The sequence below is a fragment of the Ipomoea nil genome, unplaced genomic scaffold (genome assembly GCF_001879475.1).
Source record: "Ipomoea nil cultivar Tokyo-kokei standard unplaced genomic scaffold, Asagao_1.1 scaffold2701, whole genome shotgun sequence".
NCBI classification, from domain to species: Eukaryota; Viridiplantae; Streptophyta; class Magnoliopsida; order Solanales; family Convolvulaceae; genus Ipomoea; species Ipomoea nil.
The window spans coordinates 961,427-1,032,656 of NW_017619129.1; the positions used below are offsets into that span (position 1 = coordinate 961,427).

Genomic DNA, 71,230 nt, shown 5'->3' on the forward strand with positions numbered 1-71,230 from the left:
TAAGTTCTTTTTGGACCATTTGTGAATAAAGTACCTGATTGGAATTCTTCAAGTCTTGGATCACACACAGAAGCATTGAATTCCTAGCATACCACATCATATAATAACTTGTTCATGTGAGAGTAGCATAACCCGAAACATCCATTCAACTTGTTTAGATGCCCCAAACAAAACTACTACTCCCCCTAACACATATAGTTCTATTATTTTCATAATGAAATCCAAAAAACAACCAAACAAATGTAACCACTGCCAAACTACCAAATATTTCACCATAGTCCTTACCAAAAATTCCATACTGATCCAATATGTCCAAAAGATACCATAATAATCCAAAAGATTCCAAAATCTCCAAAAGTTACCATAATACTCCGTAATACTCCCCCTTACTCCAAAACTCCCCCTTTTTGCCAAATAAATGACAAAGGAAGGTGAACATCATAATAGTGGATTAGATTTACCGTGCAGACGGGGTGCCCGAAACTGAGCCGTTATCAGCATCATCAGTATCAGATATCATACACCAAGAAGACAATCCAAGAAGAATCCAATACTCTCAGAAATTGGACCGCAAATAAAGCCTTATAAGCAATCCCATCCAAAATATTCTTCAGAAATAATCTCATCAAGTAGATAATCCAAGAAGAATCCAAATAAGGTGATGATTATAAAAAGAGACCCCAGAGATTATGATAAGCCAAATAAAACGATAACCCAACGAGATAATCCAAAACTGATAGAGTCTAGTAAGAAAATCCATATATACCCAAGAAATCCAATATAACGGAAAATACCCAAGAAAATTGTTCATAAGAGATTAAGAAGAACTCCCCCTCAAAATGTACATCGTGATTGTTTCCTTTGCCAAGAATTTCACATTAGCTTGAAGCTATAATTGGGACTCCATAATAAGTTATTTGCTTTGTTTGAACCTGCAGAAGATTTAAAAAAAAAACGAGAGCCCTAGAGCCATGCACACGCAACTTGCAAACAACTCAGCAAAACATAAAAAAAATTCAGGAATTTTCAATTCTCAATTCGAGTCAAACAAATTATCAAATAAAACAGTAAGCACATTCATGTAAAGCAAGCCAAAGATTCAAAATAAATCAAATTCAGACACAGACACATATGAACCAAATTTAGGCACAGATTCAGACCAGATATCACGGAAAACACACAAATAAACAATTGAAGCACAGATAGCGCAGGAAACACATGAATAAACACAAATACGGTCATGACCGGACTAAACACATAACACAGAGTAACACAGGAGAATATAAATATTAAACAAATTGCATCAAATTTTAATTCAAATAACCATAGAGAATTCAAAGATTCAACACAAGGAACGCCAATAAAATAACCTAAGCAAAAAGAGGCTTATCAGTTCAAAAGCACTCAAAACAACGCAAGTAGAACATTTAGGAAACACATAGAAAACAGTCAAGAACACAACACAAAGAATCAATCCGCAATTTAGAGTAGTAGGCAACGAAAAGGACTAATTGCGAGAAAATTAAAAAAATGGGAATAGAGGGCAAACCAACCATAGAGAGACACACTCCAAATAAAAAAAAATAAGAGACATATATGCAATATGAGAGCATGCAGGAACAGCACCAATAATTCAAAAGATAACTTTCTTGATCTTGAAACAGATCCTATCACAGATGCAAAATATTACACAGGTAAGGATGAAGAATAGTCAAGATTTGATGAAGGCAAGTATATTGAAGTAGAAGGCACCAATTTAGGTAACAAAACACATACAAAACTCAGCTTTTGACATAAGAATATTTGCAGGTATTTCACAAGACATATTAGACAAAGACACCAAAAAAAAAAAAAAAAATCAAGAAATTAACGAAAGGAATTGAAGAGTAATGAACCTGTAATTCTTAATTGCAACCCTTAATTGCAAATTTGTCAGTTTTCATTTTGAGATGCCTTAGAAAATTCCTGAGCTATAGCTTAGATGTCCCAGCTTTTTGATGCCATAACTCAACTTCATCAACACTAGACCTGCAGGAAAACAACATTGTTGGTCAGAATGTAGCAATTGTCAGTTGACCTCTTACCTTCCATAACGCATTGATTTGTGTCGTCCAGGACACTGCATGTATTTTTGGTGAAGGACACGTTCCAATTTTGTTCGCAGAGTTAGCTTATACTTATGAGATTTTCACGAAGACCATTCACAAGCAGTACTTTTTCTAACTTGGGTAGGCCAGTCACATTTAGAGTGCCTACGCCGGTGACTTGACCTTTAACACCGTCACCAAAAGTGACTTCACCTTTGCTAGCCTTCACGTTTCTTAGAAATTTGACATTTCCTGTCATGTGACTAGAACACCCATTATCGAAATACCACTGCTCTTCTCGTCCTGCACTTTTAGATTGAAAAGAAATAAATGAAATATAGTCAGTCTTTTTAACCCAAATCTGTTTTGTAAATGGTTGAATGTTCTTGTGCCTGAACTTCTCGATTCTTTGATCCTTGTAAAAGTAGTAGCATTCAGGTCTGGTATGACCACGCAACCTGCAATAGTGGCAAACAGGGTTATATAGTTTATAATGGAGCTTATCTGCGCTTACTTTACCATAGGAGCGTTTCATTGTGCTGGATTCTGGGATGTCCTCTGGATCAGGCCCAGATGCTTTGACAAATATTGTCTTATCTTTGGAGTTACTTCCAGTGAAGCCCAAACCAAATTTTTCAGAAGTTTTCCTGCCGGAATCAAGAATCTTATCGAGTGTTGAAGTGGTATCCATCATTTGGATTTGTCGTTTGTAGGTGCTGAGCTCCTGTTTCAAATTCTGAACTTCTTGTTGGAGTTTTGCTTCTCGGTCAGCTGCTTCCTTAAGAAGTACATTTCTGGTTTGTACTTCGTTTTGAAGTCTTTCCTCTCGACCTGCTGCTTCTTTAAGCAAAACATTCCTATCAGCTACTTGATTTTGATATACTTTATTTGCATTTGTTACAATCTCTATTTCACTAGCTAGCTTGCAGTTCATTTTTCTTAAAGCTTCCCATTTGGGATACAACTTATTAAATTCAGCTTCAAAAGATAAAGCATTTTGTTCCACATCTTCTGCAGAGACATAATCACCACCTTCTGAGTCTTCAACAGGTTCTGAACTGTCAGTAAATCGTGCCGTAAATGCAACAAAATTACCCGAAATTTCCTCGACATCTAACCCAGTTGGTTCAACGTCGGGTTCGTCATCGCTCCAGGTAATGGCTGACATAGACTTTTTGCGTCGAAGATAGGTGGCGCACTCAACTTATACATGTCCAAATCCCTCGCATTCATAACACTTGATGCCTTTGTTGTTGGACCTTTCTTTGGACTGTCCTGGACGTGAGACAGACTGTTTGGCGTTTGGCGCCCCTGTCCTAGGTGCAGTCTTGAATGACGTTGCTCCCTTTTGTGAATTTTTGTTGTGTGTGTTTTTGGATACCTGTTTCAAAATTTTGGAAAACTGTTTAGTTAAGAACGCAACTGTATCATCACTAGTTTCATCTGTATCGGATACTACATTATTTTTTTCAGCGGTAAACGCAATATTTTTTTGTTTTTTTGTATGATCAGTTAAAATCTCCATTTCATATGTTTTAATATTTCCCATTAGCTGAGTAACAGATTTTTTCTCCCAGCCATCATGCTCTTGGATGGCTATGACTTTCATTCGGAACCTGGGCGGTAAAGATCTCAGTATCTTTTTGACGAGTTTCTCTTGCGAGAATGGTTCACCAAGGACCATTGCGCGATTTGCCAGTTCCTGTATGCGAGTATGAAAGTCGATGACTGTTTCATCCTCATTCATGCGCAGTTCTTCGAATTCTGACTGAACCAGTTGCAGCTTCGACTGTTTTACAGAGGTAGTTCCTTCGTATGTTGACTCAAGAGCCTCCCAAGCACCTTTAGCTGAAGGAATACCTGCAACAATTGAAAATTGGCTTTCATGCATAAGAGAATAAATTGTGTCTAAAGCCTTATCATTGTTTCCTGCATTGGTTATCTCTGTTTGAGTCCACTCAGTCTCTGGCTTAGTGACTTCTGTTCCATCAGTGCTGGAACTGGGTTTAGTGGGATGTGTCCAACCTGACACCACAGACCGCCATACGGCTTCACCTTTAGCTTTTAGATGCGTACGGGTGCGAGCCTTCCAATATTCGTAGTTGTCGCCGGTCAACTAGGGAAGGACTTTAGTTCGCTCCATTCTGTAACACTTAACACCCCGTGAGATCAAACAAATAAGTAATAAACAGATAAATAATAAAAGCCACTGAAGATATGAATTCAAGAGGCACGAAATCGCCAGATCGATAGACTAATAAATTAAGTCTACAGGCTTTGATACCAAATGAAATTGCACCGTGACACTTGAAAAATAAAAGCAATGTATTTTTACTTGTTAATTAGGTTATGCAGTAGTTACGTTCATTAATTAAACTTGTTTAAGCAAAAGTAAATAATGAAAGCTAAAAGCATAAAGAATGTAAAAAACACAAAGGAATGTTCACCAATCCAGGTCTGCCCAATCCACTATAGATGTTCACCAAAAGGAGTATTACAAGAGGTAAATACAGATGGCCTCCAACCTTTACCACTACCACTCTTTCTAACACCTATCCAGGATTGACACACGAATACCCGAACAATCTTCACAAGATGCTTCAGCAGTACCACGTACTGATCATGTAGTACATATTAAATATTTTTAAGAATTAAATAATAAAACACATTAAAATCAAAGGCTTTGTAAATCAGAAGTGTGCTCTTGAATATTAATCTCAAAGTTGGCAGACTTCTTCTTTTGAACAGCTTCTTTAAATAGCCAATGTTTAGCTTCATTTGTGATCCTCAAAAGTAGCATCTTTACTTGTAAGAATAAATCACTGCCTTTCCTTGTTAGAATAAACCACTGCCACACTTTTTATTTCTTTAACATCTTCATACGCTGACTTCATACTCCAAGGCACAACATCCACATATTTATATCACATGGTCCAAAAATATAATTAACTTTAACAACTCTAATTAATTAAAAACAATAAAATTATTTACTAAATAAAATAGCCAATAACTTAATGTGTAAATTATTTTACACTTACAGTCACAAAATCTCTCAAGTAGTTAATATGGTTGGCTTTATTAATTATATATTTTTTAAATTTTTTCATGGTATTAATAAAATACTTGGTAAATAAATATATAGCATTATTTTGTATTATAACTTTGATATTTAATTAGAAAAATAGTGCACAAAAAAAGATAATAGACAATGTAGTGAATATAATCAATTGATAAATTTGAATGTAAAAATTTTTACATTTGAGAAAAATAAAGACAATATAACTAATGAAAATATTTCTCTTAATTAATTTATTGATAATGAATAATTTTTTTTCACTGAATTAAGACATTGTAAGGAAATGTAGCGAATATAATCAATTAATAAATTTGAATATAAAGAATTTTTATATTGTAAAAAAATAAAGACAATATAACAAAAACAATTATTTCTCTTATTTAATTTATTGATAATGAATAATTTTTTTTTTGAATAAAGGCATTGTGGACACATAATTCTAAATTAAAGAAATGCATATCTATAATTTTTTGTTATAGCTACTAAATTATTATTTATATAATTTAATAAGAGTAAAATAGAGTACTAATTATGCCAACTTTGATTGGGATGAGGTTCGAACCTAAGACCTTTTTTTTTTTTATTGAAATCAATGAGTAAGTTAACGGTGAACTAACGGCAATTCTTAAAATTTTAACGGAATTAGTAACGATGTGTGGGTATTTTAAGAAATTTTAGTGTAAAATTTAAATCTTATCAATCTTTTAATCAATCTGAGCCATTCATTTGATTAAAATCTGTGACCGCCATTTTTTCTACCCATTATAGGCCTAACTCTCTTGGGCTCTTATTAGTATAGTAGATAAAGATTTGAACGGGAATGGGCTAGTCCAATTAAATTTCTAATTGGGTTGGGCTACGCCAAATAGTATATTAAAAAAACAAGGCAAATTATGTTGTGCATCCGTATGCACCATGCATGGTGCATACGTGCATACGGATGCAAAAACGACGTCGTTTTGCATCAAAACATGCGTCCTACTTTTAAAAAAAAAAAAAAAATCAGCTTCGATTCTCAGCAACAACATTATGTTATTCATTTTTTAGTTCATTCATTCTGGATTTTTAATTATGAAATTTTGGATGTATAGTTATGCAATTCTTGATGTATAGTTATGCAATTCTGGATGTGTAGTTATGAAGTTATGGATGTGTAGTTATGCAATTCTGGACTTATAGTTATGAAGTTATGGATGTGTAGTTATGCAATTCTGGACTTATAGTTATGAAGTTATGAATGTGTAGTTATTTAATTCTGGGTTTATAGTTATGAAATTATGGATGTGTAGTTATGTAATTATGGATGTATAGTTATGAAATTATGGATGTGATGAAATTATGGATGTGTAGTTATGCAATTATGAATTTTTCTTTTTTTAAGTTAGACGTCAAAACAACGTCGTTTTTGCATTAGGATGCACCATGCATGCATACGGATGCACAGCATAACGATCCAAAATAACAGAGCCTAACTTGGCCCACAACCCAAAAAATTATATTTTAAGTTTTTACTTATCAACATTGTTGCAAAAATTACGCATAGGCACCGATTAATCGGTGCTTAGGCGCTAAGCGCTGGGCCACAACCCAAAAAATTAGATTTTAAGTTTTTACTTATCAACATTGTTGCAAAAATTACACATAGGCACCGATTAATCGGTGCCTAGGCGCTAGGCGCTGGATGGCTGCCTAGAATTTCAGCGTAATTAGTATTCTAGGCGACCTAGGCAATCGATTAGCTATTGTTCCATTTTTTAAATTGATTATTTTGCTCAAAACAACGTCATTTTAAGCGAAATAACCTAAATCGTTTAAACCGATCACAAACCTTAAAAAATGTAAAAATTAAAATTAAAAATTAAAATCAACTACTCTAATATTGATACTTTGTAATTGTGACTTTGTGGAACTCTGTTTTGATTCTTTAAATGTTTATACAATTACAATTCTATATGTTTTTTTAGGTTAATATTTAATATTAATGCTCCCCATACATGCAAAAATTACATGAGTGTATATGGTTTTTCAAAGATGTAGAAACGTCCTGTGCTGGGATAGACCAGAAGAGAGGTGGATTGCGGTGAACTTCGATGGTCTGCAACACGCAAAGGAAAGCTGCTAGCTGTGGGGGGCTTCTTAGGGATGATCATGGCATTTGGATTGCAGGGCTTCAAAGAAACCTTGGAGAATGCAGCGCGAATAAAGCGGAAGCCTGGGCAATTCTCCTAGGACTCAAAGTGGCTTGGCAACTTGGTTTCACTAAGATCATCATTCTCAGCGACTTTGCTAATGTTATCGCTGAGTGGAGGACCCTTCTTACGATACTAGCTGTGGTGGTTCTTTGAACAATATTATTGCAGAGTGCAAAAGATGGAAGAGGAGGAACTGGAGCGTCAACTATCGCCACGTCTTAAGGGAACAAAACCAAGCTGCCGACTGGCTTGCGAAGAACCAAGGTTCGGGGGTATAACCTTGTTTTGTTGTCTTCCTGCCCTCCCGGCTTTCTTGAGCATTTGTTCTAGAAAGATGCTAGGGGGTGCCTTTTGTTCATGGGGATTAATCCTTTTTGTTTTGTTTTGTTTTGTTTTTTAATTTTTTCAGGGCTTTGCCCTTCCTTTTTCCTCAAAAAGATGTAGAACCTTTGTATTATTCTGTTACCAAGAAGAAAAAAAAAAGAAAATTTTAAGTGGTTAACAACATCTTTTTTAATGTCATTTAAACATATTTATTGACGTAGGACAAAAAATGGTTATGTTACAATAATGCTAGGACCAACGGAAATGTTTAAAAAAAATGATTACAAATTGAATGACACCAAGGTTGGACTCCCATATGGGAGGTCGTGGGTTCGAGCCTCAGTGAATGCGACATTAACTCTTTGTGCTTCATTAGGTTGAGAAAATAGTTTATGAACAAATACTACATTGTAATAGAGTCAGTAACATTCAAAAAAATAAAAATGGAATGACACATTAATATAGGACCAAAAAAGGAAATAGGACCAAAAAAGGAAAAGGAATTAACACTTAGACTGAATATAAAACGCCCATGTATTTAACGCCATTTAAAAGATTTTGTTGATAGAGGATAAAAATGGTCATGCCACAATAATATTATGACCAAAAGAATGTTTTGAAAAAGAACTAAAAATGAGCTAATACTTAAAATTTAGGACCTTGTGTTGATAGAAGATAAAAAATAATCATGCCACAATAATACTATGATCAAAGGGAATGTTTTGAAAAAAGAGTTGATACTTAAAATCTAGGACAAAAAAATGAAATTAACTTAAAAATGAGTGAGTTTTGTAGGGGCATCTAACATTGTTTTAGAAAAATTATGAAGTAAAATAAGAGTTACATGTGTGATTTTATTAATAAAAAAAAATTAATAAAAACTATACTACTCCGTATTTTATAAGGAACAAATACCAAATTTAGTCCCATAAGTATTAACAAAATAACAATTTTGGTCAATATGTTTAATTCCTATCTATTTCCTATCAATATCATCTTTGACCGTTGGACTTCTGCCTGTTGAATTTCTGCCCGTTGGATTCCTCTTGAGTGTTTCCGGGTGAGGTGTTTGTTGGTGGTCCGAGTCGGGTGCTTGACCCATTACTCTGTCACCAGCCCCCTACTCCCGAGTCTGCAGATGTGCATGAGCTGGTTTGGGAGTAAAATTGCATCAAGATCCTCCTTTTTTTTTTCTTAACCGAAGCCACTGAGGCGCGATCTCGGCTCGGGATTCGGCCAGTTTTGGCCGAGGCGGACCTCGGCCGATTTTGGTCGAGGCGGACTCGACCAGTTTGGATGAGGCGGACCTTGGCCAATTTTGGCCGAGGTGGACCTCGGCCAGTTTTGACCGAGGCGGAGCTCGGCCGATTTTGGCCGAGGCGGACTCGACAATTTTTTATTTTTTTAAATTTTTTTTGTCTCTGTGTGTGTTTGTAGCTTACTTCGACCGACTGTAGGCTCGGTTAAAGGTCAGCTCTTCCGTAGAGTAGTGAGCGAGATTAGACCTCGTACTATTCCTTAGGGAATAGCGTTTTCGTAACCAAACTTTGAGTTTGACCAAGAAACGCCCTTCCGTCGGGTAGATAGCTGGACCGAATCCAGTGTCGGCCCTTAGGGAGTTGAGTGCGGTAATTACCAATTTTTTCTCAGTTTTTCTTTGCATTCTTTCGACTAAGGCTGACTCATCAGGGTGCCGGCGTGGGGCCGTCTGATCAAAGTGTCGGTGCGCGGCCGGCTCATCCAAGTGCCGGCGCGCGACCGTCTCACCAAAGTGCCACCGCGCAGCTGGCTCATCAAAGTGGCGCCGCGCGGCCGGCAATTTGGCCGGATCATCAAAGTGCCGACGCGCTCCCGGCTCATCCGATTCGCCCATTTTCTCAGTGAGTGATTTCTGTGCTACTCTACTTTCGTGTCGGATAGGCCTCTGGTGGACGACGCCTCGGCCCGTGATCCCAACCTTTGATGCGTGGGCGCCCTCTGTCCCAATCGTTCCAGGGCAGATTGGGACGGGCCTGGTCGCCGTCTGACCGGTCTACTTCTTTGGGCGCCCTCCTCTGGACCCCTTATCCTGGTGTGACGTCATGCGTCCCTCGCCGCGCGGGTTGTGTCCTGTTGTTGTTGGATTTCTATCCTTTGTGGGGATTCCACCTCTACTCTTTGGGCCCGCGGTAGGGGCACTTGGCCTTGCAATCCCGCCACTACCTGAGTTAGTGCGGTCGCCGCCTGCTGGATGGCTTCGGCGGTTGCCTAGTGGTTCATGATTTGGACAGATGCCCCTGCCCTTCCATTGTTGAGTTGCTCTCAAAGGTCCCCAGCTCTTCCGCTATTGAGTTGTTCTCTGAGGTTTCCTCCGCGGTTACTATTGAGTTGGTCTCGAAGATCAGTTGAGGCGTTGCCATTGTTCAAGTTGCGAGAACCGTGGGAGTTGCTAGATCCTGAGCGTGCCATTGCTGCCAGCTTGTTGATGAGAGAGCAAGTGTGTAGTCACCTGCTTGACCTCGGGCTCTCAATGAAAGCACCAATGACGATAAGTATGTAACCGGAAATATAATATAAGAATAACGAATCGTATTGCCTCAGTATTTCAGTACAGAATATTCAGCGTGTGTTTGCTCAGCAATGGACCTTCTACTTATACTAAGTTCCCAACCGTAAGTAACAGTAGTATGATGAGGAGCCGAGCAATTATTTCTCTGTGTTGAATGAGCGTAGTAAATGGTCTGTAATAACCATCTTTGTCTGTTGGGCTCCTGCCCGTTAGATTTCTGCCTGTTGAATTCCTCTTAAATGTTTCCGGGTCAAGTGTTTATTGGTGGTTCGAGTCGGGTGCTTGACCAATTACTATGTCAAACAATCATAAACAATGCTATAGTAAAAAGTATAAAATAAAGTGTACAATTAATTAAAAAGAAATGTAAATACTAAATACAGAGTAACATTGTGAGGGAAAGAGACTTATATTTTTTTTTTCAATTGTGTTTAGTGTTTTCAGATCAACCCACAAATGTGGGGGCAGAAGAGGAAAGCGAGTGTGCAAAATCCTCAGAATTAGGTTGAAAGAGTGCGCATCCTTAAATGCTCCCATTTCCAGAATTGAATTGACTTGAATTTACAGTTGTTGTATTTATATGGTAATGAGATGTCAGAAAACGAAGATTTTAACGACACCGAAGCAGAAGCGGAGCTCAGCGATGAGCAGAAGGTGGAGATTGCCAAATGGTTCCTCCTTAACTCCCCCGCCGGCGAAATTCAATACGTTGCCAAAGGTAACGACTTCCTTCTCTCTGTTAATTTCTACTTCTTTTCAATTTTAGAAATTTAATTGCGTTTTTAGTTTTGATTTTTTTAAAGTTTCTTGAGTTTCAGATATTCGAGCAGTGTTGAACGATGAGAATGTGTATACGATGGCGGCTGAAGAGGCATTTCCCTTGTACAACAAGTCGCACTTGATTTGCCTCCAATTGCCCAACCGAGCTGGAGATGTTAGTCCCTTTTTCCCTCGCTTTTCGTTTTTTTTTTTTTTTTTTTTTTCTTTTTTGATTTCTGAAATGTTGTTCTTCTGACTGTCATTTTAGGTACTGTGAACTGTTGGATTTCAGTTTTTGTACTTTTGATTTGTATGCACAATCTTGTTTACCCAATGATCAATCCACAAGGCTAGGAATCAAGGGGTTCAAAAGATAATGTTGAAATTATTGCTTAAGTAAATCACCAGCATATGAATGTATGTCTTAATTTTTATCACAAGTTCAATTTCATTTCACATTTCAAATATGAACTTAGTTATTAATTAATCATAATTTAAAATAGTTCTTTTTTTCTTTCCATTTTTGGTCCCTAATGGTTTCGGTTATAGTGGTCTTTGTCCATTCTTCAATCTCCACTTTGCCCATTCTTGGACTGGACTACATTAGCAGTTAACTAAGTTAGTGATGGAGTTACAATTATGAGAATACTTTGTAAACAATGAAAGTGTTGACTAGGCAATTACAAACTTGAGAGGCAAGATTGTCAAAATCGGACATTAGGGACCAAAAATGGTAAAACCCATTTAACACTTACATTGTACTCAACCATAGCTACTCCTTCCCTTCCCATAGCTACTGCTTTGATTACTACTTCGTTATGGATCATTCTACCCAAAATGGCAAAATCTAAAGTTGGGGCAGAAGAACATTTTGTACTTGATGACCTGCAGTCTGTAATGGACTTCTAGAACTTTTACTAATAAGATGGAAGTATGAGGGTAAGAAAGAATGCTGTATGAACATTTTTCCTTATTGAATAACAACGGCTGAAAGGCATAATCAATAAGTTTATCGAAATTATAGATAAGCTGTGTTTTGTCTTTAATTTGGTATCTTTCAGGTCAGTCTTATTGAATCTTAAGTTGGATCACCTCCTCTGTTAACATAGATATAAAGCAGCCACAGATTGTTGCAATTTTATGTTGAATTCTCTTGACTGTCATGTGTGCAGGTGTTGATTACATCATTTGGAGAGATTAGTAAAAATGAGTATATTGATCCTAGGACTGCCAATGTTGCAATAGTTGACCATGTCAAACAAGTGAGTACTTTTTCTTCTCTTAAATTATCTTGGAATTTCAAATGTGAATGTATTTTGATCTGTTCTTGAAGTTTATTCTCAGTTTTGAAACTTATTTTTCAAGATCTGTTCTTGAAGTTTATTCTCAGTAATTGCATATGTTGCAAAGTCTTCACACTAAATTTTCGAAGGACAGCTTGCATGTGATAGAGTATGAATAAATTTCATGTTATTTAATTCTAAGCTTTTATTATTTTATGCATTGTTGTTGGGAGGCCAATTGGTCATGTGATGCAGATTGGGGTATGGGACATTTTCCAAAGTGGCTTCATGAGACATTTGGTACTTGTGATTTAAAATTACACTTTCTTTCATAAACTAATAAATAGGTTACGTGTTACCTTGTATTTTGATTACTTCATTTTTCCACTCTTCTGTGTATTACTTAATCTTGCCTTCCTTTGGGTGACGAAGGAAACCCACAGCCACTACCTGAGGGTGTGCACTGGGTAAACCTCGCGTTGTGACCCTAGCCGGCAAAGGACGACAAGGAGGTAAACCAACCTAGGTTGCCCATAGCTGATTGGCTTAAACCAAGAGGGCTAGGATTCAAAGTCATGACCTTGTGGTTACAAGTTTGTATCCTTAGCCATTTTTGTTGAGATTACCCCCAACCTTGACTTCCTTATTTTATGGCAGTGTGCTTTTGACTGCATGATAAGCTTTAGTTTCAGAATTATGGCCAAGAACGGTTCTGCATTGTTGTACTGCATGATCTTTTATGTACTGCAGTTTAGTGGATACATTATTTTAGCTGTAGTCTGTTGTAGTGCAGGACAGGGGAATATGGAATTATGCTTTATTGATCTAGTGATTTTATTATTATGCATCCCTCTACAGATTACTCAATGCATGATTATAGCTGTAATCTATTGTAACCCTGGACAGGTAAATTAATAGCATGCATGTGAATGTGGACACTGGGTTGAAATTTATAAATTGCTTATGTGGCCAATTCTTTAGAATGAACATGCTATCACAAAAATGTTATGGAACTGGTTGGTATATGGCTATATGCCCCTTTTGCACAATTGAAGATGCAAAAGTGAAGGGTGAAATGTATATTTGCCACATGGTCATTAATTAAAAATTGCCATAGTGGTGGATGTGGAGTGAGCATAGCTATTGTACCTTCAAGTAACAAGTTCATTATCAAACTTATGTCCCCTTAACTCAGAACATGCAATTTATGATTTCATCCTTTTCTCCTTCAATAATACTCATAAAGCATTGTTACCAACATGCATTACTGTTTTAATTACATCATGTGCTGTAACTTCTTCAGGTATGTAAAGAGGTTAGACCAGCAAGTGATGAGGAACTTCCATCAGCATATGTTGAAGATTATCGGTAATGCTGTGTAACTGTTTGATATCTACTACTACTGAATCATTGTAATTAAGTCACTTCCATTCATGAGGTTAAAATTTGCTTTGCATACTGTTCATCCAGAGGATATAGCATTAAGTACAGATAAATTAAAATGAGTTAAGCACACTATGCAGGCTGCTCTGCATGTATTATTATTTGAGTAGATGATGCACTAGTGGCACTTCTATACCCCATTGCTTCTTCACTTCTTGTTAATCAAACTGCAGTTTTCTTTTTCATTTGCCAAATTTCATCTGATTTCACTCTTTGTTTGGCAGATGTGCCTTGGAAGCAGAAGCAACGAAGTATGTCAGTGAAGCATATCCAAAAGGTGTCTGTGCAGTATACTGTACCAAAGGAAAGGACGTGGAAGAACAAGGATCTAACTTCGAGCTTGTTGTAGTGATTTCAGCTGCTAGACTCAGCCCTCAGAATTTTTGGTATGTCATAACTATCAAATCAAGTTCTACTAGTACTCTGCATTTTATCATCATTTCATCTTAATTTTTGTTTCTGCATTGTGGCCTGTTGTGACATTTCCAGACTATTTTCAATGTTTTGGTGATTTTTACAATTTTTATTCAACTTACTCTGTTGCTTCACAGTATTGCATGATGCAATCACAGTTGTATTTGAGTGTTTTGAATGCAATTCATTGGCATATATACTACTTTTCCAAACTAATTAGGGGATTTAAATATTTGATGGCCATTTTTTAGTAGCTATTGGTCTTAAGGTTTTAGGACTAGAGGACTTAGCTATATATAGTTAACACCATGGTATCCAGTTATTGTAATCAAGCTCCAAGTTATTATGATTTTATGAATGTAAAGTTTCAAACATTAATGTGCTGGAGACATACCACCTTCCTGGCAAATAGAAAAGATAATTTTTTTTCCTGAGTTTTTTTGGGTTGAAAATGTGAAAGCTTCTGACAAATAATCCTTATCTGTGCAACTTTATTATAGAAATGAAGTTCTTCAGCTAGATTGTCCTTTCCCTCTCCTTATTTGAAACATGAGGCTCCTATCCCTAAAATCATACTAGTGTTTCCTTGTCAATACTTTGGATTTATTACCTTTAATAGCTAATTGATTTCTTCTACATTCCACGATCCATTTCATCGGCTCCCTCTTAAGATGCATTTTGAATATCAATTGCACTAAATTTCCTGAGTAATTGATGTTTCTTTGAAGTTCCCTTAGCTGACTAATAATCAATGTTGTAAAAATCAATGTTGTAAAACTCAGCCTAGGCGCCCTTAGGCCAAGTCAATTTTGCCACTAATTGCCATTCTATTTGGCTGTCCGACACTCCGACTAATCAGCTGCCTCGGCCAATTAGTCGGCCAACTAGTCAGACAGATGGCCTATTTGGCCTTTTTTTAAAAATTTAATCGGGGTTGTTTCAGTCAAAAACGACGTAGACGTAGTTTTGAGCAAAACAACCCTAAAATCGGGTAAAGAAAAAATGAAGAGCAGACAACCAGACTAAATTGAACAGAAGAACAACCCTTCAAACCTCAGCCTTTACCAGTTTCGCCGACCACTGCACAGCTCACAGTGACCCCTTGTCCCCATCGTTGGTCACAATCGTAGAAGCAGCTTCGCTCGCCATCGCAATCTGGCATCACCTGTCGATGATTGTTGGTGAGACTGAGATGCCACCAACAGCCGATCGTCGCAGCTTAGATGCCATTGTCGCAATTGCTGATGACGCTGAGGTGCGGACGCCTTCAACAGTTGGTGACAACACTGAGTCACCACTCTATGGACGCCATCAATAGCCAAACACCAGAGTCGAAGTCGCCGCCAGAGGTTTTCGACTTTTTGTTTTGGCTTTGACTCTTCCCCTTCTCCTTTTGATTTTTTATATTAAAACCCTAGTCACTTGGACTTTTACCTTACCATGTTTTGGGCCCTTGGTTTTATTTTACACTAGGTCTTTATCTTGCAACTTCCAATCTTTGATTCTATTTTCAAGTTGGAACTAGGCATCCGCCTAGGCAGTGCCTAGTTGGCACCTAGCCAGCCTAGGCGCTAGGTGTCCATAAACCGCCCAATGGGCGCCTAACACATTTTACAACCTTGCTAATAATTTCACTAGGTAGGCTCAGACGCTCAGTCTCGTCTCCTTCTTTACTGCAAGTTAATAAAAGAATACCAAAAAAAAAAAAAAAAAAAAAAAAAAAAAAAAAAAAAAAAACCAAAACAAAACAAAAGAAGAAAAGAGAGAAAAACAAGTGCTACATTTTTTACATGTTAATTGCCAATCTTATTGCATAATATGTTTGACTTGTTTCTTAGTAGAATCTGATGTCTTTTAGCCTATTCTGTAGCAATGGTAGTTGGCGATCAATATGGAGTGTTGAGTTTAAAGATGAGGTACAAATGGTGGAAGTGAGAGGGAGAATGCAGGTATGGTTTTTTTTTTTTTTTTTTTCCTTTTCCTGCATTAATAATATTTCGACAGTTTCACTTTTTCATATGACAAATTAGCATTCTAATAAACGGATAGAATTTGGTTTCTACTACCAGTACCCAAGTATCAAAACCAAAAAACATTATCGGCCCTATTTGGTAAATGGCTGTTAGCTGGTTGTAAAAAGGTGTTTGGTAAATTAGCTGTTATCTGATAGCAATTTGGTACAATATCTTTTCTCAAAAAACTAATTGAAAACGTTGCTTTGAGCAGCTTTTTGAATTTTAGTATTTTGGAGTTACAAAAAGCTGATTAACCAAACACATATATTGATTTTTTAACCAAGTCAAACAGTTAATAGTGGTCATTTAAGTCAAAATTGGCTGATAGGCCAACTATTTACCAATTAGGGCCGATGTTTGCTAACATTTCCTTATTCCTACTTTGCTTCAGGTTGGTGCGCACTACTTTGAAGAGGGAAATGTCCAGTTTGATGCAAAACATGAATGCAAGGATACAACATTAATTCAGGTAAATTCAAAGTAAATTGAAAGGAGAAAGACTGACACTGATCTTGCAGAAAACCTTTTGTGTTCCTCATCACAAACTAAAATTATTAAAATGCCAAAATAAAAATGAAATTTTGGCACTAGAGCAATTTGATTGGAAGATTAGAGATAGTAAGACTTATGAGAAACATAAAAGGATTAATTATGCATAGGATACATCTTTAGTTCAGATAAAGTCAGACTAAATTAAAAGAAGAAAAACTGACAGTGATCTTGTGGAAAACGTTTTTGCATTCCTCATCATGAACTAATATGATTAAAATGCCAAAATAAATACATTCCGTAGGAAAGTTTTGGCACTAGAGCAATTTGATTGGAAGATAGCCTGGGGTAAGAGAAACATAAAAGGACAACTTTTATGTATCTTTCAGGCTGTACTTATTAGATCATGTGCATTGTCTGATTTTAGTTGATTGAATTTAATTGACTTGATCTGTGCCACATTGTTAGTCCCCAGATGATAGTGCCATGTCCTTGGTCCACATTATTCGACAGCATGAAACTGAGTATCTGAATTCTCTTCAGGTTTGCACGCTTTACCTTCTTTCTCTTTCATTCGGCTTTCTTTTAGAGTATCTACTGACATTTTCCTAATTCCTTCACTGGCAGAAATCCTATTTGAATTTGTCAGATACTACTTTCAAGGTATTCCTCAAACTCATAACTTTTTCTCATCTATGTGGAATGGACACACAAGATGTCCTTTGGAAAAATGAGGAATGAAAATGCATAGTTTGGTCTAGAATTTGTTAACAAATTTCCTTCTAAAAATAAAAATATATGTATTTCTAATTATGAGCTTAACTTGTGTAACTATTCGTAAATATTGCAGGACCTCCGAAGGAAGCTTCCTGTGACTCGGACATTATTCCCGTGGCACAGCACTATGCAGTTCAACCTTGTGAAAGACATTACCAAAGAACTTGGACTCGGAAAATAGAAGCATTTGTGTCGTGTTTACGTAAATATTATTGGAACACAACAAGACTTTTTCTTAAATAGGGCAACTTCTCTTTCCCGAGTTTGCGAGTTTACATCCTTCTTCTTCCTTCATCTGGTGTATTTCTTCTAGAGACTTCCATTTTCTTTGTTCCTTGAATTGCTTCATGGATGTGGGTTGTCTTGTCTTGTGGAGATGAAAGTATTTCCTTTGAGTTGAACTATGATACATATATTGTTGAGAATTGTAAAGCATTAAAAGGATTGCCCTTATTTTCAGTGTGTTACACTATATTGATAGCTCATTGGTAGTCGAGTGTATTGCTGCAGGATGAGGAAGTGAAAAATCTGAATATTTTTTAAGGCTACATAATCGGAAAACTTTATGAAGGTAGCATTTCGTTCATTTTGGAAATATTGTCTTCCAAACTCTTCATTAGGAAACAATTTAAAGCAGTTTCTTAATTAATAGAAAGTTTTGGAAAAAGTTTTAGGTTGTTTTTTAATTAATTAAAAATTTATGAACTCGTTTTTTGTGTCGAAAATGCAATTTTGATCCAATTTTTTAAAAATATGACAAATAAAAAAATGAAAATGCGTATATGGTCCGTTTTTAAATCTTGGCCAAATTTAAAAAAAAAAAAAATTAAAGTGTTTACTAGGTCTCATAGAAGGCATGAGCATTTTCAATTTACCAATTTATCTTTAGATGAAACTTACCTTTAGAGTATCTATACTAATACTAGTCTTTTGGTGGTTTTTGTCATACCATGTAGGAAAGAGACTAAGGAGGAGAGAGGAATCAAAGAAATTAAAAAAAAAAAAAAAAAAAAAAAAACGTTGACAAGTGTTCAGAAAAATAAAATAAAATTAAACAGTGCATATTTACACGTCTAGCTGGCGCATCGCACAGCAGGTGCACGAAAGACGCACCTGCTATGTTATTCATTTCACTAGTAATTCACCCGCGCGTTGCAAGGGGAAAAAATTATGTTATTATAAATAAAAATAAAAAAATAGAAAAAATAAAAATATTTTAAATTGTTTAATATAATAATATTTTTGAGCTTCCATTGGTCAAGTATTTATTATTTTTATAGAATACAAAATTATAATTAAAATTTTGTATGGTTAATATAATCTCTAATTATGTACATAATTACATTGATTTGTTCTTAATTGTATTTCATTTATATTATAATTTTCACAATACGAATAATAACTAAGATAATTACATTTAGAAAACAAATTTTAAATTTTGTATGAGTCAATTTAAACTCTAATTGAACACATTTTTTTATATGATTATATAATATATTCTTTATGCACATGTTATTCCATAAACTCAAATGTCATTTTATAAGTCCAAGACCACTTTTTGTGGAGATAATTCAAATGTATTTTTTTTTCTTTTAAAAGTCCTAAGTTTAGACATCTAGAAAAACATTAAAGACCCATACGATATATACATTTATATATATTTAAATTTTTATTTATGGCTTAAATGATTTTTTTTTTTTATTCTGAAGTTCAATAATTGACCCACGGCCCGCAACATTTGCTTTCTTCATCCCTTCTCGCTTCTGCCATTTCTTTGAAGCATTTGAGAGGGAGAAAAATTATATGTAGAAGCTTGCATTAATTGCACTGTTTCAGATATCGAATAGGTTTTCATCGAAAATTTAATTAATATTGTAATTCCAAGAACCACCATAAATAACAAAAGCATATCAAATAGACTTTCATTGTAAAGCCAGAGATTTAATTAATATTGCATCGTTTCATATTTTATATTAATCGGGAATCAGAAACCTTAATCCTAATATCATAACATCTAATAACTCCATTAATTCAATAAATGTAATCCTTTGTTATGAGCGAGAAAAAAGTTAGCTATTTTATTTTTTAAATGTTGTGCTTTTTTTCTTTCTTTTTTTTTTTTTTTTTTTTTTTATAGTAAAAGATGTTGTGGCTATTTTATATTTATAGCTAGTAATAATAATAATGTTGGTAATTAATTGTAACATTAATTATTTCCCAACCATATAGCTTTATTATATGTAAGATTTGTCTGTTGAAAGCAAAAACAAGGGGCCCACAAAAATGCACTATTTGCATGAGTTTAAAACCACAAAAAACCTCCTTCCTGTTATAAATATTATACTTATTATGGACATTATTATATAGTATTGTAACGGTTATGTAATTATTTTCATTATTGCTTCCGTTACGTTACCTTGTATGTATATATATTCTTACAATAGAAAGAATGAAGGAGAGATATCCTCTTTTCTCCCTTATCTATTCTGGATATTCTTTCAACACGTTATCAGCGCTTTGCTCTAACCAAAATCCTCTCGCCTCTCTATAGGGAAAACACGTTCGGCCGAAACCTTCCAACGCATTTTTCGGTGCTGACGGTCTTCGAATCGACGATCGGCTCCGGCCATCTCCTTCGTCTCGTCGAGGAGATCATGGAGGTAGGTCAGCCGCCTCCCAACTCGCTGGAACAAGAGCTGGATTGGGTGCGCAATATTCTGACCGATTTGCGCCGCCGAGGCGTGAACTTGTCTCCATCGGTGATCCGCCGTCTTCAGGCCGGTGAGGGAGACTTGGAGCCGTCCGATGTTGTCTCTAACGTCCAACAACATCATCACCATCATCCATCAATCGATCGACAACCTTTTGCGACAACTTCAATTGTAATTCATCACTGCCTGAAAATTCTGACCGGCGCAGTTTGAAAATTAAATTCGTGAAAAATACTTCTTGAACTCCTTTTGGAATGAAATTTTTCCTAGAGAACCTAAACTTGTGTTATTTGATATCTATAAAAAGTTTTTGTTGAAAATATGCTGCTAGTTAATTTTCTGTCTGGTGTGGTTTTGGGAAAAATTTCGTGAAAAATACTTCTAGACCTTGGATTGGCATGAAATTTTTTATGTACGTTCTAGACTTACTAAACTACATATTTGCAAAATTTTGTGTCAAAATGTGTTACCGTTTCCCCCCAGAAAATTCAGCAATCCAGATAAAAATTTTGAAAATTTCTGCCGTTTTCAGCTTGTATATCTTGTTATTTTGTGATGTTTTCATGCTTGTATGAAACTATGAGATAAAATGAGAGCTTGCTTGGAAAAGTGCTGTTTTTGACTCCCCGAAATATGAATGAATGGGGCCGGCAGCGAACATGTGCTCATTATTCTTCGGCGAACAATACTTCTCTCATTTTATTTTCTAATTTATGAATTAATAAGAATATCTCTTGTCATGTCATGCCTTGTGTACCAAACATGATACTCTTTATTTAATGGATGTGCATGACTTAATTGAGATTTTGGTGTCCAAGACATAAGGGACAATTATATCACATATTGAATATACTTCTCTTTAACTGACAACATTTAGCATATAATATCTTGATTAGGCTCATATAATAGATTTTGTTATTTTTCTTGTTGGCAATTAATTATTTGCTATAGGTCATAGCTATTGAGATTTATCACACAATTTATAAGTGAGACAATAACATGAATTCTCAATATGGTTTTCATTGTTAGGTTGTACATGTCGTTGCTAAACCTTAGCTTGCATGTGATAACAATTAAAGGCCGTGACATGTTTACAGTGCTATTTTCTGCTATAGAAACTCTTTGACATGAGATTTGGGTATATGATATTTAAATTTATAGTACTTTTTTTTTTTGTATATATTTATGTGCCCAGAAGGTATATTAAGGAATTTAATTCTCTAAGTCACCATTGACAATGAATTCTTGACTAAAAATGGTCCACTTACCCCATCAATCCCCGAAGGATTGCTATGACATCACTATGAGTCAGTTTTTTTACCCAGGTCTAACTCACTGCATATCGCAATTATACCCTTTTTTCGCCTAGTACGTGGTTTCAACATAAACATTTCTCTATCTGTGTTACTATTTTAGTACGCAGTTTATTTTCATATATCACCACCATAGCGTACCTCTAAAGGGCTATCACAGAAAACTCCGTCTGTTGTTTAAATACCAAGAGCCCATGATAGGAGATCAATGCATATAATTAGGTACAATGACTGCATACTTTATGAAGATCAGTTCACGACATTAGGGGAAGATATGAGCCCAAATTTAATAGAATGCCAGAATTTTCATGGTGTAATTTTGCATTTCCCCAGATTAAGATGATTATTAGATATAAGCAACTGATATATTGAACTGACTGATGCGAAGACGTGAATTGTCAGTCAGATCGATAGATTGACAATTAGTTTGTCGAGGAAAAACTAAAGCAGATAATAAGAACACACATACGATGTTTACCCAGTTTGATACAGTGTGTATCTACATCTGGGGGGGGACGATCACCGAGCCGTCCAATCCACTAACTCATAATCCAATGTACAAAGGTAGAGAAACAAGAATCTCACCCAAGTGCCACACACAAGGTACGTACCCAGTCTACAAAGGTTTAGTGGATTGTTGAAGACGGAGAGTCACGCATGCAGAAGTCCAACGAAATCCCTTCGGTTGGAGAGCTAACTCTGATGCAGTCCGCTTCAATGACGCAGTCCCACGTTGTTCCCACAACTAAGTGATCTTCGCGTCCTTTCGTTTAAGCAACGATAGTTCTTCTCAAGTTCTTCATCATAATCACCAAGAACATATATTCTTGAGAAGAGGCATAATCAAAGATGTGATCTTCTGTAGCAAGAAATGCCTTTTTTGTCTTACTAAACGTAACCCTAATTCATGATCGAATGAGGGTACTTATACTTCCTTAGAAAAGCCACTCTCCAAAAATATCTTTGATTGTAGATGGTAGGACGATTTGTGAAGAATGCAATCTTAGAGATTCAGTCCATACCTTCCAAAACAGATCCACTGATTTTCTTTCCAAAAGTCTTCAAACCGCGTTTAGTGTTTTTGGAAACTTCTTCCTTTATCAGATCTTCAGTGTCAGTGCGTCTGTTGATGTCTCTGATCGATCAGTCTTTTGTAGAACAAACAGACACCAAGCTAAACCCTATCTTAGTTTGCCATAATAATATTGCCAATCATATGTTGGGGTTTTATGGAGAAAACAAAACACTAACAAACTCCCCCTTTGGCTATTATTTGGCAAAACAACTCGACTAAGATACACCAAAAATTATGGAGAAAGAAGGGAAGATAAAAATCGCATAAAGAGCAAAGTCTGAAATACAAATACAACCCTTAAGTAATAGCAACACACATGTCGTGCTGATCAAAAAATAAAAAATAGCATTTTTCGCAGATCGTGAGGCCATCACAAACACACGCCCAGACAAGACCAGAAGGTACAGAAACAAAAACAAAAAACTCCCCCTGAGTTTAATAACTCCCCCTTTTTTGCCAAAGATAGACAAAGAACCATTCAGGCATTCGAGAGTTCATCACTGTCGGACTTCACATTCTCAGCAGCAGCAGACTCAGTCAGGCTCAGACGAAGTAGAACAATTGCAAGTTCAGTACGTGCTGCTGTGAGCTGCTTCGCAATGATTCCATTAACAGTTTCCAGCTCAGACACCTGAGCCTTCAATCGAAGGGATAGCTGAATGTCCCTCGCATGTGGCGAGTCATCAACATGAGTGTCAGCATCAGAGGATGGAGGCGCAGCCACAGGTGTAACATATCGGATGTGCTTGCAAGTCAATAGACGTGGATCAACAGTGTAGAGCAGAGTTGGACAGATAATCTCGCTTGGCATTGGGACCAGACCCTGCGTTGTCAGAACTCCAAAAATGAGATTAGGATAAGGCAGTCGCGCGTTCTGTTCCCTCGGATGAATCAACGTGAGGAAATGATAGAAGATCCACTTTCCCAGATCAATGGTCATTTTGGTGCCAATTCGAAATAGAAGAGCAGCCAGTTGCTTGCTAACCGTATGGAAATGTGCAGAAGGTAGCCAATTGTGTAAGGCAATACGGTGCAGAATAACATATTTGGAGGTGAGCTTCGAGCTAGACAGAGTATCAACATCACCTGTAGGCCATACAGGAGTCTGACCACTAGTAAGAGTCCTTGCAACTAAATCCCAATCCGTAATCTCTTCCTCATCAACAGCCTTCAGACCATAATACTCATTAATCACATCTGGACCAAAAACATACCATTTTCCTCTGATGAAAATCTGCATGCACCGGGTCCTCGAAAGATTGTCAATTTCTTCATTCAGATTACAGAAGAACTCGTAGGTCAGTATCTTGGAGTAAGGGCAAATAAAAGTGATAGTCTTCATGAGGCCAACTTCACTGAGCAACGGCAGAATGTCACAGACAGAATTCAACTGATTTTCATCAACCGATCGCTGAACTATAAGTTCCCGTCGAACCATCGTAGACCATTTTCCTTGAGCTCTAGCAGAAACAAACTGAGGTTTGTAAATCGATGTGTCAGGGTTGTCCGAAGCAGCTTGGACATCAGGAGTAACACTCCTTCCTCTCGACCTTATAGTTGGTTTCATCTTTCTGGTAGAGGTGGTGGAGACCGTAGCAGGTGCCTTGTTCTTGACAGATGATCGCAGAGTTTTGAAAACCTGTTGAATAGGTGGATCACTTTCAGCCTTGACGGATTCAGCAGATCACCTTCTTTTCTCAGGTTGAACCATATCAAGATTATCATTACCGGTTTCAACTGCTACTCTCTCAGGAATCCCTTTGCGCTTTGATTTTCTTGTCTCTCTGGATGGAGAATGATTGGTTGGGCTTGGTGAAACCGAGTGGCTTGTTTCTGACACAGGAGCAGACGAAGAGCCAAGAAGTTTGGAGACTTCTCGAATTTTGAAGGTAGTCGAGTCTGGATGTGCTGTTGCTTCCACTGTAAGAGGTCCAGACAACTGAGCTTGAGGACCATAAACTTCAGCCAGTATCTTCTCATCATCACTGTCAAGCTGTACAGGTCATCAGGGTGAATGACTCTATAAGGTTGTGGTACAGAAGCAGATGGTAAACGGGCAAAGTGACAGATGTGGTCAAGGCTCTCAGCCAGAGAGGTTGAAGTATAAACAGGAACTCCATCAATTTGATCAAAGGAACGAGGGCTTGAGAGTTGAGAGTCTGGCAGCCTCAATTTCGGTCGACACCTTAGGAGAAACATCTACTGGGCAAACTTCAACCGGTGACTTAGCAACATCAGATGTGGGTAAAACAGGAATAGCAGATCGTGCAACATCAGCAGAGTACACAACTAGACTCAAATTGTCTACCTTATCATCAGAATCACTGTTAGGGACAACTATTGCAGACTCCAAATTTTTAGAAGATACACGAAAAGGATCATCAGACACAGAGGATTTCTCAGACAGAAAAACATTCTCATTATCGGATTGAACAACAGGCAGAGCAGATTCAATAGCATCAGAAATTAAATCATCAGGCTTATCATGAGATATCTCAATAGGGGCTTCAGAAGTATTAGACCTGTTACAAAGAATCTCGATACGGTGTGTGGCTTCTTTCTGTGCAGTTTGAAGATAGAGAGGTTGAGCTGCTACCCGTCGACGCGAGACTTCTTCGGATTCCAGAGCCCTTTGGGCGAAATATTGGAGGAAAGCCCCAGCACGGTTACCATCTTCAGGCTCAGGAATGGACGCAGGGCTAACATCATCACTCGCGTCGGAGGCTAACATCAAGAGGTCACTTGTGTCTTCGTCGGACCAATCCGCATAGAACTCTGGGTAATCTGAGAACACTATGACCACGATTTCGTCACGGAGATCAGGGTCAAGCTTCAACTTCTTTTTCATAGCGAGTTGGAGAAGAGTTTTGACATGCTTCGTGGCTGTTTCTGGTGAATGAACTTTTCTTCCCAGCTTGATGATAATATTTCTCACTGCATCCGCCATTGTTGTGCGATTTGGGAAAACAGAGAGAAACCCTAGGTGTAGAATCAGTAAGCAAATAACAGAGAGATAAATAGTATTTAGAACTCTTCCTCCAAAGTAAAAGAGACCCGATCAAATATATAATCCCAAGGGTGATGAACACTATTTAATGCGGTTGTCAGAATGCATGCAGCGGATGTGATTGACGCAACGGTATAGCTCCTTTTTAGGGATTAAACGGATGATTTGAATTTTGAAAGAGGCGAATTAATTTTGGTAACGAAGGTTAAGATAATATCTTAACATAAACAGAAGAGAGATTAAAAAGGAAGTCAAATATGTACTTTTGACCCGTGATTGTGACCACCATACACTCTCCTTCTGTTTTATCATCCTGCCTTATTGATCAATCCTGCAGATTCCCAGAGCAGATATGAGAATCTCAAACCGATTTGCGTCCAGAGGCTTAGTCAGTATGTCAGCCAATTGCTTATCTGATTGAATATATTCCAATTCTATCTCCTTTGACTCTACCAAGTCTCTAATATAATGATGCCTTATATCAATATGCTTCGTTCTGGAGTGTTGAACTGGGTTCTTTGAAATATTTATAGCACTGACATTGTCACAGTAGAGTGTCATAGTCCTTTGTGTGATACCATAATCTAGAAGCATTTGCTTCATCCAGACCTATTCTGCCACTGCAGTACTTAGAGAGATTGAGTTCTTCTTCTTGCTTAGCCATGAGACTAAATTCTTTCCAACAAAGAAGCATCCACCTGATGTAATTTTTCTGTCATCTATGTTATCTGCCCAATCAGCATCACAATACGCACTTAGACTGAGTTCACTGTCCTTGGAGTACCATAACCCATACTGAATTGTGCCCTTGATGTATTTCAAGATCCGTTTAGCAGCTATCAAACGTGACTCTTTGGGATCGGATTGATATCTTGCACACATCCCAACACTGAACATAATATCTGGTCGACTTGCGGTCAAATATAGCAGACTTCCAATTAGGCTTCGATAGACCGTATTATCAACTGATGCGCCAGTATCATCTTTTGACACCTTTGTTGAAGTGGAGATAGGGGTTCTGGGAGTTTTACATGAATCCAGATCAAATTTTTTGACCAAATTTTTGGCATATTTTTCTTGTGAGATAAAGTAGCCTTCAGTACACTGTTTGACTTGAAGTCCTAAGAAATAAGTCAGTTGACCTACCATGGACATTTCAAATTCTTCCTTCATAACCTTCACTAAGTCATCAATATATTTCTGTAGAGTAGATCCGAAGACAATATCATCTACATAAATCTGAGCTATAGTCACATGACTTCCAATGGTTTTAACAAACAAGGTCTTGTCAACACTCCCTCGGCTATACCCATGATGTAGCAGATACTGTGTCAGTCGTTCGTACCATGCCCTTGGAGCTTGTTTAAGCCCATAGAGAGCTTTTATAAGCTTGTAGACATGCGTCGGATGAACTGGGCCTTCAACACCTTTAGGTTGTGCTACATAGATATCTTCATGCAGATACCCGTTCAGAAATGCTGTCTTAACATCCATCTGAAACAGTGTGAAACCCAGAATACATGCAACTGCCAATAGAATTCTGATTGACTCCAATCTTGCAACATGAGCAAACGTTTCATCATAGTCAATACCCTCAATTTGTGTATATCCTTGAGCAACCAACCGAGCTTTGTTTCTTGCAATATTTCCAGCTTCATCAATTTTATTTTTGAAGATCCACTTTGTTCCGATTATGTTAACACGGTCAGGCCTTGGTACTAGATCCCACACATGATTGCGGTCAAAATGATGTAGCTCCTCTTGCATAGCCTTAATCTATAGATCATCCTACAAGGCTTCCTTCACATTTTTTGGTTCTATTTTTGAGGTGTAGCAGGCAAGTACGGAAGATTGCTCCTCATCCGACTTCTGGTGTTCATTCCATCTGATGGATTACCAATTATGTTGTCTGGTGGATGATTTTTCTGTGTTCTGGTGGGCTTATTCTTACCATCACCATCCGAGAGAAAGTTCTCATGTTCTGGGCTTTCTTTATCTTCTTCTTATGAGTCATGTGTGTCGGGAAGTTTGGTTTTTTCAGCTGTTTCTAACGACTCACTGATAGGAAGGTCTGTCTCTGGATCAATCACCGATGTTTCATCTGATTCTCCTGGGTTATCATCGATAACAACATTCACTGATTCCATGACTGATTGAGTTCGTTTGTTGTAAACTCTATAAGCTCGACTGTTTGGAGAGTATCAAAGAAAGATGCCCTCGTTATTCTTATTTCTGTGTCGAACGGGAATGGTTGACTCTTTTGGAACAGCAGCATGTTTATTGGCGCCAAAGGGCAAAGGAGCACTGGTGGAAGGACGGCGATATAAATACAAAGTATTTTCATAATGCTGTAAGGCGCGTAGGAGGCGGAATAGGGTTGTGAGATTGAGGAGGGAGGATAATACTATGGCTGAGGGGGTCGAGGAGGTGGGAACCGTAATGCTTGACTATTATTGGGGGTTGTTTACGTCGCAGCCGGGGGATGACTCTGAAGTTATTGCATTTCTTTCTTCACTTGTGACACCTTTGGAAAATGAAGTTTTGGAACGGCCGGTAAGCATGGAGGAGGTGCGTAAGGCGGGTGTTTGCTATGCATCCGGATAAGTCACCGGGGCCGGATGGCTTTGGGCCGGGGTTTTTCCAGCATTTCTGGAACACCATTGGAGGGGAGGTAACACAATTTTGCCGACGATTTATGGAGACGACAACACTCTCGGATAAAGCTAATGATACATTAATTGTATTGATTCCAAAGAAACCCATGCCAGAGTCAATGAAGGACCTGCGGCCGATTGCTTTGTGCAACGTTTTGTATAAGGTTGCAGCCAAGGTATGTGCGAACTGGATGAAACCCCTTCTGGAAAATATTATTGCCAAGGCTCAGAGTGCTTTCGTACCTGGGCGCCTAATAACTGATAATATAATGTTAGCGTTTGAGGTACACCATTATCTGAAGAGGAAAACACAGGGCTGTGATGGGGTAGCTGCGTTGAAGATTGACATGTCTAAAGCTTATGATAGATTTGAGTGGAGGTTCCTACGTGCGGTGATGTTGAGACTGGATTTCAGTGATAAATGGGTAAATATCATCATGGAGACAGTGAGTGGTGTAAAGTACCACATTTTGCACGAACAGAGACAGTTAGGGCCGATAGTGCCAGGCCGAGGGCTACGCCAGGGTGACCCGTTATCCCCATACATGTTCTTGATGGTTGTGGAGGGATTGAGTGCTTTAATTGATGACCGAATGAGGAGGAATGCTGCATGGAGTGCGGGTAGCAAGGGGGCACCAGTGATATCTCACCTTTTGTTCGCAGACGATTGTTTCCTCTTTATGCGGGCGGACACCGTGGAGAGTATTAATATGAAAGATGTTCTGGATGTATATGCAGAGGCTTCGGGGCAGGTGGTTAATTTTGATAAGTCCATGGTGTGCTTTAGTAGTAATACAAGTCAGGCAGGTAAAAATGCAGTAATGAACACTCTAGGAGTCCGACAGGGAGACACAACGGAGAGATATTTGGGGTTGCCATCATTAGTTGGGAGGAACAAAAAATCTATTCTGGGGTTTGTTAAGGACCGTGTTTTGGCACGGGTCAGAGGCTGGAATACCAGGTTCCTGTCTAGGGCTGGCCGGGAAGTACTCCTGAAGAATGTGCTGCATGCAAGCTTTACCTAGTTATGCCATGATGGTTTTCTCATTACATGTGACTTTGTGTAGGGAGATTGAAGTTATCCTAAATCAGTATTGGTGGACAGGGAAGGTAGTCGGGAATAATGGAATACGGTGGAAGGCTTGGAGTGCGTTATGTAGACCCAAGTCTAAGGGTGGACTGGGGTACATGACTCTGAGAGAGATGAATTTGGCACTTCTAGGCAAGCAGGCTTGGCGCCTTCTAACGAGGCCGAACTCGTTGGTTGCCCGGGTCTATAAAAGCAGGTATTACCCGCGTTTGAGCTTTATGGAAGCGGGGGTTGGCCATAATCCATCATACATATGGCGAAGTATTGTTGAGGCAAATAATGCAATCAAACAGTGGTACCGACGGAGCATTGGAGACGGGAGGACTACGAGTATTGGAGAAGCACCGTGGTTGGTGATGGCGGAGGATCCATATGTGACAACACACTTGCATGAAACCGTTAGAGTGGCCCCGGTAAGCTCGTTAATGAATGGTGCTGAGACTGGTTGGGATCGTGCTTGTGTCTTGGATCTCTTTAATGTCAGGGATGCAAGCTATATTCTAAATATGCCGGTAAGTGTTCGACGCCCTCGGGATACTTGGGTATGGAAGGGGGAATCAATGGGTGTCTATACAGTGAGATCGGGATATAGGTTGCTTGTGGGTGAGTGTCAGTCTAATCGTCCGTGGAACATTATTTGGAATTTGCAGGTGCCGGCTAGGGTGAAGGTGTTTGCATGGCAGTTTGCTAATAGTATACTGCCAACGAGGGAGGCTCTTGCGGCGAAACGGGTGGCCTGTATGGTTGTTTTCCATATGTGTGGAGGGGCGGATGAGACGGACTCGCATTTGTTTCGGGATTGTCTCCATGCCCGAGCAGTCTGGATTGCGGTTCAGTTGCCAACACTAACGCATGGCCAAGGTAATTTGATAGATTGGTTTTTTGAGCTGTTAACATACCTGAGTGATGATAAGAAATGCAAGTTTGTAATGTTGTGTTGGGCATTATGGACTAGCAGAAATGCAAGTGTTTGACGAGGTGTGCAGTTTGATAAGGACCAAGTCTCACGGCAGGCGTTGTGTTACTGGCATAATTGGAGGGGGGTGCAGGAGGATGTTGCAGGGCACCGGGGGAATCAGGTAGGGGATTCGCGGTGGGTGCCACCAGGAACCGGGAGGATTAAGTTGAATACTGACGCCGCTTTTGACACCGTTCGGAATAGAATGGGGATGGGGTGGGTGTTGCGAGATGATTAGGGACAGTTTATGGCGGCGAAAAGTGTTTGTGTACCGGGCCGGTTTAGTGTTGTGGAGGCCGAAGTGATGTGCGTGCGTGAAGCTTTGACTTGGTTGCATAGTACGGGAATGGGGGATGTGGATGTGGAGACAGATTCACAACTATGTATTAATGCTCTGAACTCTGATTCTTTTTTTACTGCTTTTGGTTTTTTAGTAGATGATGTAAAGCATGTAGTCTCTTTGTTGAATGGGGTTAGCTTTAGATATGCCAGGCGATCTGCGAATCGTGCGGCCCATGTCCTAGCTAGGGAAGCCGTTTCTGTGTCAGGTCCCGGGGAGTGGTTAGAGGAACCCCCCAGTTATCTTGTGTTGATTGTTGCGAGTGATTTAATGAATTGAGTCACGTTTTTCAAAAAACAAAACATATTATATTGAGGCAATGAAATTAAAAAACCAATAAATGACATACTATTATAGATCATTAAGATTCCAACATCAATTTTATTCATCTCTGACGATATTTCGATGGCTAGAACCGTCGGCAATCGCTGTCTACCAAAAATGACTACTAGTTGGTCAAAATATTAATAAATTGATTTTCTAGACTTCATTATCTTCCAAATGTCTTCTAAAATTATGTTTCTTATAAATTATTAATAATTGATACTCTAAATATTAATAAATTTTCTCCCCCTTATATTTTTACTCATAATCTTCCACCAGAAACCAATTCACTTCTTTCTTATACTTTTTTTGTTTTTAAATATTATTGTCTTACAATGAAGACGTTCCCGTCTCAATTCCCAACATAGAAGTGTTAAGGTAGGTCAAAGCTAACGGATAGTTACGCCATAAATCGGGGTCACCTTACAAGGTAAATTTCACAATTTTAGAATTGCATATTAACAATCAATGATTTTTATTTTTTATTTTTAAATTATTGAAAACAATTTAGTGTATAAATATTTAGTTCTGTAATTGTAAATATAGAGTTATGAAATTGTGAATATAGAGTTCAAAAATTGTGAATATTGAGTTCTAAAATTGGGAATATAGAGTTCAAAAATTGTGAATATAGAGTTATGTAATTGTGAATATCAACTTCTGTAATTTTGTATATTGAGATATAAAATTGTGAATATTCAGTTTTAATATTGTGAATATAGAGTTTAAAAATTATAAATATAAAATTAAAAAATTGTGAATATAACCTGGATCCACCGTACAAGATAGACACGGGTTCACAACATAATTTGCCCAAAGCTAAAAAATTGGGCCTGAATAGCAAATAAACTGGGCCTGGCCCGTATAGACTCTATCACTCTGGCATGTTCAAGAAACAACAGCCACCGCCTGGAATAATCTGGACTGTTCATCTTGGCGGGGATGAATTTAAGTGGCTAAGCAAAACGCGAAGACTATCGCGAAAGTACCAGAAACCTCATCGCTAACGTATAAATACCGAATAGGTCCCTTCTTCCCCAATTCAAACCAGATTGAGCAGAGAATCAAAGAGAGCCATTATCGACCACAACAAGCTTTTCCGACGCATACAGTTAATCAATACTTACCGAAAATGTCGCTCATTCCGAGACTCTTCGGCGGCCGGAGAAACGGCAACGTGTCCGACGATCCCTTCTCCCTCGACGTTTGGGACTTGTCTTTCCCATTTTCTGCTTCCGGCGAGACGTCGGCGTTCGTCAACACTCGCGTCGACTGGAAGGAGACGCCGGAGGCTCACGTGTTCAAGGCGGACGTCCCCGGCCTGAAGAAGGAGGAAGTGAAGGTCGAGATCGAAGACGATCGGATTCTTCAGATCTGCGGGGAGAGGAACGTGGAGAAGGAAGAGAAGAACGAGGCCTGGCATCGAATGGAACGCAGTAGCGGGAAGTTCATGAGGCGGTTCAGGTTGCCGGAGAACGCGAAGATGGAAGAGATAAAGGCGTCGATGGAAAACGGAGTGCTCACGGTCACCATTCCTAAGGCGGAAGTGAAGAAGCCTGATGTCAAGTCCATTGAAATCTCTGGTTAGACAATTCATTTTCCGAATTCCGATCCCGTGTTTATGGAAATCAATACTGCATTATTACACTGAAAAATAAATGTGAATTCCCCCTTGTGTGTTGTATAGTTTGTATGGTGTAAGTTGCTGGAAAAGTGTTTGAAGTGAATAAATTGAATGTTTTTGTTTGTGTTTAGTGTAGGGGTGGGAATCTCAATTTGGGTTATCCCATCTGAACAATTTTGTTTTGGTTTTATAAATTAAATTTTTTCAATCTATTACAAATGTAGTATTTGTTCATACTTATTAATTTTCCATTTAATGTACCGAAAATAATAATAGAAATAATTACATAACCGTTACAATACTATATAATAATAACCATAATAAGTATAATATTTATAAGAGTTAATTTCAGCAATGGTCCTCCGATTATATTTATTTTTCAAAATTAATTCCCGACTTTTAATTTAGACATTTTACATCTATTGACTTTCAATTTCTTTTCAAGTGAGGTCTTTTCGTCAAATTACAGTAAAATGGACTTTAAATGAAAGGGTAAAGTCGTCATTTCATCTGCTTAATATATAATTCTTTGTAATTCTTTCTTGTTTACGCGACTTCGGGCATTAGATTCACTTAATTGCTTAATCCCTAATGAAATTTTGTTCTTCCAGTGGATTTAATGATTAAGCAATTAAGTGAATCTGATGTCCAAAGTCGCGCATATAAGGGAGAAATACGAACAATTATACATTAGGCAGATGAAATGGTTACTTTACCCTTTCATTTAAAATCTAATTTACCGTGAATCTGATGTCCAAAGTCGCGCATATAAGGGAGAAATACGAACAATTATACATTAGGCAGATGAAATGGTTACTTTACCCTTTCATTTAAAATCTAATTTACCGTAATCTAATGAAAGGACCTCAATTGGAAAGAAATTGAAAGTCAAGAGATGTAAAGTGTCTAAATTAAAAGTTGAGGACTAATTTTAATTTGAAAAATCAATATAGTCGGGAGACCATTGCTGGAATTAATTCTATTTATAATTAGCACTCCCTCTTGAACATTATTTGATCACGATCTTGTCCCGTAAAAAACTTGCTAGGAAAATCCAATGGGAAAAACCTAGACAAGAAAAGAGTACAATAGAAAATATATTGACGCCTCATTAAAAACTTCACTAGGAAAACCACTTGGGACAAACCAGTTGAAGAAAAGAATTCATGATATATGTAAAAACATATATTGTATTGGGCGCCTCATTAAAAACCTTAACTTAAGAAAACCCAGTAGGAAAAACTTAGTTAAGGGAAAAGAAATACAATCATAAGCCTTCAGGGCATAATTTGCACAATCTTCAGGATTTTGAGGTTTGTTCATTTTAAGCAATTATTTTGTAATTTTTTCCCATTGTCATTAGTATAACATACTCATGCCTCGTTAAAAACCTCATTAGAACAACTCAGTGGAAAAAATTAGTTTGATATATGTGTATTCTTGTTTTAGATTAGCTGACTCATTAAAAACCTTAGATTTAAGGAGAAAAAAAAAACTCCAAAAAAATCCTGTGAAAAAAAACTTAACTAAGGATAAAGAGTACAACCGTTAGTCATCAATCTTCAAGATTGTTTCATGTAAAATTATACTCCCCCACCAAAAAATCTTGATGTCCTATACATTAAACTTTCAAAATGTATAGAGGAATTTTTTTAAATAAATATGTACAATTGTCAATGGAACGAATATACTTTATAATAAGTATATTCGGAGGACCATTGCTGAAATTAACTCTTATAAATATTATACTTATTATGGTTATTATTATATAGTATTGTAACGGTTATGTAATTATTTCTATTATTATTTTCGGTACATTAAATGGAAAATTAATATGTATGAACAAATACTACATTTGTAATAGATTGAAAAAATTTAATTTATAAAACCAAAACAAAATTGTTCAGTTGGGATAACCCAAATTGAGATTCCCACCCCTACACTAAACACAAACAAAAACATTCAATTTATTCACTTCAAACACTTTTCCAGCAACTTACACCATACAAACTATACAACACACAAGGGGGAATTCACATTTATTTTTCAGTGTAATAATGCAGTATTGATTTCCATAAACACGGGATCGGAATTCGGAAAATGAATTGTCTAACCAGAGATTTCAATGGACTTGACATCAGGCTTCTTCACTTCCGCCTTAGGAATGGTGACCGTGAGCACTCCGTTTTCCATCGACGCCTTTATCTCTTCCATCTTCGCGTTCTCCGGCAACCTGAACCGCCTCATGAACTTCCCGCTACTGCGTTCCATTCGATGCCAGGCCTCGTTCTTCTCTTCCTTCTCCACGTTCCTCTCCCCGCAGATCTGAAGAATCCGATCGTCTTCGATCTCGACCTTCACTTCCTCCTTCTTCAGGCCGGGGACGTCCGCCTTGAACACGTGAGCCTCCGGCGTCTCCTTCCAGTCGACGCGAGTGTTGACGAACGCCGACGTCTCGCCGTAAGCAGAAAATGGGAAAGACAAGTCCCAAACGTCGAGGGAGAAGGGATCGTCGGACACGTTGCCGTTTCTCCGGCCGCCGAAGAGTCTCGGAATGAGCGACATTTTTGGTAAGTATTGACTAACTGTATGCGTTGGAAAAGCTTGTTGTGGTCGATAATGGCTCTCTTTGATTCTCTGCTCAATCTGGTTTGAATTGGGGAAGAAGGGACCTATTCGGTATTTATACATTAGCGATGAGGTTTCTGGTACTTTCGCGATAGTCTTCGCGTTTTGCTTAGCCAGTTAAATTCATCCCCGCCAAGATGAACAGTCCAGATTATTCCAGGCGGTGGCTGTTGTTTCTTGAACATGCCAGAGTGATAGAGTCTATACGCAATCATTATTGTGTGGACCATGATCTACACAAGTTGTGTAGATCATATTTTGTCTACTGTAAAATAATGTACATTTAATACAATAATAATGTACATTCAATACAAAAATAATGTACATTGTATTCAGGGGATATACATTATTTTTGTTCTGAGTGTACATTATATTGTATAATGTACATTCAGTACAAAAATAATGTACATTTAGTATAATAAAAATGTACTTTTTGTTATGGTGCACATAACATTGTGTGGACCATGGTCCATACAATAATTTGTCGTCTATACGGGACAGGCCCAGTTTATTTGCTATTCAAGCCCAATTCTTTAGCTATATTGTGGACTATCTAGTGGATCCAAGTTATATTTATAACTTTTTAATTTTATATTCACAATTTTTGAATTCTATATTCACAATATTATAACTGAATATTCACAACTTTAAATTTTAATAGACAAAATTACAGAACTTGGTAGTCACAATTACATAATTCTATATTCACAATTTTAGAACTCTATATTCACAATTATAAAACTAAATATTTACACACTAAGTTGTTTTTAATATTTTTTTTGAATCATTGGTTGTGAATATGCAATTCTAAAATTGTAAATATATAATTAAAAAAAATTGTGAATATAACTTGGATTCACCTTGTAAGGTGAACACCGATCTATAGCGTAACTATCCGTTAGCTTTGACCTACCTTAACACCTTCTATGTTGGGAATTGAGACGGGATCATCTTCATTATAAGACAATAATATTTTATTTTTTTTTTTTTAAAAAAAAAAAAGTGAATTGGTTCCTGGTGAAAGATTATGAGTAAAAATATAAGGGGGAGAAAATTTATTAATATTTAGAGTATCAATTATAATAATTTTTAAGTAAGAAACATAATTTTAAATGACATTTGGAAGAGAATGAAGTCTAGAAAATCAATTTATTAATATTTAGACCAACTAGTCATCTCTGGTAGACGGTTCTGGTCATCGAATTATCGTTGGAGATGAATAAAATTAATGTCGAAACTTTAATGATCTGTAATAGTATGTCATTTATCAATTTTTTTTTTATTTTATTGCCTCAATATAATAGGTTAAGTAATGTAATTGCATTTTTAAAAGTTTAAGAAGCTAATTGACTTTTAAAGTAAAGTTTAAGGAGTTATTTGACCCTGTTTATATAAAAAGAGAGAAATCTCAATGCGAAGGAGCTCTCAAGTAAATAAATGGGGTAAAATCTCATCATTGATTTAGGCAAAATCAACCGTGCAGAATAATAAAAAATTAAAAAAAAAATTGTAATGTCATTATTGTAATTTAGTGCGTAACTTAGAACTTAAGGTGCATAAAATCTCATGTAAAATCTATTCCAATTTTTTTAAAAAAATTAAATTATTAATTTCTATAAGAAAGGTCTTAGAAATTGGCATAATGGTTGAACATATACTACGAATATGTTAGAGTATATTAAAAAATATACAATATAAAATTTAACATTCACTTTGGTCAAATAATTAGATCGACTAAATACATAGTATTCAAAGTTACACCAAAGATTACAAATAAGGAACCTTCGAAATCATTTTCTTAATTTAAAAAAAAAATTATGTTAAGTTTTTTTTTTTCATTTTTTTTAATTTAATTAATCTTCTTTTGATTATTTATAACAAGACTCAATATTTCAATTATGCTTTTGCATTATTGGGAATGATTTAAGTCATTATTGTATTAATATTTTTTGTCTATATTTCTATAATGGTACAATTGTATAATACTTTACAAATAATGTACTATTATTTTTTTATCGGACAAAATTATTCTTACACTATTGTCAGCCCTGTTTGACCTAACTACAAAATTATTGATCATAAATACAATTATACCTGGACTCTAATCGGTAGGATCATTGTCCAAAGAATTGACAATATCATTCTCATAATTTTATCAATACATGAAAACTTATAATGAAATTAATAAATTAATTTTTACTATATCAAAAATAATAATATCTATTGTAATCATATATATTTCGAATTGTTTATCATCATCCTTTATTGACAAAAAATTGTAACAATTGTCATTAGCAAACTTTGTTAGGAATATTTTGCATTTAAATTTTGATGATAGTAATAGTTAGGAATTTTAGTCCCCCCATTTCTTTTATATTCTAGAATTTATGCTCAAACGAAGTTAAATGTTGATTGCGAGAGTATTTTTCTATATTTTAAGAGTTCATTGTTGTTGGAACGACATGTTGTGTTAGTGTACACTTTAACTGTTTTCTATGAATTGCAAGTAGAGATTTTTGTTGGGTGCTTCTCATGTTGTGTTGTTCATGTAAGGGAACTCGGTGAGTTGACTTGTTATGATATTAAAGATGACGACAATTGTGTTTTCTCTATTAAACATTGTTTGAGTGATAATAGTGCCACCTGTAGTTGTGAAATGTTTAACAGGGTTGTTTTTTTATGCTGGCACATCTTTTTGGTGTATAAAGATGTTTTGATATATAGATGGTATTCTTGCGATCTATGTTGTTATTTGGTGGACTCGAGAGGCATGTTTGAGGCTTATATTCCAATTGGATGGTGCAATTGTTGAGCAAAGCACTGGACAAGAGGCAACAAAGTGTATTGGTAATCAACTTTGGTCTGAGATTTATAAATTTGTTGGGTTGGTGGATGGTTGCATGGAGCGTGTTATTCATTTCACCCGGGTTATTAAGGAGTTGAAGCAATCCTTTCTTAGAGATAGTGGTGGTGTGCATCCAGACTAGGGGTGTTATTGAGTTATTATGTGACACTACTTCATCTGGCAAGGTGTTAATTCGGTCTTAGGTGTAGGCAAAGAACAAAGGGAGTGGAAAGCAATTCAAAGGAATGACTGAGAAAGTCGTGGAGGAGATGTTGAAGCCTAAGTGGTTGTACAGGCCATGTAACTAACTTGCACGGTATGATAGTCGAAAGTTCTCATTTGTTTAGTGGATGTCATATCTTGTAAGATTTTTGGTGTTCCCAATTTGCTTGTTGTTATTGTTTGTTTTTTTATGGCAAAAACCTCGTTGTATGTTATGTGTGCATCTTGTATGGTTGTGTTGTGCAATGTGTGTGCCTACGTTATGTAACGATTTGTTCGTTTGTGTTATCCCAATATGCATTGTGCATCGTGATTTGGGGCATTGTGCAATGGAGGTTGTGGAGTTGTGCATTGTGTGACATTGCATTGTGCACTATTCATTTTCATAATTTCATGTGTGCCATTGTCCCGTGCAACACGGTAAGGTGTGTTTATTAACTCATTGAATAAATTAAAATTAAGAACTAAAAGTGAAAGAACAAATTCCATATAACTATTCTGTCATTGTTACACTTAGGGGATGTTTGGTTCAAGTTATCTAAGATAACAAATGTTATATTTGGTTACTTATGTAACATTCCTATGTTTAGTTGAGGTTATGTAACTTTCTCATAGAATCAAAGATAACATCCACATCATATATTTTGAGGGAATGTGATTCTCCCATCTTCCTTAGGTAATCTGAGATTCCCTTAATTATTTACTTACTTTGCCCTTATTGAGGTTTTAGTTTTTCAGTGATAATAAATTATACTATTTTAATAATAATAGATGCTGCAAAAGCATCACCTTACGAAAGGTGTTGCTTTTAAGCACCTCTCGTAAGGTGCTTAATTGCATCAATTATGCTTCTCACGCACACACACACACACACACACACACACACACACACACATATATATATATATATATATTTTCTTGTAAAAAATAAAATATTACATTTGTGCATAGAAGATGAAAATTTAAACTCTATGGCCAAAAGAATTAAAGTAAAGGCCTTGTTTGGTAAAAAATTGGCCTATAGGTCAATTTTGGCTTATTTGACCACTATTAATTGTTTGATTTAGTTAAAATATCAATATAAATGTTTGGTTAATTAGCTTTTTGCAACTCCAAAAGGCTAAAATTCAAAAAGCTACTCCAAGCAACTTTTTCAATTAGCTTTTTGAAAAAAGAAATTATACCAAACAACTATCAATTAACAGCTAATTTATCAAACACTTTTCTATAATCAGCTAATGTTATCAACTATTTATACCCACTAATTAACACAATCAGCTAACATCTAACAGCTATCAGCTAACAGCCATTTTACCAAACAGGGCCAAAGTCTTTTTAACTTCATATACATGACATATGTTGATGGTATTAAAGTAAAATAACTATATTATAACATAAACATCAACTCTTCAACCAAACATATTTATATTACATACATAAGTTTTAACCAAACACATAAATCTAACATTACCAGGAATTTAACATTCTCTAAGGTAATCTGACATTCCGTGAACCAAACGATCCCTTAGACTTACTTTTTAAATTTTGTTTTATTACATCCTTGTCATTTTGATTTTCATTTGTTCATCACAATTAGTCTTCTATTTAAATTTGTATCATTTTATCTTTAACAAAAATAATTAACATGTAATTCCATCGTTCAAGTTTCTTACATCAACATGTAATGCCTCTTCTTTTTTTTTTTTTGTTTATAAACTCTTTTATTTGAGTAATGAAAGTACATATTGACCATCTTTATTAAATGATTGATTGATAAGAATTTCAACAAAAGACTAATCATGAGAAGCAAGTGAATCGAACAAAATTAAAAGAGCATAGTTAAATTTGACATCTTTACAAGAATAAAAAATTTAAAAATAAAATTTGTTCTAAAGTGAAAATATCACTCTAGTCAGAAATAAAAAATGAAATATTCATCTTATTCTGTTTTGAATCTCTGATAATAATAATAAATATATAATCTGTACTTTTTAAAAATATATTGTTCAAAAAATGCATTCCGGTATCACCATTCACCAACGCATTATAAAAGGTTAAGGAACTATAAAACGCTATTCCGTTGCCGGGAATCGAACCCGGGTCCCCTGGGTGAAAGCCAGATATCCTAACCGCTGGACGACAACGGAATGATAAAATTTTGTGTTCTATCTTTCTATTAATCTCTTTAAATTTCAACCTATACAAAATAATGAAAATATACAAAATATTTCTATTAAATTGAGTATCATTCCAATTTCCAAACATGTATCATTCTATCTTATTACTACTATGATTTTTAAATTAGGATGAGTGCTTTTAATTTTTTTTTATTTATATTATTGCTTTGATGTCATTATATTAGGATCAATTGTCTTAATTTTTTATTTTTATATTTTTAAAATATTTATTCTCATTATAAAGTCATACCACTCATACATAACCAAACCTCAATGTTGGTAATCATTCCAATTCTACCCTACTACAAAACTTGTAAAATACTTTCACCAAAACTCGTTACCATTACTACATATTTGATTCTCATTCCGATTTCAATTTCGTAGTGCGAATCAAACACACCCTATAAATACAATGATCTTATCATTTTTAAAATTGTCTCCTTATTTTTTTATTTTTTATTTTTGAGGCAATGTACTATAATAAAGTATATGTTGTTTATTATGCATGCATGTATAATTGTATATCATCTTGATCACCACTAACCTGGTTGTTAGCAAAATAACCACTTATATTTAAAACATGTTTCAATAATTTGAAAAATTGTGCTGGTAAATATGTTATCTGCTTTTTATTCTCTAATTTTTCAGTTTTTTAAAAACTGGAGAAATTCTCTAATTAGTAAACGGATTATTTAGTTGCAACTAAAGATGTATAAAGTAAGACAAAAAATGTGGTGTTATTGTTGTAAATATTTGAACAACTTTACGCGCCTTTATGAATGGAGAACCCTTCGTCTCCATAGCTGGCTAGAGATGAAGGGATCCCCATCGTCTCCGGCTTGTTTTGTTTTGTTTTTTTTTTTTTTTAAAAACTAAAATAATTTTTTATTTAAAATTATTAAAATAAAAGTTAAAAAATTATGTTTAGATTTGGTAGCCGACACAACAGGTAAACAAGTTATTTATGGTGAAATTGCATTAATTTGCGTCATTCAGGAACCTAATTGTAGTTTTTTTCTTTTCTTTTTTGAGTTCGGTGGCCTAATTACATTTTGGTGTGTAGTTAGATGGCCTATTTGACCCTTATTCCTATTACTAGTTTTCCTATGCGCTTTGCGCGAATGAGATAATGCCCAGTGGTTATTTTTAAATAAGTATTTCAAAGTATATCAATGTAATATTATATATATAGAAGATGTTCATGCATAGGTAAATAATGTTGAATTTGTTTATTTGAATCGGTAATTTAAAGTATATAAATGCAAGATAATATATGAGATATTGATTATATATAACTGTCACATAAATAAATGTTTGCAACTTTGTAATAACGCTAATCTAAGTACTTAGTCTAAAAGCGATAGTCTAAATAAATACAATTTTTGGTTTAAATTTTTCTAATTCTCTTTTGGGTAGCATTGTCATTATCTTCATCTTCAGTACATGTCATTTTTTTGTTATTGGTAGTATGTCATGTGCAATTAGGTTACTAGTGGTAGCATAGATGGATTCATCATGCAATGAGATTATGGTGTAGGAAGTTTTAGATTTGTCTTGTTGTGTATATGACTATGATCTTAGTTGTGCTATGAAATCTTTATCTCACAAACACATGTTGATATTTTGCAGTGGGTACATGTTTCATGTGTTGCAAGATATGTGTCGTAGGTTATCATGTGAAAGTATTCAACAAAATATTAATATTTATTATATTTGTATAAAATACTTGGTAAATAAATATATATAACATATTTTGTATTATAACTTTGATATTTAATTACAAGATAATGTAAAAAGAAGACAATAGAAAATGTAATGAATATAATAAATTTGAAGGTAAGGAATCTTTAAATCGTAGAAAATAAAGATAATATAACTAATGAAATTATATCTCTTTTTAATATTTTTTATAATAAATAATTCTTTTTAAATAGAGGCATCATAGACATCTAATTCTAAATTAATTAAATGCGTATGTATTATTTTTTGTTGAATCTACTAATTTATTTTTTAATTTAATAAGAGCAATAAAGTGGCGTACATACTTTTCATCCACAATAATGAAATCATTGATTTTTTTAAAAAAATTCCCATTCGTTGTTGAGACAAATTGTTTTGAGAATTGCTGTCAATAGAGGATGATAATAAATAATTCAAAATATAAGGTTACAATAGATATTGTTATAATAATATAGTAAAAATTAATTTACAAATTTCTTTAGAAGTTTTCATGCATTGAAAAAAGCATAATTGAAATATTAAATTTTGTTCTCAATAATCAAAAGAAGATTAATTAAACAAAAAAAAAATTAATTTAAATTTATTTATTTATTTGTAAATGAAAGAAAATCAAATGATTTTCAAAGTTCCTGGTTTATAATTATTGAATGCTATGTATTTAGTCAGGCTAATTATTTGACCAAAGTTTATGTTAAATTTTATATTATATTTTTAATACATTTTAATTAACATATTCGTAGTATATATTTAACAATTATGCCAACTCTAATTGAGATGATGTTCGAACCTAAGACCTTTCTTATAGAAATTAAGAGAAAATTTTAATTCTGGTCATATGACTATAGGAGCTTTGTTAATTTCAGCACCAAACTTTCAAAAGTGTCAATTTAGTACCTTGACTATGCAATTTTTATCAATTTTGGTCACTCCGGTCAAATTGCCGGCCAAATTTCACCAAAAAATTTTAACAGTTAAAATAATGAGGGTATTTTAGTCATTTCACATCTCTGCCTTCTTCTCTGGCGAATTCATTTTTTCCTCCGAATCTGTCGCAACAGCACACCTTCCAAAACATACTTAAACTCATTCGTCCAAGCCGTCGCCGGCGATTTATTAGTGTTCAGATGGCCAAAATTCCGGTTGAAAATATTTGACTGTTTGTGTAAGGGGAGCTTGAGATATCGGCGGATCTAGAAATCTTCGAACTGCACTTCTCTTTGTGCTCGTCCAGCACAGTTCTTGCCAAAATTCTGGTTGAAAGCTTTTCCAGCCAAAAAAAAGGCTTGCTTGGAGAAGAAAGCGAAATACTAAAACTGATGCTGGTACCTATTTATTCTAAAACTTCTCTATATCAACATTATGCTAAAATTGATGTTGAATAAATACTTATCTTTTTGGATAATGTTGAATAAATACTTATCTTTTTGGATAATGTTGAATTAATACTTATCTTTTTGGATAATGTTGAAACCATTGCAGCTCACCTCATCCTCGGATTCGCCGGAAAAGATGAATTCGTCAGAGAATAATGAAAGAGATGTGAAATGACTAAAATATCCTTATTATTTTAACTGTTAAAATTTTTTGGCAAAATTTGGTTGACAATTTGACCGGAGTGACCAAAATTGATAAAAATTGCATAGTCAAGGTACTAAATTGACACTTTTGAAAGTTAGGTGCTGAAATTAACAAAGCCCATATAGTCATATGACCAAAATTGAAATTTTCCATAGAAATTAATAAGTAAGTTAAAGAATAATAAATAGTTAACGGAGTATTCCATTAATAATGTTTATACTAACAAAATTTAAGGGAAGAAAATCTACTATACTAATAAGAGCCCAAGAGAGTTAAGCATATAATGGATAGAAAAAATGGCGATCAAATTTTTTAATCAAATGAATGACTCAGATTAATTAGATTTTAATTTTTTCTTAAGATTTTCTAATTTATCCTTAATGAATATGATTATCCATTAACTTTTCTGTTAAATATTATCTTTTCCGTTAATTTCTCTTAGTTCACCGTTAACTTACTTATTGATTTCAATAAGAAAGATCTTAAGTTCGAACCACATCCCAATCAAAATTGGCATAATTAGTACTCTATTTTACTCTTATTAAATTAAATAATAATTTAGTAACTACAACAAAAAATAATACATATGCATTTCTTTAATTTAGAATTATGTGTCTACAATGTCTTTGTTCAAAAAAAATTATTCATTATCAATAAATTGAATAAGAGAAATAATTTCATTAGTTATATTGTCTTTATTTTTCTCCAATATAAAAATTCTTTACATTCAAATTAATCAATGATTATATTCGCTACATTGTCCCTACAATGTCTTTATTAAAAAAAATTATTCATTATCAATAAATTAATTAAGAAAAATAATTTTATTAGTTATATTGTCTTTATTTTTCTCCAATGTAAAAATTTTTTACATTCAAATTCATCAATTAATTATATTCACTACATTGTCTATTATCTTTTTTTGTGCACTATTTTTTTAATTAAATATCAAAGTTATAATACAAACTAATGTTATATATTTATTTATCAAATATTTTATTAATACCATGAAAAAATTTAAAAATTATAATTAATAAAGCCAATCATATTAACTACTTAGGGATTTGTTGACAAAAAGAGTATTCAAATCACACAATAAATTGGAGTGAGAACTATCTCGCAAAGTCCTTGTTTGACAATCAGCAGTTAGCGGTTAGCGTTAGCGGATTTGACCAGCGAATTATATCAACAGTTGGTAAAAAAATATTGAAAAAAAGTAGCTGTTTAGATTAACATGTAAAATGACTTAAGGGTATACATATATTTAATAATAATAATAATAATAATAATAATAATAATAATAATAATAATACTAATAATAATAATTGTTTTTAAAATATATATATATATATATATATATATATATATATATATATATATATATATATATATATATAATTAAGCCAATCATATTAACTACTTGGGGGATTTATTGACAAAAAATCACACAACAAATTGAAGTGGGAAACTACCTCGCAATGTTCTTGTTTGGCAATCAGCGGTTAGCTCTTCAATATTAGTATATATTTAATATTTTATGCCATAATTTTTATTTTCTCTTCCTTATGTCCCATATTTGGTTTCAACTATACCTATAAAATTATTTTATTGACAATTATAATCAATATTGACTATATTATCTTGCATTTGTAAATTTTGAATTACCTATTTAAATATGCAAATTCAATATTCAATTATGTATGCATGAACAATTCCAATATAATCTTGCCTTGATATACTTTAAAATATTTATTTAAAAAAAACATTGGGTATTATCCCAATCGTGCAATGCGCGTAAAAAACTAGTAATATAATAAATGGTAAATAAGAAAAATCATTAAAAAATACCAAAATTAAAATAATATGAACCATTTATTTTAAGAAATAATTACCACAAACATTTTTTTTATTGCAATTAAGAGCCTAACAGTATTGGTTCTTATTAAAATTGTAGATATAGATTATTATTATTATTATTATTATTATTATTATTATTATTATTATTATTTTATAACAAATAATATGTTCATTTTTAGGAAATTACACCAAACAAAAAAATATATAAATTTTTAGCTTTTAGTAAAACAGAAATGATGATTTTCTAACTTTCAGCTAAAAGTTTAAAAATTAAATTATATTCCAGAAAATAGTCATTTAAAAAAAATTATTTTGTAAAAAATATTTTTAAGTTTTTAAATTTTAAATGGAGCCTTAAATTAAAATATAATATTAAGCATTGAAAAAATATTTATGAAGGAATTTGTAATATTTATGAAGAAAATGTAATACATAAAATTCAACCTATGAGATTTTGTTATAAATTTCAAGGGCATAAGGGAAAAGAGTTAATTCCACCAGAGGTCCCTTATTTTTTGTGACAATTTTAAATTTTGTCCTAGACTATCGTTTTGTCATTTAACATCTTAGATTATTATTTTTTGATACTTTTTGTTATTTTCATGATTTTTTATATTTTAGTAAGGACATTTTTTTACATATATTTTTCTTTTGTTATTTTTATGATTTCAAACGGTTTAATTGGTTTAAAAATTTAGGTAATCTCTGATTTTTAGTAACTATATTTTTCAACTAGTTTTTAGTAAAGTTTTAAACTAATTAAACCGGTTGAAATTGAAAAAATAACAAAAGAAAAATACAAGAGACAAAAATGACGCTTACTAAAAATAATAAAAATAATAAGAAGGACTAAAAATGTTCAAAAAAAAAATAATAATTTAGAATGTTAAATGATAAAAATGATAATATAAGACTAAATTTGAAATTGATATTAAAGACAAAGGACCTCTGAGTTAACGGAAAATATTCACGTTCCAAGTCCACCCCTTCTGACGCTTTCACTTTCAAAAGAAAACTCTTTTTTTTTTTTTTTTTTTTGGAAACCTTTCCAAAGAAACTATGAAGTCGAAAGTTTGAAGTAACGCTAACTCTCTAACCCTACTACGCTCCAAGCTCCGGCAAAGTCGAGAAAGAAGATCAAGGAAAAGTGATTTCAACTCCAAAGGTATTATATTTTCTTAAAGATTCTTAAAGATTATGTTTTTAATCTTAAATTCGTTCAGAAAAAAAATGCCTTGATGGTTTAATTTGTAACTTTTTCTTTATAATTTTAATTTTGCAGGCGATTTGGTGCCGAAAGATTTGGATTGTCGAGCTCCTCAAGATGGTATATTTAATTTTTCTTACTGTCTGTAGGGTTAGGTTTTTGACAATTTGTTTCATTATTTATTGGAAATTTATATTTTCAAAAAGGTCGTGTTACTTATTACAAGTTTTATGTTTTTCTCAGCTTCCGCTTTCTCTCCTCAAAACTGCCCAGGGTCATCCCATGGTAAGTCGCACTCTTTCTTTGATGTATTTGTTTCATGAATGTACTTTGTTTTTCAGTTTGTGTTCCTTCTGAGTACATGTTTTTTGTCTAGTTCTGATTGACTAAATTCTCAGATAACAAGATGAAATTAATCAAGATGTTTTCTTGTAAACACCAAATTTGTTAGAATGACTCAAATGCCCTACATGTTTCTATAATTTCAGTTTGGCTACTTAAGTAGCCGAATAAGAATGAAATTTGGAATGAGAATAATTCAAGTTTTCCTTTCTACTATGCTCATTGTGGTATTGCTTCCTCAGGAGCCCCACTTTCCGAAATTTTGTGGTAGTCATAATTTAGTACTGACTGTTTGGTTTAGCGAGAAATTGCAGCTTCTTGTAAAAGAAGTGCCTTGTTTGAAACATTTGTTTATTGTTGAAGCTGGTGGAACTAAAAAATGGGGAAACTTATAATGGGCATTTGGTGAACTGTGATACATGGATGAATATCCATCTCCGTGAAGTCATCTGCACATCAAAGGTACTACACCATGTGTTCTGCATTGATCCCTTTGGATGTCAAAGATTATCTTTTGAATTATATGGTCTAAGGCTCTATAAGGTATATTATGAATTATTGTTGTATTGTGCAGGATGGAGATAGATTTTGGAGAATGCCAGAATGTTACATTCGCGGAAATACAATTAAGTATCTTCGTGTCCCAGATGAGGTTTGTGTCCCTACTCAATTTACTTTACACCATTATGATCCTATCTTGTTCTAAAAATTGTTTAATCCTACACTTCTTACCATGTGTATGCAACAAAGTGCTCATCCTAACAGTCACTATCAGATCATAGGTGGTCGGAGCCATTAATTTGAGGAATACTATATTTATTTACATAACTGATCTCTTCATGCATATATGCTTTGGTTTGTGTTGATTCATCAAGCCTATAGTATTAAGCATAGTGGAAAGCTGATTTAGAATGATTATTGATAGTGGGGATCTTATATTCAGCTTTTTTCCATTTGAGGTGTCCCAAGTGAATGTTTAGGCTCTCCAATGAGTTCAGTTTAGAAGTAAGACCAAAGCCAGTTGCTTGAGTAGGAGATTGAGAAAGTCTGGACTCTCTGCTTCTGATATGTGGGTGCAGTTTATGAACTTTAACTATATCATTGTACTATTGCTCCATAAGTTCAATTTAGGCTCTCCTTCTTTCTTATATATATATATATATATATATATATATATATATATATATATATATAGAAGTGTATTCAAATGAGGACAACTATATTATAGAGGACTGTGAGGACAGATGTAGTCGTGTGCCATTAGTCTGTATGTCGTGTGCATGGCTGAATGTAGTCGTGTGCATAAGTTTGTTAATTAATAGAGCTTAGGTTCAAAACTTGATATTTACATGTATGCTAGTGTGTCATTGTGTATTAAATTGTGTGCATGATACTAATTTGTCGTGTGCCCATGAATATGTAGAATGAATTTTAGTGCTACTTGCATCCTCATTTCTTTGCACAGTCTAGAGTGATACTATTTAGGCAAATTAGATGTTGATGAGCTCCTTGAGGTATTTCTGTTTTAAATGATACCTTAGATAGAACTGCAGAAGTATATCTCTTTGAAGATAACACATAAAGACATATTGTTGGTTGATTGCTGACCAGATCTTTCATTATGCAATCCATTCAATTTTGATTCCTTGCAACTTAAAAGGATAAGCATGGTGTTAAACTTAGTTGTCATTTCAAGTTCCTATGAACAAATATTTTCTTTTTAAAAAAAAATAAAATTCCCTCTAGATTCTTATCACTTCGCGTCTTTGCCTTTATTGGGAATCTCAAGTATTTTTGGAAGTCAGCAATCTGCAAATACTTTTTGAATTTTATTTCTACAATACTTACTGATGGATAGTGCTATTTTCTAATTTTTTTTTTTTTTTTTTTTTTCTTAAGGTGATTGATAAAGTTCAGGAAGAAGCAAAAAGCCGAACAGGTATATACACAAATTTAATTCCCAACTGTTGAATTATTGCAATATGTTTATCTGAATCTGCTACTAAACTACTAAAGTTGTGTTCTCTTTAACCAGTGTTATTTAATTTCCATTCACATCCAAATACTACCGTATTTAACAGAATATATGGACCAAGTGACAAATTATTTTTCCAAAGAAGTAGGATTTTTTTTTTTTTTTTGTTGAATATGTTTTCATACATAAACATGTGTTTTGGCTTGGGCATTAAGTATAGAGAGTGGATGTATGAATGGATAAGCTTTCAACGGGAAATTATAATCAAATTTTTATTTTGTTAAATATTTGCTAGCAAAATAATAAACATAATGCCAGATTAATGTACTTGGAATACAATAGCCCGTCTTAATTTTTTACAATGAACTTTTCAGTCTCTAAATGTGCTTGAGGCTTGAACATCCATCTTGTTGCTCTTTTCATTTATAATCTATTCTTATATGGTTTCACAGATAGGAAACCACCCGGAGTAGGACGTGGAAGGGGAAGAGGTAGAGATGACGGTCCTGCTGGAAGACCGGCAAAAGGAATTGGGCGTGGGGTGGATGATGGAGGTGCCAAGGGCCGTGGAAGAGGATTTTCTAGTGGCAAGGCTAGCGGCAAAGGTATAAATCCATGTCAATCTTTCCTAGGTTAATTTTGCCGGAAAAAAAAAAATCAAAATTTCATTTCTTATAAAATGTGTTATTAGGAGATGTGTCTGTGAGTCGATTTATTTCAGAATTGTATTCATTGCCCTTGATTTGATTTTGGTGACAGCAGGTGGGGGTCGTGGGCGTGGCTAATAAATTCAGAGGCGAAGTATCAAAAAAGTGAGAACAGATTTGCAGTTTTAGGCACAGTGGCTGCCCTAAAATTAGAGCGGAGAAACTTGAAACCTGCTGCCTGGTGAGTTAAGGGGTTTGTAGAAGAAATGGTGGATAACCATTGACTTAACATATACTTAGTATTTTTAGGTGTTTGTTTTTTCATTGTTCAATAGTAATTTGTAGGAATATATGTAGCCTTTTATGAGTTTATGACTTGTGAAAATTGCTGCAGAGATATCTTCATGTGAAATATTAAATTATGACATCCTATAAACAATATTGCCGACCATAGATTAGTGGGTACTAGGTTGTGTGAAAATTTTCATTAGCTTTAGTTACAATGTAGCATGATAACCACTTCAATTAGGCAAAAAGCTATGGTGCATTATGATAGAAATCATAGAATGGCCACATTGATCAAATTGAGTGGATAAGGCTTAGAATTTGGTACATCTCCTTTCTCTCATTACAAATAGGAAGTCAGGACCAAACCCATTAGAGAATAAGGTGAAGTTTGGTTCGTGGAATACATTGAGAATGGAATGTCATTTGGTGGAATAGATCTATTCCGTTGTATGATGCAGTTTTGTGTGTGTACATACACACATATACTGTACACGAATTGGAATGGAATGGAATGTCATTCCATGGAATAGATCTATTCTGTTGTATGATGCAGTTTCGTGTGTATGTATACACATACTGTACACGAATTGGAACCCAGTTTGTGTATAGTATATTCTTTTCTTCTTCTTCTTCTTTTTTTTTTTTTTTTTTTTTTTTTTTTTTTTTTTACATTTTTTTTTTGTTTATTACTTGTTTTGAAACATTATAATATTAGAATTCCTTTTGAGATAATAAAATATTTTCAACTTTTTTGAAAGTGAGAAATATAGAAGATTGAGTGGCATTGACTTTCAAATATTTTAATTTTTGAATTGAATTTAAAGATAATATATTACATTTCCACAATCTGTAAACACAAAATAATAATGTTATACTTTCATAACTTTTTTTTTTTTTTAATACTATTGACTCTATTACAAGGTAGTATCTGTTCTATACTTTCTCTAACTGCGGCAATCCAAAGAGTCAATTCCCCACTACCTGGGTTCGATCTTGTGACCTTCTCTTAAGGAGAGTCACAGATGTGCCATATGAGCACAAGGTGCTTGACTCATGTTAGAAGGTAACTATATTACTTAGGGTATCATGAATTGAACACCCCTTAGAGCATGTGAGATCTTTGAAAGGGAAAAACACACTTTTGCTCTCTCAATTATAGGGCTATGTTGGCATTTCAATTATTAGCTTAGTGATTTTCTTTCTCCCATCAAAATGGAATTGTTAGAGTTTATTAATTACTATCTCAAAACTTAATTTTTCAAGGATAAACTTGTAAATTCATCTCAATTTCCTTTTTCTCTCTCGTATTTCCCTCCAATAGAATGATGGAACAAATTAAATTTAACCGGTTCCAAGTAAAGAGTAAGGATGAAGTAATGGAAATAGTGTAAAGAAAGGACAAGAACATTTGTACAATTACTTGTTTAATTGCTTACATATTACAAAAATGATGTTAGAATATGATAAAGAGCATCCTCTAACAAGATAAAGATTCAATTTTTTAAACTAGCCTTTCTTACCGGTAATCACTACCCTGCGAATAAGGTGCTCAGGAAGACTTAGTCTTTGCCCAATCGACATGTCGATCGATCTCAGAGTCAAACCTTGCTAGTCAAGCATTTTCATGACTTTCGCTTCTTATGTTGTCGCCAACCCTGATAGTCGAGCCCAAGTCATGGCTGTCAAGCTATCCCTAGGATGATCAACTTTCTTGGGTAGCCATTGGTTAACCCTGGGTTTCCCGAGTACATCTTCTGAGCTCATGCTTAATCGACCCGACTTCCCAACACGGCTTACCATTGACCCGACTTCCCAACACGGCTTACCCCAAGGTCGACCCACGGTTCACATGCTTCTCCTTGGATTCATACCACACTTCTTAGGTTTAAAAGCTTGGATTGGGTCTAATATATTCATGATCAGCACCCACTCTCTGAGTTGCAAGAATTTGACAGTGAATTAAAATAGTTAAGTTTTAGTTTCGTCAATCTAGGAAATTATTCCTCATATAATATATAGAAAATTATATATTACCGGCATTTCAAAAATGGTAGTTGATGCCACCATCTAGTCCATTGGATGAGCCTGGTCGAGAGTAAGCTCTTTTATTCAAGTAAAGATAATCTCGCATAGGCGTATATGACGATCGAGGAGCCACAAGCAATCCCCACCCCAAAAGAGGTAGAAGAGGATGAAGAGAGATCGCAAGCCTCTTAGCCCAAGTTTTCTAAGCCCAGAACTTGGTACCAAACGATTAAATGCAAAGATGTCGACCTTAGGCATGTAGGGAGGTGGGCTACACCTTCTCTATTCGAGCTTGGAACCAACCACAAGCTCAACCCGATGTCACAAATATAAATGAGCATAGTCAGTTCACCTCGGCTTCGTGGGCGGGGATGATAGCTAATCAGTGCTGGGCGAGGATGCCTAGAGCACAACTGATGTGGTAAATACACTAGGTATTGAGTTCGTTATACTATATGCTACGAAGTATCTCAGATATGTGAATGGGATCGGACGTTCCCAAGATAAGTCTAATGTCAGTGAAAGTCCTAAAAGTCCTCCTTACAGACATTTAATGCGCCTTAAATAGAAGCTTGAAGGGGACACATGTCGAGTGACTGGCATGTGCGCTACATGTTCTTCATGCACCGGTCACGATGAGGGAATCCATGATGAGCCCACGTGTTACATGATTCATAACTATCGCATTATTAGGATGCAGTCAGAGTGATGTGGTCGGGCTATGACAACTCCTTTTAACAAACGACGGTTTGAGATCAGGATATCCATCCCGATCGTACGTACTCGGGGGTTGTAATTCGAACATAAAGTGCGGCTACAAATCACATAGGGGTTAATCCCTGGTTAGGCTCGGATCTGGAAAGGCACGAGGTAGTCGGAATTGTTTGGGGAATAACCCTCTCAGTCTCCTGTGCAAATCCCGAGCAGACGTATAATCATACAGTTAAAGGGTATTCCCTATCAACAACTATTCCTCCTTTGGAGCAAATTGTTATAAATGAGGATGAGGCTTCCTTGTCTACCCTAAGAGGGAGTTGAATGCAAATGATAAAGCCCCACTAGTAGTGACCGATCAACCTCGTTGCAAAGACCTAGCATGGCGAGGATTGAAATGGGGAACCTACATTATTTGATCACTTGGGTGGGTCCATTGGGCTCGCAGATGGTTTGTAATAGACTTTACCCTACTTTTCTTTGTAGCTTCTCACTTTTAGCTTTTTCTTCGATCTTTTAGATGACGTTCATTTTGCCTTCAATCTTTAATGAAGATATGTTTGCTTCTTAGTACCTTTCTCACTTTATAATGTTTTGTATGCATCGTGCCTAGATTGATTTATCTCGCGTTGACCTCAGTTGTGTAGAATCGATATACTAGTCAGTGGGCCACTGGTCTTTGGTCGCATTAAACTTTCTTTGCGAACACTCAGCCTTCAGTCCTATTCAATTTCACTTGGTGACCCCAAGCTTAGCGGGAGATAACCCAAGACTTAACGATGTTATCACCTCGACTTTGGGTCTAAGGTTAGCCTTTGGGCTTCTTTTTATTAAGGCAGTGACATCGAGGTCGATGGGAGGTAACTTGAGGTCACACAATGCCAACACCCCAACCTTGAGGCCAAGGTTGGTCATTAGGTTCTCATCCACTTGAGTAATGTTGTCAACTCTTTGCTTTGGGTTTGGGGTTGACTTTTGGATTCCCTTCGACTTGATCGACGACCTCAGGGTCGACGTGAAGAGGCTCGAGATCCAACACGGCTATCACCTTGGTATAAGGCCGAGGTTAGTTTTCAAGTTCCCTTCAACTTGATCGGCAACCACAGGGTTAATATGAGGTGACTTGGGATCCATCAGAGCTATTGCCTCGGTTTCAAGGTTGAGGTTGGTTCTTGGGTTCCCTTCGACTTGATCAGCGACCTTGGGATCGATAGGAGACGAGTCAGGATCTAACACGGCTATCACCTTCGGGTCAAACTTCTAGGTCGGTCTCTAGGTTCCCTTTGAAGCTATCGACGAACTCTCGACGAGCAATTACTCGGGGTTGATCAATGTTATCCCTTTCGTTACGCCAAATTGGGTTAGCCTTCATGGGTTGGCCTCTAGGTGCCCTTTGTCGACCTTAGGGTCAGACTCTACAAGCTTGGGGTTGAACGGTGTCTGCATTGAGACCGAGCCAACCCCTCTACCTTCGATCTCTACACTCAGCAACTTGGGCTCTGCCAAGGCGGGGAGGTTTGGTTTATTCTTGACTAAAGCTAGGGTTTGTCAAAAAATGAGTTCTTCCTTTCAGTGGTGAGTGAGGTCGAACGTCGTGCCACCTTTAGGGAAAAAAATTAGTTTGTCATGGCCAAGGTTCAGGCTCGACCAAGATAGGAATGCTTGGCATGTTCTTGACCAATGCTCTATTTTGAATAAGAAAGAGTTATTCTTTTCGGTGGTAAGTGAAATCGGACCTCATACCACCCCTGAGAAATACTTTCCCATTTCGCTCTAAGTGAGGTCGGACATTGCAATGCCCCTAAGGAAATCTTAGCTAAGTTTTTGGTTTAGCCAAGAACAAGCTCTTACATTAAGTGGTGAACGAGGTCGAACATCATACCACCTCTAGAGAATATTTTCCCGTTCAGCGCTATGTGAGGTCGAACCTCGTAATACCCCTAGGGAAAGTTAGATTTTTCTTAGCGAAGGCTCGCGCTTGCCCAAGAGTGAGGGCGGACCTCACATCACCCTTAAGGAATACTTTCTCATTCGGTGCTAGGCAAGGTCGGACCTTGTAATGCACCTAGGGAAATATTAGCTTTTTCTTAGCCAAGGCTCAAACTCGGCCAAGATCAAGCTCTTTTATTTAGCGAGCGAGGTTGGACCTCATACCACCTCTAGGGAAAGACTTAGTTTTTTTTTTTTTTTTTTTTTTTTTTTTTTTTTTTTTTTTTTTTTTTTTTTTCGATTGGGGTCAAAGGTTGGGGTCACCGATCACTAGTTCCCCATTCCCCACCTTAAGGGAACAAAATTTAACACTTAGAAAACTTTTGCGATGCAAGCTCAATAAGTCATGTTCTTGACTTTTTTGGATCAAAACAAATCCTTCATCATGAACTTAGTAAGTCATGAGATCGGCCTCCTAAAGCGAAATAAGTCCTTCCACATGAGCTTAGAAACCCATGACCTCAACTTCCTTGGACAAGGTAAGTCCTTCAGTGCGAGCTCGACAATCTTTGAGCCCAACTTCCCATGATGGGAGCCCTTTGGTGTGAACTCAGCAAATCATCAATTTTGCAGCACGGTACAAGACCAATCCCTTGATGTGTGCTTAGCACACACGAGCTCGAGCATAAGTTAGTTGAGCTTGGCCACTAGTTGGGGCTATGTGAGCTCATAGCCATAAAGTACACGAGCTTGGTTATAAGCCATGGTGAGCTTGTTCTCTTAACACCCCAATGTTTGAAGAGATTGCACCTCTTAATACCTTTATGGAATTAATGTTGTTAAATGGCGTCGGGCCCCCCTTATAAATAATCGTATGTTAATTTAAAATATTAAAATAAAAATATCAATATAGATGTTTTTTTTTTAAAAAAAAAAGATCATAATTAGAGCTTTTTAATGATATATTTTTCATATATTAATTTTATTTGTAAAAAAATAAAAAGAGAAAATAAACTTAAGTTGAATATTTTTTTTTTAAATTTGTTCTACCTTGCAAGGTAGACTATGGTCCATGGTATAACAATCTAACAAATCCCCCCATCCCAACTCTGTGGAAGATATCACTATCCCGGCGATATAGCAACAAACCTCAAGCTTCCATGTTTGTCTCTCAACAAGAGCATGAAACTCTTTAAACACACCAAGCACATCATCTTTGTGCTTCAAAGTGTAGACCCAAAGCTTCCTAGAACATTTATCAATAAAGGTCACGAAGTAAGATTCTTCTCCATGTGACCTAACCTTCATTGGTCCACACACATCATAATGTATCAACTCAAGTGGCCCTGGCCTCTTTGAAGGAGGATGGCTCATGAAAAAACCCTTCTCTGTTTTCCAGCCAAGCATTGAACACATCTATTCAATCTAGCTTATTTTACTCTTCTTGGCAAGGTAATCAATCCCCTTCACACTCATGTGACCAAGTCATTTATGCCACAATTCTTATGCACATTCTTTTGCTACCACAATCACTGAACCACCAGAAATAGAGCTTTGTAAATAGTACAAGTTAGAAGACTTGTTAACTCATTCAACAACCAGTGAACCTTTAGTGATTTTCCAATGTCCATCACTAAAGAAACAGCAGAAACCATCATCATCAAGCTTTCCTGTAGATATAAGATTCAGTCTATGCTTGACATTTTTAAGTACCAATTTTGCACCATTGTTTGTCTCAAGACAAACTGTACCAGTACCAATCACCTTCACCTGACCATCATCACTCATTCTTAGCTCTCCAAAGTCTAATTGCCATCATCACTCATTCTTAGCTCTCCAAAGTCTAATTGTCCGTCCAATTGGGAGAGAGGAGAGAGAGAGAGAGAGAGAGAGAGAGAGAGAGAGAGAGAGAGATAAAAAGAAAAAAAAAGGAAAACAAGTTTGTCAAAAAAAAAAAATAGTAACATACGTATTCACTGGGCGCAAGTACCACGCGACTGGTGCCCGAAACATGCACTGGCACGACTTTAAGAAAAAAAAAGTTAGGCTCATAACAAATTTAAATTCTTGTAAATTCATTTTTTTGTTTTTTCTTACCTCTACTCTACCTCTTTTCTTACATCTCACTATCTCTCTTCCATGTCATTAAAAATATTAGGGAAAAAATAATAACAAAAAATTAAGGAAAAACAATTGGTGATGATGCTCTGAGAGTACCCTTATAAATGCATATTTAGTGACTTTTGGAATATTGATGGCTGACAAGCTTGACAAGATGGAGAGAGAAGGCAAGAGAGAGAAGAATTTGTTTGCTCTGCAAAATCAAGTTTTTGGAACAGTATTTCAATTAGAGGAAAAATTGTGATTGTGCGCGTTTCTTATAAAGTGTAGATCAGTTTTTTTTTTCTTTCCATCTTCTCTTTCCTAATCACACTTATAAAACTTCTCAAAAATCACAAAAAAACTTCACTATTATGGATGCTCTTAGTCCATCCTTAGAGCCTTCCCATTAGGGAATTTAGGACCAGTTTTTGAGGTATGTTGAGTGAGGTGGAGGAGAGAGGGTGATATGAGAGAAAAAGTGGGGTCCTTGCAGTAAAATGGAATTTTTTTTATCGGAAATGTGGGCCCCATCAACATTTTGATTTGCGCAACTTTTGCACCTTGCGCAGAAACAGCGCGCCGAACTGGGGTCACGCGCTCGCCAGGCACGTTAAGCATTACTTTTTTTTTGTTTTTTGTTTTTTCCCCCCTTCCATTTTCTCTTTCCTAATCACACTTGCAAAAACTACTCAAAAACCTACCACTATTGCGGGCATCCTCAATAGTATGAAGATTTTGAGGGGATTTTACATGTGTGATTAGGAAAGAGAAAATGAGAGGAGAGAAAAAAAAAAAAACTAAAATCTAAAAAAAAAAAAAGAATTACGCGCCCGCCTGGGTGCGAGAGTTGCGCCTGACATGCGTGAGGCGCAACTCTCATTCTCCATTGGTGGCCCCCACTTACCTGCAAAACCCCCAACCTTGCAGGACCAACTCACCCTCTCTATCTCTCTTCCCTCTCTTTCCTCCACTTCACCCTACTTTTCTTAAAATTTGGTCCAAGATCCCCATTTTGGGTTGCTCTGAGGATGCCCTTAGAGCAACATTATCAGTTTAACCCTAGTACGATTTTTAAGGATTTTTGTAAGAGTGATTAAGAAAGAGAAAATGGGAGGGGAGAGAAAAAAGAAAAATAAAAAAAAAGAACAAAATTGAAAATTTTTTAAAAAATAATAAAAAAATAGTGTGTCCAGCGCACCTGACGCGACACACGGGTGCATGCAGTGTGGCCATCGGCTGTGCGCACATGTGTTGCTCTTTTTTTTTTTTTTTTTTTTTTTTTTTTTTTTTTTTTTTTTTTGACATTATTTTGATCTTTGCAAGAGAAATAATTCACTCATTAACCCCATCCCACATCTATAAATAACCCTATCCAAATTATTTCATCTAACATCTACTATCTACTTCTATCTACTACATATATATATATATATATATATATATATATATATATATATATATATATATATATATATATATATATATAATAATAATAATAATAATAATTGTTAAAAAAAAATAAAATAAAATTAAGCCAATCATATTAACTACTTGGGGAGTTTATTGACAAAAAGAGTATTCAAATCACACAATAAATTAAAGTGGGAAACTATCTCGTAATGTCCTTGTACTTGACAATCAGTAGTTAGCTCTTCAATATTAGTATATATTTAATATTTATTTTATTGACAATTATAATTAACTCTGGACTATATTATCTTGCATTTGTAAACTTAGAATTGCTTATTTAAATACGCAAATTTAACATCAATTATCTATGCATGAACAATTTTAATATAATCTTACCTTGATATACATTAAAGTACTTATTTTTAAAAAAAAGAAAAGAACATTGGACATTATCCTAATCCCGTAATGCATGTAAAAAAAATGAGTTAATTCTAGCAATGGTCCTCTGACTATATTGATTTTTCAAAATTAGTCCCCGACTTTTAATTTGGACACTTTACATCCCTTGACTTTCAATTTCTTTCCAATTGAGGTCCTTTCATTAGATTACGGTAAAATGGACTTTAAAAGAAAGAGTAAAGTAGTCATTTCATTTGCCTAATGTATAATTTTTCGTATTTCTTCCTTGTATACGCGACTTCGGGCATCAGATTCACTTAATTGCTTAATCCTTAATGGAATTTTGTTCTTCGAGTGGATTAGGGATTAAACAATTAAGTGAATCTAATGTCCGAAGTTGCGCATACAAGGGAGAAATACGAAGAATTATACATTAGACAGATGAAATAACTACTTTACCCATTTATTTAAAGTCCAATTTATCGTAATCTAACGAAAGGACCTCAATTGGAAAAAAATTGAAAGTCAAGGGATGTTAAGTGTCCAAATTAAAAATCGAGAATTAATTTTAGAAAATTAATATAGTCGGAGGACCATTGTTAGAATTAACTCTAAGAAAAATAGTTAACTCCATATTATGCTGGAGAGTTTTTTGCACTTTTGGTCCCACGACTATAGTGACACTAGCAGAATTGATCCACGACTTTTGAACCTTGCAATTTTAGTCCACGACTATTGATTTTTTTGCAAAAATAGTCCTTCTGGCCACTTTTCCGTCAAAATTCCACGAAAAAAAAAATTCTCCATTTTTAACAGGGCTAAAATTGACATTTGACTTATCTCAAAAAATAAAAGAAAAAATTGGCATTTGACTACATACAATATTACTGGGCTACATATTACTGCCCCAGGCGGCGGAGTTCCTGGATCAGGCAGGGCTGTCAGTAAGCGACGGAGCGGCCGTGGCGTTCCCAGGGCTAGTTGGGTTATCCGGCAGCAGCATTGGAGGCGGAGCCAGCACGCCTGCCGATCATTCGAAGACATCGAAAAAGCTTTTTTTTTTTTTTTTTTTTTTTTTTTTTTTTTTTTTTTTTTTTTTCGGCGAGAGAAGCGGCGGAGATTCTCAAATGCAATCGCTTATATTTGTTTTTGTTGAGATAAGTAAAATGTCAATTTTAGCCCGGTTAAAAATGGAGAATTTTTTTTCCCGGTGGAATTTTGACGGAAAAGTGGCCGGAAGGACCATTTTTGCAAAAAAATCAATAGTTATGGACTAAAATTGCAAGGTTCAAAAGTCGTGGATCAATTCTGCTAGTGCCACTATAGTCGTGTGACCAAAAGTGCAAAAAACTCTTATGCTGGATGCTCTAGATAAATCATGATTGCCTAAAATTGGTACTGAAAAGAACGCCAAAATCAGGCCCATTACGTTAGCTTGGAGAGCAAGACCGCTAAACTCGAATTTCTCGTCTTCCCTATAACTATTCGTTTCTCTCCTCTCTTTCTCTCTCTGTGAAAACCTGACGTAAACAGCGAGTAGAGATATGGCAACGGCAATGGTTGAGGACAGCAATTTCGAGGACGATCAGCTGGGTTCGATGTCGACAGAGGACATCGTCAGGGCATCGCGTCTGCTTGACAACGAGATCCGAATCTTAAAGGTTCGGATACGAATCAGTTGAACTTTTTTGTTCCTTCTTAACGAAACTCAAAATTAACTGTTTGGTAATTGCGAATTTCAGGAAGAGCTCCAGAGGACGAATCTAGATTTGGATTCATTGAAGGAGAAGATAAAGGAGAACCAAGAGAAGATTAAGCTCAACAAACAGCTTCCTTACTTAGTCGGCAACATCGTGGAGGTGAAGATTTAATTCTTTGTTTGCTCTTTTTACTTGTTAAGAATTAGAACTTGTATTACAGAAAATAATAAATTAAATTAGGGCTTTCGTAGCTGCTAACTTTTAGGTTTTGTAAAACAAGCTTCAGAAAGGCCGGGCCTTTAGACCAGTTGATGTTCTTGATTCCCATATTAGAGTATTGGCATTTTATTACTTTGATTTTGAGATGCAATGTCAAGAGTTTGCAGCTGGGAACTGGGTGAATGTAAACTGAGGATCTTTGTAATTTTTATTTTTTATTTTTTAAACCTGTAGTATGTTTAGATATGAATTTTGGAGATGCTTGAATAGTAAATTCATGTTTCTATTTTATAATTTTTTAGTGTTTTTGACTTGAAGAGTTGCAGAGTCCATACTCTGTGAGTTAGAAGATATGTCGTCCTCAGAACTTCAATTTATATTATTGTTTTTTTTTTTTTTTTTTTGGGATTGTGGTGGAATAGGGGCTTTATTATCATGTCCTTACAGTGTTACGGGTTTGGGGAATTAATATGAAATAGGGATTGCAGTCTTGAATTTAGGCATAAAGGCTGGGTTTTAATTCATTGAGTGTATCTTATTTATTTTGATTGATTTTTGTGACTTGTGAGCATTCCCAACAATGATAGGCATATAAGATGTTATATTTCTAGTAGTTGTTTCTTGAAGAGATCACCTTGATACTTATTGCCTACCTTTTAAGGAGTGGCTTTTGTCAATATGGGATTGGTTGGTATGTAGGTTCAAATACCAAGCTCCCCACCATAAAATATGCATTACTATGGTCACATGATTTTCTAATTAAGAAAACAATTTAAAAAACTTTTATTTTGTTGCTATATTTTATGTTCATTGATTCTTGTCTTTTCCAGATTTTAGAAATGAACCCTGAGGAAGATGCCGAGGAAGATGGGGCAAATATTGATCTTGATTCACAAAGAAAGGGTAAATGTGTTGTGTTGAAAACATCCACTCGTCAGGTAAGGTTGCATAGTCTCTTTACATATCTTTGTACACAAGAGTCATACATCTTTAGTTATTTATGTATGTATTGCCATTTGTAGACAATCTTCTTGCCTGTGGTTGGTCTTGTTGATCCTGATAAGTTAAAGCCTGGTGATTTGGTTGGAGTGAATAAAGACAGTTATTTGATCTTGGACACTTTGCCATCGGAGTTTGATTCCCGGGTTAAGGCTATGGAAGTTGATGAGAAGCCTACTGAAGATTATAATGATATTGGAGGCCTAGAGAAACAGGTATGCTGGTATCTAATAGGTTAAACCCCCAAAAGTAATTCTTCTTGGAACTGAAGATTTTATTACTTGGCATTGCCTTTGTTTTTCTTTATACTTTGTTTGCTGGCATTTAATATGTTAAACCCCCAAAAGTAATTCTGCCTGTAACTGTTACAGATCCAAGAACTTGTTGAAGCAATTGTTTTGCCAATGACACATAAAGAGAGGTTTCAAAAATTAGGAGTTCGCCCTCCTAAAGGAGTTCTTCTGTATGGGCCTCCTGGGACAGGGAAGACTCTTATGGCTCGTGCCTGTGCTGCACAGACAAATGCTACTTTTCTTAAGCTAGCAGGACCCCAACTTGTGCAGGTATTTTAAGATTTTCCTAGTATGTTTTTGTTTCTCTCTCTCTCTCTCTCTCTCTTCTCCTTTTTCTATTTTTATCCGATGGTTGAAAGGCATAAATCTTGATTACAAGTATTTTTTGATATTTTTCCATTTTTGCCATAATAATTTTCATGTTTGAAGTAACTTTGTCTACTTCTGATCAGGATTGTGTCATTTGGGAACATTTTGATTGTTTTTTTCTAATTTATTGATGATGTATTCTGAATATAATTTTGATCCTAATTTTCTGCAAATAGAGCTGTTAACACCAAAGCCTATTGAAGGACATGCACCCAGAGAAAATGAAGTAGTAGTCTTTAGTATTTAATTATTTTTCTTTATTAAGACCTACATCTGTAGCTGTACATGCATATTTTGATTATTAATTAAAATGCTACATGCATGAGTTTATAATTTAATAGTACTATATTCCCTCACTGCTTTTATTTGTATAAATAACGTAAACAAGCCTAGCAATTACAAACAAACACCTAGGCGTAATAGGTTGAACCTGAGCCAGTTTGTAAACTAATTGATCTTGAACACAAGTATAGGCTTGTGTTGAACTTGAGCTGGTTGAATAACTAACCAATCCACACCTAATTATACTTGACATGGAACTGCTTTCATGGGACATTTTTGCCTTTTGATAACGCTGACTGTTTAAATTATATTTTCACAATCAAATATTGCTAATTGGCGGACTGATTAAGCAGTTTGTTTTAATTTCAACATTTAGGTGGGTCATCTCTAAATTTTTCCTGCTTGTTGTATGTACTTTTTTATTTTATTTTTTTTTTTTTTTTGGTTTTTTGGTGCCTTGACATGCCAAGAACAAACTTCTAATATATGCAACCTTGGTATCAGTATGAAATTTGGCATGTTTGAAGCTCTGACAATTTGGACTAGTTAGATTGGTTGTGGATTTACATTGTTACACTAGTCAATGCAACTTACTCTGTTATAAATATAGATGTTCATTGGAGATGGAGCAAAACTTGTTCGTGATGCTTTTCTGCTTGCCAAGGAAAAATCGCCTTGCATTATTTTCATTGATGAAATTGATGCTATTGGTACAAAGCGTTTTGATAGGTATATACGTCTGATCTTTTTTGTCATGTCTTTTATATGTTGATCTGGTGCTGCTATAGCTTCACTAATGTTGTGTTTATTCTCTTCTCATGCAGTGAAGTTAGTGGGGATCGAGAGGTCCAGCGAACTATGTTGGAGTTACTTAATCAGCTTGATGGCTTTAGCAGTGATGATAGAATAAAGGTATCTTCCCTTATCCATAGCTGGACATGCTACTATTTCTTATCTTCCATTTGGCTGCATCATATTGGTCTGCTGCTTCTTGCCATCCAGGTCATTGCAGCAACAAATCGAGCTGATATTTTAGATCCTGCTTTGATGAGGTCTGGTCGTCTGGATCGTAAGATTGAGTTTCCTCATCCTACTGAAGAAGCCAGGGCTAGGATCTTGCAGGTAGGGCCTTGATCCAATGTTTTCTCTTACTTTCCTCCCCTGCTCCAACCTTTTTCTCCTTCCAACGCAAAAGGGAAAAGTTCTCTTCTGTCTTGTCCTGTTGTGTATTGGATACTAAAATGCACAAAATTTCAGATCCACTCCAGAAAGATGAATGTCAACCCAGATGTCAACTTTGAAGAGCTGGCTCGTTCAACAGATGATTTTAATGGGGCACAATTAAAAGCTGTTTGTGTTGAAGCAGGGATGTTGGCACTACGCCGTGATGCTACTGAGGTATTTCCTTAATCCTTACTACCTTTCCCCCTATTCTATGCAGAATTGCATTGTAAGTAGAGCCGTCAAAATGGGCTTAGCCCATCCTGCCCTGCCAAAAAGGTAGGGCGGGCTTTGAATTTTATGGCCCGTATTTTGGCGGGCTTTTTAGCCCACCCCCGTTGTAAGAGCAAGATTACTGATCTTTTTTGTTATTAGTTCAAGTATATGTGAGAATTTAATGGCCTGTTTCCTTTCCTAGAAGTTAGGCATACCAATCTGCCAAGTGCCCTAAACTTCATGAGATTTTGACACACTCACGTTTCTAATTTGACATTTCATTTGTCAATGGTGCATTTTTCTTGGGTTGGAATTATTAAAATATTAATTCGAGAACGGAATTAATCAAAGTAGGCACAAATGTGCAGTATGTGGCATGTTGTCTTAGTTAAACAAATAGCTGAATAGCAAGAACTTGTCTTAATTTTGCTCAATATCTGCCAGGTTATCCATGAAGACTTCAACGAAGGTATCATTCAAGTACAGGCTAAAAAGAAAGCAAGCTTGAATTACTATGCTTAAAACCGCTTGAAGAGTTGGTGACAGGCTCGGTAGTCGGCTTCTACTTTCAGATGAAGAACCCAACGCCCCATGGCGTTTAGACTTCAAATCCTGATCTTCTTTTCTCTATGCCAGTGGAGAAAGAACTGGAAACTCGGAAGGGAAGGGAATTGCAGGAATTCATTGACTATATATTTCTGTTTGTATTTTATCTTATAGTTCTCTCTGCCAATTAACTTGAGAATATTCCTAAAAGTGAGGTGCAGTGAAGTGAAGTGTACATTTTGTTATCATTTGTGGTATTAAATTTCTTTAATATCTGATAATCTCAGTGAACAAGTTTATGTATGTATGGTCAAATATGGTGCATTAAGATCTTATGATAATTATAACTCCTATAACCCAACGTGCTCAAAATTAAAATATGTGAATAGTCTCATGTTAAAGAAATTGCTAAGTCAACCATGCTATATGCCTATATCTATCAACAAATAATGTAATACGGAGTAATATAAACTTATGACGATATGACTTTTTTAATAAGAATTTGAGGAAAGTTCAATTTTAGTTTATTAATTATTATAGTGATAGGGTAAAAATTTGTGTAAGACTGTCACACGGATACTAATATCATGAATAAAGTGTTTATTACTTTATTACTTATATGAGAAAATGTAATACATAAGTTTTAATTTTTAAATTTTAATTTAAAAGTATTACATTTTTATTCATATGTTTTCTCTTATAAGTAACAAACACTTGCTAACATTACTTATAAGAAAAAAATGTAACAGTTTTACATCAAAATGTAAAAGTATTGTATTTTTTCTCAAAAGTATTACACTTTTAAGTAACAAATATCGTATTCCTAATTAGTACTCCGTATTATATATCTATCTACTATATACTATACTATACTACTAAGAGTCCAAGAGAGTTAGACCTATAATAGGTAGAAAAATGGCGGTCAATTTTTTTAATCAAATGGCGGTCAATTTTTTTAATCAAATAATGCCTCAGATTGATCAGATTTTAATTTTTCCTTAAGATTTCCTAATTTATCCTTAATGAATACTATATATATATATATATATATATATATATATATATATATATATATATATATATATATATATATATATATATATATATCTACTATATATATACTAATAAGAGCCCAAGAGAGTTAGGCCTATAATGGGTAGAAAAAACGGCGGTCAAATTTTTTAATCAAATGAATGGCTCAGATTGATCAGATTTTAATTTTTCCTTAAGATTTTCTAATTTATCCTTAATGAATATGATTATCCGTTAACTTTTCCGTTAAATATTATCTTTTCCGTTAATTTCAGTTAGTTCACCGTTAACTTACTCATTGATTTCAATAGGAAAGATCTTAGGTTCGAACCTCATCCCAATTAAAGTTGGCATAATTAGTACTCTATTTTACTCTTAGTAAATTAAATAATAATTTAGTAGCTACAACAAAAAATAATACATATGCATTTTTTCAATTTAGAATTATGTGTCTACAATGTCTTTATTCAAAAAAAATTATTCATTATCAATAAATTAAATAAGAGAAATAATTTCATTATTAAAATAGTATTTATTTTTCTCAAATATAAAAATTCTTTACATTCAAATTCATCAATTGATTATATTCGCTACATTGTCCCTACAAGGTCTTTATTAAAAAAAAAAATCATTATCAATAAATTAATTAAGAGAAATAATTTGATTAGTTATACTGTCTTTATATTTCTCCAATGTAACAATTCTTTACATTTAAATTCATCAATTGATTATATTTACTACATTATCTATTATCTTTTTTTGTACACTATTTTTTAATTAAATATCAAAGTTATAATACAAAATAATGCTATATATTTATTTACCAAGTATTTTATTAATACCATGAAAAAAAATTTTAAAAAATATAATTAATAAACCCAATCATATTAACTACTTGAGGGATTTGTTGACAAAGAGAGTATTCAAATTACACAACAAATTGAAGTGAGAATTACCTCGCAATGTCCTTGTTTGACAATCAGCAGTTAGCGGATTATATTAGCAAATTTGACCAGCGAATTATATCAACGGTTGGTGAAAAGATATTTGAAAAAAAATATATATATATATATATATATATATATATATATATATATATATATATATATATATATATATATATATATATATATATATATATATATATAATTGTTTTTAAAAAAATAATTAAGCTAATCATATTAATTACTTGGGAAATTTATTGACAAAAAGCGTATTTAAATCACACAACAAATTGAAGTGGAAAACTATCTCGCAATGTCCTTGTTTGGCAGTTAGCTCTTCAATATTAGTATATATGGAGTATTTAATATTTTATGTCCTAATTTTTATTTGCTCTCCCTTATGTCCCGTATTTGGTTTCAACCATACCTATACAATGATTTTATTGACAATTATAATCAATTTTGACTATATTATCTTGATTTTGTAAACTTAGAAATGCCTCACAAATTTAACATTCAATTATCTATGCATGAACAATTCCAATATAATATTGCCTTGATATAGTACTTATTTATATATATATATATATAAAAACACTGGGCATTATCCCAATCGCGCAATGCGCGTGTAAAACTAGTACACTAATAAGTGTTCAAGAGAGTTAGGCCTATAATGGGTAGAAAAAATGGCGGTCAATTTTTTTAATCAAATGAATGCCTCAGATTTTAATTTTTCTTTAAGATTTCCTAATTTATCCTTAATGAATATGATTATTCGTTAACTTTTCTGTTAAATATTATCTTTTCCGTTAATTTTTGTTAGTTCACCGTTAACTTACTCATTGATTTCAATAAAAAAAAGGTCTTAGGTTCGAACCTCATCCCAATCAAAGTTGGTATAATTAGTACTCTATTTTACTCTTATTAAATTAAAACAATAATTTAGTAGCTACAACAAAAAATAATACATATGCATTTTTTTAATTTAGAATTATGTGTCTACAATGTCTTTATTAAAAAAAAAATTATTCATTATCAATAAATTAAATAAGAGAAATAATTTCATTAGTTATATTGTATTTATTTTTCTCCAATATAAAAATTCTTTACATTCAAATTCATCAATTAATTATATTCGATACATTGTCCCTACAATGTCTTTATTAAAAAAAATTATTCAATTCATTATCAATAAATTAATTAAGAGAAATAATTTTATTAGTTATATTGTCTTTATATTTCTCTAATGTAAAAATTCTTAACATTCAAATTCATCAATTGATTATATTCACTACATTGTCTATTATCTTTTTTGTGCACTATTTTTTTAATTAAATATCAAAGTTATAATACAAAATAATGCTATATATTTATTTTTCAAGTATTTTATTAATACCATTAAATATATATATATATATATATATATATATATATATATATATATATATATATATATATAATTAATAAAGCCAATCATATTAACTACTTGAGGGATTTGTTGACAAAGAGAGTATTCAAATCACACAACAAATTGAAGTGAGAACTACTTCGCAATGTCCTTGTTTGACAATCAGCAGTTAGCAGTTAGCGTTAGTGGATTATATTAGCGAATTTGACCATCGAATTATATCAACGGTTGGAAAAAGATATTTGAAAAAAGCGCGCTGTTTAGATTAACATGTAAAATGACCTAAGGGTATAATAATAATAATAATAATAATAATAATAATAATAATAATAATAATAATAATAATAACAATAATAACAATAATAACAATAATAACAATAATAACAATAATAACAATAATAACAATAATAACAATAATAACAATAATAACAATAATAACAATAATAACAATAATAACAATAATAACAATAATAATAATAATAATAATAATAATAATAATAATAATAATAATAATAATAATAATAATAATTGTTTTAAAAAAAAATTATAATTAAGCCAATCATATTAACTACTTGGAGATTTATTGACAAAAAGAGTATTCAAATCACACAACAAATTAAAGTGGGAAACTATCTCGCAATGTCCTTGTTTGGCAATCAGCAGTTAGCTCTTCAATATTAGTATATATTTAATATTTTATGCCCTAATTTTTATTTGCTCTCTGTTATGTCCCGTATTTGGTTTTAACCAAACCTATACAATTATTTTATTGACAATTATAATCAATCTTGACTATATTATCTTGCATTTTTAAACTTAGAATTGCCTATTTAAATACGCAAATTTAACATTCAATTATCTATCCATGAACAATTCTAATATAATCTTGCCTTGATATACTATAAAGTACTTATTTTAAAAAAAAAACATTGGGCATTATCACAATCGTGCAATGCGCGTAAAAACTAGTTTTTAGTATAAGTTTTGTATTTCCATATTGATCTGACCTGAGCCAACATGTCTCACACAAGTGTGATCCTAGTGATAGTGATATTCTCAAAGTCTGTTTATTAACTGGAGATTTTTTTTTCAATTTTTAAAACATTAGAGAATAAAAAAAAAACATAAAACATGCTTATTTGCAAAGTTTTTCATATTTGAAAATTGAAAATAGTATATATATATATATATATATATATATATATATATATATATATATATGAGAGAGAGAGAGAAAGAAAGAGCGAGAGAGGGAGAGAATATTGGTTAAGCAGTTAATTTGGTTAACTGATATTTTTGAATCGAATTAACCGTTAACTGAAATTCTATAAAACATTTAACCATTAACCGAACCGAAATATTTCGGTTAAAAAATGATTAATTGTAATTCTTTGATTCGGTCGGTAAATTGAATTTTTATCAAAGTTTGCACGCCTCTATTGACACCCCCCTTGAGTGGTGCATTAAGCCATTAAGGGACTAAGGGGCTAAGGGCTGGTTTGTGGTGCACACAGGATACTTGATGGTGCATTGGACTCAAAGTACCACCAAACATATTCAAATGCACCAGCATATCATTGAAATTATCAAAATGTCACCATATTTTTTTTTCCATTTTTATTGATTTTCAACTATTTATCTGAGCTCATTCAACAATCGCGATATGTCCTCACATCCACATGGGAGGAGGCCGCACCAGAACCAGACCCTATATATATATATATATATATATATATATATATATATATATATATATATATATATATAATTGTGTTAACCATTATGTAGAATTTTTATTAACAACTTATGTTTATTCTATTTTTATTTAAAATTATATTATTAATATTTAATTATTATTAACTATGGAGTATTTCTTTATAATTATTACAACATTATTAATAATAGAACAAAAAAAGTTAAAATAAATAAATAATAAATTGTAAAAGAACTTTAAGAGTTAAGTAAATAGCACAATATATATATATTTTTAAAGTTACTGGCTCTATTACATTGTAGTATCTGTTCATATACTTTCTCAAAGTACTGAAACACAAAGAACCAATAACACCTCCACTGAGGCTCGACCTCATAATCTTCCAAATGGAAGTCTAACCCGGGTACCATTAGACCACATAGTCCTGGTAGCACAATATACTTATACTCATATAAGTCATTTTTATATGTAATCATCTAAAAATAAATAACTAATTAACAAACATGTAAGAGTACTTTTGTCTAATAAGAATGTAGTAAGGACAATTTTGTTCATTATTATAATTTAAGTGTACAATATTTAATGAAAAACGTATACCTTTTTTTTTTTTTGAAAACAAAAACGTATACCTTTATTAGTATACTAGTTTTTCTACGCGCTTTGCACGAATAGGATAATGCCCAATACTTATTTTTAAATAAGTATTTCAAAGTATATTAATGAAATATTATATAGAAGATGTTCATGCATAAGTAAATAAATGTTGAATTTGTTTATTTAAATCGGTAATTTAAAGTATATAAATGCAAGATAATATATGAGAGGTTGATTATATATAACTGTCACAAAAATAAATGTTTGCAACTTCGTAATAACGCTAATCTAAGTACTAAGTCTAAAAGCGATAGTCTAAATAAATACTCTTTTTGGTTTAAATTTTTCTAATTCTCTTTTGGGTAGCATTGTTATTGTTTTCATCTTCAGTACATGTCTTTATTATTATTATTATTATTATTATTATTATTATTATTATTATTATTATTATTATTATTATTATTATTATTATTATTATTATTATTATTATTTTTGTTATTGGTAGTGTGTCATGTGCAATTGGGTTATTGGTGGTATCATAGAAGGATTCATCATGTAATGAAATTATGGAGTATGAAGTTTTAGATTTGTTTTGTTGTGTATATGACTGAGATCTTAGTTGTGCTATGAACTATTTATCTTACAAACACATGTTGATATTTGGTAGTAGTAGTTTTCCCCTACATGTTTCATGTGTTGTGAGACATCTAATTCTAAATGAAATAAGAGTCAAATAAGCCACCCAACTGCACACTAAAGTGCAATTAGGCCATTGAACTAAAAAAGAATGCAATTGAGCCATTGAACAACACAAAAAAATGCAATTTAGCCCAAAATAACTTGTTTACCTGGTGTAGCAAGTTACCGATTTTAAAATTAATTTTTTAAAATAATTTTTAATAAAAAAACAAAAACGGCCGGAGATGAATCGTCTCCGAGCCGCGATTTTTTTTAAATATTTTAATTATTTATTTATTAAAAATTATTTTAAAATTGGTAACTTGCTACTCTAGGTAAACAAGTCATTTTGGGCTAAATTGCATATTTTTGTGTTGTTCAATGGCTTAATTGCATTCTTTTTTAGTTCAATGGCCTAATTGCATT

At 34.4% G+C, this 71,230-nt stretch overlaps 7 protein-coding genes and 1 non-coding gene across 10 annotated transcripts; 5 read left to right on the forward strand and 3 right to left on the reverse strand.

The window, feature by feature from the left end:
• The first annotated feature begins 10,637 nt into the window (after nt 1-10,637).
• Nucleotides 10,638-17,866, forward strand: LOC109155426 (F-actin-capping protein subunit alpha). 2 transcript variants are annotated; one of them, XM_019303131.1, is made up of 10 exons: nt 10,638-10,945; nt 11,046-11,161; nt 12,159-12,248; nt 13,573-13,637; nt 13,937-14,098; nt 15,997-16,075; nt 16,533-16,610; nt 17,099-17,173; nt 17,258-17,293; nt 17,481-17,866. In XM_019303131.1, the coding sequence occupies exons 1-10, from the start codon at nt 10,819-10,821 to the stop codon at nt 17,586-17,588; spliced, it is 936 nt and encodes a 311-aa protein (XP_019158676.1). In that variant the 5' UTR covers nt 10,638-10,818; the 3' UTR covers nt 17,589-17,866. The 2 variants fall into 2 exon arrangements, with proteins under 2 accessions (XP_019158676.1, XP_019158677.1); XM_019303132.1 differs by having other exon boundaries at nt 10,863-10,945; nt 11,031-11,161.
• Nucleotides 17,867-22,984: 5,118 nt separating this feature from the next.
• LOC109155341 lies at nt 22,985-25,453 on the reverse strand. The gene is made up of 3 exons (XM_019303025.1): nt 24,692-25,453; nt 24,215-24,499; nt 22,985-24,145 (listed from the first exon to the last, which is right to left on the reverse strand). The coding sequence occupies exons 1-3, from the start codon at nt 25,451-25,453 to the stop codon at nt 22,985-22,987; spliced, it is 2,208 nt and encodes a 735-aa protein (XP_019158570.1).
• Nucleotides 25,454-27,919: 2,466 nt separating this feature from the next.
• On the forward strand, nt 27,920-30,834 carry LOC109155342. Its single transcript, XM_019303026.1, has 6 exons — nt 27,920-28,066; nt 28,269-29,128; nt 29,235-29,769; nt 29,908-30,118; nt 30,216-30,336; nt 30,555-30,834. The coding sequence occupies exons 1-6, from the start codon at nt 27,920-27,922 to the stop codon at nt 30,832-30,834; spliced, it is 2,154 nt and encodes a 717-aa protein (XP_019158571.1).
• A 1,077-nt stretch (nt 30,835-31,911) lies between these two features.
• LOC109155324 (17.5 kDa class I heat shock protein-like) lies at nt 31,912-32,633 on the forward strand. Its single transcript, XM_019303011.1, has one exon. The coding sequence runs from the start codon at nt 32,012-32,014 to the stop codon at nt 32,465-32,467; it is 456 nt and encodes a 151-aa protein (XP_019158556.1). The 5' UTR covers nt 31,912-32,011; the 3' UTR covers nt 32,468-32,633.
• Nucleotides 32,634-34,446: 1,813 nt separating this feature from the next.
• LOC109155392 (17.5 kDa class I heat shock protein-like) lies at nt 34,447-35,083 on the reverse strand. The gene has a single exon (XM_019303089.1). It carries the CDS (start codon nt 35,066-35,068, stop codon nt 34,613-34,615), a length of 456 nt encoding a protein of 151 aa, XP_019158634.1. The 5' UTR covers nt 35,069-35,083; the 3' UTR covers nt 34,447-34,612.
• Nucleotides 35,084-40,273: 5,190 nt separating this feature from the next.
• Nucleotides 40,274-40,345, reverse strand: TRNAE-UUC. The gene has a single exon. It is a non-coding gene; the product is annotated as a tRNA-Glu (tRNA).
• Nucleotides 40,346-46,604: 6,259 nt separating this feature from the next.
• LOC109155393 (probable U6 snRNA-associated Sm-like protein LSm4) lies at nt 46,605-50,157 on the forward strand. Of its 2 annotated transcripts, none has more exons than XM_019303091.1 (8): nt 46,605-46,716; nt 46,849-46,877; nt 47,001-47,042; nt 47,463-47,561; nt 47,674-47,751; nt 48,999-49,038; nt 49,527-49,679; nt 49,837-50,157. In XM_019303091.1, exons 2-8 carry the CDS (start codon nt 46,875-46,877, stop codon nt 49,857-49,859), a joined length of 438 nt encoding a protein of 145 aa, XP_019158636.1. In that variant the 5' UTR covers nt 46,605-46,716; nt 46,849-46,874; the 3' UTR covers nt 49,860-50,157. The 2 variants fall into 2 exon arrangements, with proteins under 2 accessions (XP_019158636.1, XP_019158635.1); XM_019303090.1 differs by having other exon boundaries at nt 46,605-46,715; nt 46,833-46,877.
• A 9,837-nt stretch (nt 50,158-59,994) lies between these two features.
• On the forward strand, nt 59,995-64,737 carry LOC109155391 (26S protease regulatory subunit 6A homolog). The gene is made up of 10 exons (XM_019303088.1): nt 59,995-60,250; nt 60,332-60,448; nt 61,339-61,446; nt 61,531-61,722; nt 61,879-62,070; nt 63,062-63,180; nt 63,276-63,363; nt 63,454-63,573; nt 63,709-63,849; nt 64,333-64,737. The coding sequence occupies exons 1-10, from the start codon at nt 60,134-60,136 to the stop codon at nt 64,408-64,410; spliced, it is 1,272 nt and encodes a 423-aa protein (XP_019158633.1). The 5' UTR covers nt 59,995-60,133; the 3' UTR covers nt 64,411-64,737.
• The last annotated feature ends 6,493 nt before the right edge of the window (nt 64,738-71,230 follow it).

What these genes read in the sequence shown, in the direction of transcription:
- LOC109155426 (XM_019303131.1), top strand. Translation starts at nt 10,819, where the DNA reads ATGTCAGAAAACGAAGATTTTAACGACACCGAAGCAGAAGCGGAGCTC. An exon ending in GCATATGTTGAAGATTATCG is followed by an intron (nt 13,638 to 13,936) that starts GTAATGCTGTGT and finishes TTTGTTTGGCAG; the next exon opens with ATGTGCCTTGGAAGCAGAAG. An exon ending in AAGTGAGAGGGAGAATGCAG is followed by an intron (nt 16,076 to 16,532) that starts GTATGGTTTTTT and finishes ACTTTGCTTCAG; the next exon opens with GTTGGTGCGCACTACTTTGA.
- LOC109155341 (XM_019303025.1), bottom strand. Translation starts at nt 25,453, where the DNA reads ATGGCGGATGCAGTGAGAAATATTATCATCAAGCTGGGAAGAAAAGTT. An exon ending in CAGTAGATGTTTCTCCTAAG is followed by an intron (nt 24,500 to 24,691) that starts GTGTCGACCGAA and finishes TGACCTGTACAG; the next exon opens with CTTGACAGTGATGATGAGAA. An exon ending in GTAATGATAATCTTGATATG is followed by an intron (nt 24,146 to 24,214) that starts GTTCAACCTGAG and finishes CCTATTCAACAG; the next exon opens with GTTTTCAAAACTCTGCGATC.
- LOC109155342 (XM_019303026.1), top strand. Translation starts at nt 27,920, where the DNA reads ATGGCTGAGGGGGTCGAGGAGGTGGGAACCGTAATGCTTGACTATTAT. An exon ending in ATGAAGTTTTGGAACGGCCG is followed by an intron (nt 28,067 to 28,268) that starts GTAAGCATGGAG and finishes TTGATTCCAAAG; the next exon opens with AAACCCATGCCAGAGTCAAT. An exon ending in GTCAGAGGCTGGAATACCAG is followed by an intron (nt 29,129 to 29,234) that starts GTTCCTGTCTAG and finishes GACTTTGTGTAG; the next exon opens with GGAGATTGAAGTTATCCTAA.
- LOC109155324 (XM_019303011.1), top strand. Translation starts at nt 32,012, where the DNA reads ATGTCGCTCATTCCGAGACTCTTCGGCGGCCGGAGAAACGGCAACGTG.
- LOC109155392 (XM_019303089.1), bottom strand. Translation starts at nt 35,068, where the DNA reads ATGTCGCTCATTCCGAGACTCTTCGGCGGCCGGAGAAACGGCAACGTG.
- LOC109155393 (XM_019303091.1), top strand. An exon ending in CTGCCCAGGGTCATCCCATG is followed by an intron (nt 47,043 to 47,462) that starts GTAAGTCGCACT and finishes TTATTGTTGAAG; the next exon opens with CTGGTGGAACTAAAAAATGG. An exon ending in AGAAGCAAAAAGCCGAACAG is followed by an intron (nt 49,039 to 49,526) that starts GTATATACACAA and finishes ATGGTTTCACAG; the next exon opens with ATAGGAAACCACCCGGAGTA.
- LOC109155391 (XM_019303088.1), top strand. Translation starts at nt 60,134, where the DNA reads ATGGCAACGGCAATGGTTGAGGACAGCAATTTCGAGGACGATCAGCTG. An exon ending in TGAAAACATCCACTCGTCAG is followed by an intron (nt 61,447 to 61,530) that starts GTAAGGTTGCAT and finishes TGCCATTTGTAG; the next exon opens with ACAATCTTCTTGCCTGTGGT. An exon ending in CAGGACCCCAACTTGTGCAG is followed by an intron (nt 62,071 to 63,061) that starts GTATTTTAAGAT and finishes TTATAAATATAG; the next exon opens with ATGTTCATTGGAGATGGAGC.